The 72,089-nt window shown below is 36.7% G+C and overlaps 1 protein-coding gene across 1 annotated transcript; it reads right to left on the bottom strand.

Annotated features, from left to right (window-relative positions):
- Nucleotides 1-11,950: 11,950 nt before the first annotated feature.
- On the bottom strand, nucleotides 11,951-71,316 carry PTEN (phosphatase and tensin homolog). The gene is made up of 9 exons (XM_026719926.2): nucleotides 69,799-71,316; nucleotides 57,478-57,562; nucleotides 50,938-50,982; nucleotides 49,081-49,124; nucleotides 45,906-46,144; nucleotides 26,762-26,903; nucleotides 24,095-24,261; nucleotides 18,804-19,031; nucleotides 11,951-15,280 (listed from the first exon to the last, which is right to left on the bottom strand). Exons 1-9 carry the CDS (start codon nucleotides 69,875-69,877, stop codon nucleotides 15,095-15,097), a joined length of 1,215 nt encoding a protein of 404 aa, XP_026575711.1. The 5' UTR covers nucleotides 69,878-71,316; the 3' UTR covers nucleotides 11,951-15,094.
- Between the last annotated feature and the right edge of the window lie 773 nt (nucleotides 71,317-72,089).

Here is a 72,089-nt window from a genome sequence, read left to right as displayed (position 1 = left end):
AAGACGAAGTCAGGCTCAAAACGAACAAAGACTTGCAACAAAAGTCAAAGTTAATAAAAAAAAGTTTCTTCCAACATATAAATAGCAAGAAAAAAATCAAGGAAACAGTCGGTCCACTAAAGAGAGAAGATGGCAAGGAAGTATCAGGCAACAGAGAGAAAGCAGAATTGCTTAACTAATTCTTTTCATCCGTCCTCACACAAAAAGAAACTATAGCTCAACCCACCAAAAACAACTGTAAAAGACAGACCAGAAATAAAAGTTAAAATAAGCAAAAAAAATAGTAAGAGAACACCTGTCTGATCTTGATGAAAACAAATCACTGGGGCCTAATGGATTACATCCCAGAGTTTTAAAGGAGCTGGCAGAGGTCATCTCAGAACCACTGCACCATATCTTTCAAAAATTCCGGAGCACCGGGGAACTACAAGAGGACTGGAAAAGAGCTGATGTGGTTCCCATCTTCAAAAAAGGAAAAAAAACAGACCCAGGAAACTATAGACCAACCAGCCTAACATCAATACCCGGGAAGATACTGGAAAAGATAATAAAAAAACAGATCTGCCAACATCTAGAAACAAGTAAAGTAATAACTAGCAGTCATCATGGGTTTGTTAAGAACAAATCATGCCAAACTAATCTTATTTCATTCTTCAACACAGTGACTAAATTAGTAGACCAGCAAAATACTGTGGACATAATATATTTAGATTTCAGCAAGGCATTTGACAAAGTAGACCACTACCTACTTCTTAGTAAGCTAGAAAAAAGTGGAATAGATAGCACCACCACTAGATGGATTCGCAACTGGCTGGCAAACCGTACTCAACGAGTAGTCCTTAATGGGTTTAAGTCTACACGGAGGGAAGTAAGCAGTGGGGTGCCACAAGGTTCCATCTTAGGCCCAGAACTCTTCAATATCTTCCTTCATTAATGACTTAGATGAGGGAATAGAAGGGGAACTTACCAAATTTGCAGATGATACTAAGCTGGCAGGAATAGCTAACACCCAAGAAGATAGGCTCAAGATCCAGATGGATCTTGACAGACTAGAACACTGGGCCATATCTAATAAAATGAAATTCAATATAGAGAAAAGTAAAAGTCCTACACTTAGGCAAGAAAAACCAAAAGTACCCATATAGACTGGGTGAAACCAGGCTCAATAGCAGTAACTGTGAGAGGGATCTTGGAGTCTTAGTGGACAACCAGCTAAATATAAGCCAGCAGTGTGCAGCAGCAGCCAAAAAAGCTAATGCAATCCTAAATTTTATTAACAGAGGGATACAGTCAAGATCAAGGGAAGTACTAATACCACTCTATAAAGCCTTAGTAAGACCACACCTAAAGTACTGCATTCAGTTTTGCTCACCACATTATAAAAAAGATGTTGAGACTCTAGAAAAAGTACAGAGAAGAGCAACCAGGATGATTAGGGGACTGGAGGCTAAAACATACAATGAACGGTTGCAGGAACTGGGCTTGGCTAGTCTAGTAAAGAGAAGAACCAGGGGAGACATGATAGCGGTCTTCCAATATTTGAGGGGCTGCCACAGGGAGGAAGGGGTCAATCCATTTTCTAAACTGCCTGTAGGCCAGACAAGGAATAATGGATGGAAACTGAACAAGGAGAGATTTAACCTGGAAATAAGGAGAAACTTTCTGACAGTGAGAACAATCAACCAATGGAACAGCTTGCCCTCGGAAGTTGTGGGAGAGCCATCACTTGAGACTTTCAAGAAGAGATTGGACTGCCATTTGTCAGAAATGGTGTAGGGTCTCCCGCTTGGGTGGGTGGGTTGGACCAGATGACCTACAAGGTCCCTTCCAACTCTGATTATCTGTATCTGTCTCTTCTTAAAAACCTCCAGTGATCAAGCATCCACAAATTCTGAAGGCATGCTGTTCCACTAGTTAATTGTTCCGGCTGTTAGGAAGTTTCTCCTTAATTCCTTCTTTCCTTGATTACTTTCCATCCATTGTTTTTTGTCTTGCCTTGCATTGTTCTTTGGAAAATAAGTTGACCCCTCTTCTTTGTGGCAGCCCCTCAAATACTGGAATATAACTGTCATGTCACTCCTAATCCTTCTTTTCTGTAGAGTAGCCCTACCCAGTTCCTGTAACCATTCTTCATAAATTTTTAGTCTCCAGGCCTTTTAATCACCTCAGTTGTTCTTCTCTGCATGTTTTTCAAAGTCTCAGCATCTTTTTTGTAATCTGACGACCAAAACTGGATGCAGTATTCCAGGCAAGGCCTTACTGAGATTTTATATAGTGGTATTAACACCTCATATGATTTTGCTTCTATGCCTTCTTTGCCATCCTTTCTCCTTAGTGGAGTGACTGTTTCATCCAGGGGAACTACAGCAAGTCCTGGAGAGAAGAAAAAACTAAATCTGAGGGTTCCTTCACCAGTATTAAATTATACTGGTTTAGATCTATCTTTGACCGTTTGAACAAGATACTGGTCTAGAGTAAAATAAATTAGGCAAGAGAATTAGCATTATTGTAAGAACTCAAGACATTATGTTGGTGTGATAATCTATGAACTATCAAACCAGAATATTTGTTTCATAATTACATGTTGTATATTATGATCTGTTAGTGTGGTTTTAAGGTGTTTTGTGAATCCAGTCGCAGGGCCACAAAAATATAGAGAGTCAAGAGGAAATCCTATTCATAATAACAGTTTTGCCAAATATTATTATGAACGAATAACAGTTCTTTCATAATAACGGTTGAAAGGATAAGAGAGAATGATCTTTGGAGGAAGGGAGATTTAATTTAGGAGCTGAGAAATTCATATGCTTTGGGCCTGTAGTACAATTGCCCAAGTTGGAACAGAAATTCACAGACTGCCAGCCTAATGTTGTAGAATTGCTTATATGTGAAATCAATCAACATACCAGGAATTATGAATACTTTACAAGATGTGACAAATTGTAAAACAGTTAAAGGCTTAATTAATAGTGGATTGTTGTCCTGTCCTCTGACTATATATGCATCCACATTTTCTTGAGTTGGTTTATAACTCTGTATTTCATGAAAATTCCTTTTATTTCTCCATGTCTATTGCTATCTTGCGAATTTTAGATATTGTGGTCTGAGGATGGAGGAATCCTTTCATAGTAGAGGGTTTTATTTTGCCATAGTTAAGTTTAATGAAGGAAAAACAGCTCTGGTCCTTTTTGTAATCTCTGTCCCTAACATTGCTCAGGAAAACATTTGTGGTCAACCAGGAAAAGAGGGCAAATGAAATGATTGGCACTATGGAGGACAGGTAAACAGGCTGCATGGAGCAGGTGTTCAGTACATGGGTTCACACACCCACTCAACTATGTCCTATGGCAGGAGCCTTCAAACTTGACAGCTTTTAAGACTTGTGGACTTCAATTCCCAGAATTCCTCCTCCAGTCATGTTAGCTCAGGAATTCTGCGAGTTGCCAAGTTTGAGGACCCTTGTCCTATGGGCCCAAAAGTGCTACCATGAATTCCAACTTCCTAATTAAAAAGCTGATAGACTTACACAACATTTTTTAGATAAATCATTATCTTAATTTCCATCTCTTATAGCCTCTTTATTAAAATTAGAGAAAGTGGAAAGAATCATACTTGAATAAAGAAACATTATCAACATCTAACCTTGTGAAATAATTCCGTTTTCTAGATGATGGATAAACCAGGTGACAAAACATATTTCGATGCAGGTGATATGTCTACTACAGTATAAGGTCATCTGAACACTTTTTCCAGGTAAGGGTCTTTCAGCCTAACTGGAACAGATAATTTCCTCAAACATTCCCGTCTTTAAAGTTCAAATGAATCAGGTTGAACAATATTCATCTAAATTTTATGATGCCTTGCTCCCTTAATTAATATACCAGTTACAAATGGTAACTGAATTTCACTGACATCCACCTATTCATTCATCCCTCCATTCATTCAAATGTATATGCCATTCAACTGCCAACAATTCTGGGTGATTAAATCCACAATTTTTTTTAATGTAAATGGAACTCTTTGTAAGATGATGTAACAGCATCTTTCCACAGCAAGGTGACCTCCAACTGCATTAGAATTGCTCGCTAATAGTTCTGAAATTGGAAGTGCAACACAGTCCAGAGATGCTTGGTTGAGGATGTCTCACACCAGGAGAATGGTTGTTGTCTTCTGGGATCCATTTGTAAGGGCAACTTTAGGAATCATTCACACCGATGCAAGATGAGGGACAATCAGATGTGGAGAGTAAGGAAAATGTCCTTGATGGAGACATGCAAAAACTGTTGCCTAGGTAAAGGAGGTTGAAGCATTTTTCAAATCCAGAATGAGGTAACATTCAGAAGCAGCTGAAGCGGATTGATTTGATTATGTGCCATCAAGTAATTGTCAACTCTTTTATGATCACATACATTTTCTCCATGGTAATCTGCCTCTAGCTTTGCCTTTCAGGTCTTCCAACGATGCACTCCTCACCACTGTAACTAAATCCATCCACCTGGGATATGCAAGAGGCAGGGGAGGGGAGGCATGGCAAGGCACAGGGAGGGTACAAGTGGTCAGTATGGTGTAAGTGTAGAGGGGTTGGAGGAGAGGAAGGGAATCTCTCCCAGTAACTTGCGACCTTCCCTGCTGGCTTCTCCAGTGACTTTCTGGGGAAGCTGGCAGGAAAGGTCATGTGGCAATAATCACATGACCTTGTGGACTGCTGCAACTAGTGCTAAGCGAGAATCAGCTGCCACATACTCAGATTACAATCACATGACCGCAGTGGTGCTGGGATGGCTGAACTCTTGAAGGCCAGTTATAACCATCATTGGTTCTATGAGGTTGGAACTTGGAACTTTGGCTGAAGGAATGGTGGTTTTGTTACAGGACTACCTGAATTGAAAGCCTGATGAAGTTTATCTCTGTGCTATTTTACACCAACCACAGAATTAAAGTAGGGTTGAGTTTCTTTCTCATGCTCTTTTGGATTGTGTAACCTCTTCTCCCTTCTTACAAGGCTTGTACATACCTTCCTTGAAGTCAGGTCTACATTCCTTTATGCCAACATTCAGGTGCTGGGTTAACTCATTATTTTTATTGATAGCTTTTACACTCTTCATTAGTGACCGTCTGTCACTTTACAGATTTATAGTATGTTTATTGCTATATGTCATTACACACCACTGTTTAAATGTAATTCAAGCATTTAAAAATGCTACTTTAGGCACATACATATGTAACACCCGTGTGGTGTGAACCTGAAGAATACATGGTATTGTGCAATCCTTACTGAAGAGTTAAAGAGTAATGATTAAAGGAATCTAGCTGAAGACCAAAAGCTTGTTAACACTCAGCTAGAGGGAGATCCCTTATAGGTTTTGTACTAAGCACAGTGATTAATTAACATCATTCTTTATGCAACAAAGCACAAAGAATCCCGCATTGTAATATAATTAATTTAGAGCAGGCTTGCTCAGATTTGCAGTAGTGTTCTTAAAAACACTTGGTTATAAGGGGAAGTCTAGCCTGGGACGAGTCTTTTTCACTGGTCCCTATTCTTTGACTTTACACCTCTGAATCACTAGGTGATGGTGATATCTCTTTAAAAACAAGCACATGAAATTAGTCCCCACTTAAAATCCAAGTTATCTGTATTGAAAAGAGTCGCACATATGGAATGGTTCAAACTTCCAGTCAGTGAAGGTTTGACACTAAAATATGATGCAAATGTACTAGAAAACATTAGAGCAAATAACTAAAAACTTGATATAAACTTTAAGTGCAAGTATAATCTGATTGTAATTTGTAATCAAAGTCAGAATGAAAAGTTGCCAGTTAGCAAAGATATGTAAAACAGGCGGGACATTTAAGTTATAAACCATCAGGTTTGGGAATGGATTTTTCTAGATTTATGTTGATATATCAAATCTTTTGAAGAAAACTATGGTGGAATTCTATGCTACTGTGCTAAATAAGTGGCACGTGTACTGTGGAACTGTGTTTCCTGAAGGTCTAATGAACTTTTTCCTTAATTTAATTTCTTTCATTGGTAGGAATATGCCAAAATCATGAAAATCTGAAACAAAAAACTAGTATACTGTAGCTCCTGAATGTGATCAATTAAATACCCAAACACATCTTTTTTCCAGCAACAAATTAATGCATTATATTAATCGTTGGGGGTGTATTCAAAATGTATATTAGTTCCTGTAATGTGATGAGATGAAGGATAATGGCTCCCAAATAAATAAAAAAAACTTTTCAACTCTTTAGACATGGTTTGAGACACTTACTGGCTTTTATGCATGTGTTTTTCAATTTATAAAATGGTTTGAAGTGGCAATAAATATTGCCTTTTTAAAAATTCGCCAAAATGTGATTACTACAAAGTTGGATGCACATACCTTCTCTTGAGTAAATATGAATTGAAGCACTTTGTTGTTCCTTTATTTGAATATTTTTTCTTTTAGCAGCGGGCCCAATGAGGGAGAGACCTACCTTGAAATGTGAGACTGCAAATTTCCTACTTAATTTTTGACTTTATAATGAAAAGTGTAGGTACTTAAATGGGATTTTTCTATAAAAACAACTTCCAACCTCCAAGAAATATTCTCTCATAACATGAAATTAATGAAGATAAACTGGGTAAGCATATATGTCAGTAACATCTGTAGTTTATATATTCCCAGTACTGAATTTTTCATGTTTAGTGATGGTGACTATTCATTTTGATTTGGTTAAATGACAGGGAACTAACAAAATATAAAAAATGAAAAGAGAGGTGAGAGTAAGAGGGGAGGGAGAGAGATTAAAGAGAGATTAAAACTGTTGATAGAATATGTAAAACTTGGTAAAAGATATCATACATCAGCATGTACATATTGGGGAACAAACAATGCAGACACGCAGAAATGGTGTAAGAAACAGCAAAATAAAGATGTAAGGGAAAGGAAACACAGCTAAACCTAGTTTATACTAACACTATTCACTCTGGCTATTTGTATCCTTGGAAACCATTCTTGCTTCCACATCTGTACAGCTTCATTCATTGCCTTATAAAGTCCTACCTTTCTCTTTCTGAGAGTCCATCAGTCAAATCTACCGTAATGGCATCTTCAAAAGGCCCTTTTCTGCTATTCTTAACAACCAATTAGGCAAATCAGAGATCTAAACCTGTTAATTGCTTAATGCAATGTGCTGTGACATGCACCGCACTTGGTTCAGAATGGGTCAGTCGTGGCTGTAACCTTAATCTGCTCCATCAAGTGTACCAGATGCAAAATAAACTGGGCTTCATTTCTGGTGTCTAGAGATAGCTTGGATTGTCTCTTCCAATATACACTTTCCTATCTGTTGCCTCTATGTAATGAATCAACCTCTTGAGAAGTTTACATGGTGCTACCAAGTAAAGATACTTTGGTTTACCCAAGTTTTTTTTAAATAATTTACCTAGGCACAGCATATAACCTGTGCTTCCTATTGTGTTTTATTGGTTTTTACACTTGCTGCATGTAATAAGGAGAAAATCTTTTTCAACTTATAAACAAAGCTGATCACGAAGCCAAGATGGAGCAGTAAGTATAGCAACCCCCAAGGGGTTTTCCATCCATACACTGGTGCTTATGGCTACCACTTTGATGGCTGGGGTCTAAGAACACCAAATCCACATCCAATTTTCTCTTAAATTTGATCCAGACCATTAGACTCTCTCTGCCTAATTCTTACAGAAAAACTATGAAATCATGAAAACACAACATTGAATTTATTAACCCCGAAGGATGCAGAATATTTGTGGCTGGTAAATACAAATAACTCTGAGCATCACTATTCACACGAGGGACCGTTGCTTGGCACCCACTCAGAATTAAACTTCATTGCACCATAACTAACACGGCTACGGTGGCGTCTGACTGCCATTAGAAAGTAATTCAGCAATTCTGGGAGTTGAAGTCCACAAGTCTTAAAGTCGTCAAGGTTGGAGATCCCTTCTCAAGAGGACAAACCTTCAATCGGATAATGTACTAAGTATGACAACTCCCTTTTTAAACTGAGACAAAAAATGTTAAGACATTAATTGTTAGCATATTAATAGCAATAATGAAGAAAATTCAGACTGACGATAACAGCAGCAGAATAACACTACAGAATCCAGTTCAAAATTTGTGATTTCTCAAATAAAGTTCAGTAACCAGCTTTGATGGTACATTCAACTCAACTTTGGTAAATAACTGCATTTATTCAAGAGAGAGGAAATGATTATTTTAGATTGAAGACAAAGATTTGCATATTTTTAAATAATATAATGAAAAACAAAAATAAGGAAGCTCTAAACATTCTGAATTATTTGATCACAATAAATGGGGATGTGGAGGATCCTTCCCATTCGTGAATATACATACTCACTTATCTTGACTGGCAAGGAAAATAAACCATTAATAGTTTCAATAGGGAAATGTGGACTTGATTGTGATAATATGTACAGCTTGATGTGGGCCAGTGGTAACATTTCAATCAAGTTCATCTCTTTTCTAAATCATCTTGACTTCCTGTAATTGTTCTTTTTAAGTTTCATTCAGGTGTTTTATGCTTGAAGGTTTGCAAGTGCAAGCAATTCTTGGTTTATGGTCACTGATGCAAGGCTTAAGATTGCATCTGTTCTGGATGGTTCAGTTTTAATACACAAGCAGGAAGGATTTTTTTTTTAAAAAAAATACCAATATGAAAAGATCCTGGATAAAAGGTTACTTTTCCATATTGCTACTTTCTAAAATTATCAGTCCACTCATCTTCATCATGCTATTTTCTTTTGAGCTAAGCAACATTATACAAAGTGGGAAAAAAGCAAGTAAAAGAAATTACAGTAGGAGAGAAGGTGGGGCATGAGGGAAATCTAGATTTACTGTATGTCTGTTAATTAAACTTCAATGTAATGATCCCTGAAAACCATTCTTATTCCTCCTATTTCTTCTTATTCCTCCTATTCTTATTCACTACTTTTTACCCTGTTTGTTGTTTCTTAAGCCTCTTTTGAGGATCATTTTTCCTCAGTTTTAGCTCATTCAGTCTTTGTATATTTGTAGTGCAATCTGATTCTAATTCAATCTTTTTATATGACTGAACCATCTCGGTGTTAATTCTTTTGTCCTGATACTCATCTCTATGTATAGCATCTACATTCATTCAGCACCCATTCATTCTTGAACCTGCTTTACCACAGGTAAATTAATCAATTAACCCATTCCCACTACGTCAACTTATTTCTATTTTATAGAGGGTATGTCTCTATTGACATAGCCGGCTCTCATTTCCATAGACAGAAGTGCACGGAATCGCTTCTTTCAACCATCACACACACACACACACACACACACACACACACACACACACACACACACACAAATAGTACCCACTATCTTTCTGCTGGCATTTGCAACTGTTAAAATTTCTGCGTCCATTCTCTCATCTCTGGTAAGCATTCAAGAGAGCCAGTTGGGTCTAAGGTACTGGGAGTGATAGCATGGGGAGTTAGAATTCTAGAAGTCAGCTGGGTGTCTTTGGGCCAATCACTCTCTTACAGCCCTAGGAAGAAGGCAATGGCAAATGTCTGTGGAGATTCTCAGTCATCCAAATCATGGTTGTCCCAAAGATACTTCTGCAAGAGGCAACTGGACTGTCTGATTTTTCTTTGAAGACATTTCGCTTCTCATCCAAGAAGCTTCTAATAATCAGTCAGAATTGAAGCAGCTTCTTGGATGAGCAGGGAAACGTCTTCAAGTAAACACGAGGTCCAGTCGCCTTTTGAAAAAAGCACCTTTGGACAAAGCAAATACTGGCAAGAAAATTGCTTGTCCATATATTTGCTAGGAATCAAATCTAACTAGATATCAGGAAAAAAAGCACTTGACCAATTTTGTTTACACACCCTGGATTTTTTTTTTGGGGGGGGGGTCACTTTTGTATAATTTGCAACTTTTCATTCCATTTTCCATTGACCAACACTACCTTCACCTTCGAGGAGCTGATTTTCAGATTCATGGTCCTAGTTGCATCCACACAACCCATCTAAATCATTTAGGTTCTCAGACCACGAAACTAGTGTCAGCAGACAAAAGGATGCACACATTCATGTGCCCAATAAACCCTGTTAGCATCACCACCATCATTCCTTACCCATTTACCCAGAAATACATAAAAACAATTCAAACCTTTTTTTTCTTTTCTCTTGATGTTGGAGTCAACTATTCGCTCAATATTTTATTAATTCTTCTGCTTGTTTTGTGAAATTTCAACATATAGTACTGTTTTCAGCAAGACACCTTCTCTATCCACAAAATATTTCACAATTCGAGCCTACTGAATTTTTTTTTTTTTTCAAATTAAAGCAATGTACAAAAAGATTTCTTTCTCAAATTCATACATACCCTGTTCACTGTAAAAGTAAATATTGGTGACTCGGATGCCGAGGTGCAATTACTATCAGAAACCCTAAGTACAGGTGTCTTCAACTTACAACAGTTAGCTTAGTGACCAAAGATACAACAGCACTGAAAAAAATGACCGTTTTTCACACCTACAACTATTGCAGCGTTTCCATGGCCACATGATCAAAATTCAGGCATATGGCAACTGACTCATATTTATGGCAATTAGTGTCCTGGATCACTAACTGTGTGACCCTCTTATAAGCCAGATTCACTTAACTGTGTTAATTTATTTAACAACTGCAGGGATTCTCTTAACAAATGTTTCACTTAGCAACAGAAAATGTTGGCCTCAAGTTGAGGACTACCGGTAACTCTTTGTTGAAATGTGTAAATTTTAAGGAGTGCTTGCATTTCCACTGCTGCTGCTCCAAAATGGGAAGGAAGAACGGTGATGTGACTTTTAATCTATTGGAAACAAGCACAGCATAAAAGAACATTTTGTACAGAATTTGGTATATCACTCAAGAATGATGCTAGTTTGGAAATCCAGATCATCTCAACATTCAAACTTGTATGTATTTAATAGATGGCCAAACATATAATAAACCTGAACAGCTATTATAGTTTTGAACAAAATTCTTATGCTGGCTTCTAGAAAAGCCATTCATATTTATCTTAACCTTGTAAAAGACTTTGGGGCTGTTTCCAAAGATATTAACATTAAAAATGCTTCTATTGTATTTGATTCTTGCATGGAACAAAATTGTTCACTAAAATTCCTTATGGCTAAGTGGTGATAAAAGATTTGAATACTGCAGGATTAAACCCATCCTGATCGAATATATTCAAGCTAACATTTTACCATGAAAACAAAAAGATGAAGACATTTGATATACATTCAAACTGTAGTTATTGAAGTGCTCTAGTTTGAAAAGGAAATAAAACAGCCGCTTTACAACCCAATCAGAATAATGGGTTATTTGGTATCCTTCTTCTTTAGCTTTTCTTGACCTCGGGCAGTTCCCCCACCACCCCCAAACTTGTGACTATGATTAACTTTGAATTGAAGAAAATATGCATGCAATATGGACTTCAGATCCCATCAGCTCCAGCTAGTTCAAAGACAATTCATATGAGAGCACTGAAAAATATACAGGGAGGGCACCATGTTACTTGTATTTGTCTTAATGCAAAGACTGTAATATGCTACATCAGAGGTCTTCAAACTTGGCAACTTTAAGACTTGTGGACTTCAACTACCAGAATTCTCCAGCTGGGAGTTAAAGTCCACAAGTCTTAAAGTTGCCAAGTTTGGGGACCCCTGTGCAATATCCACACTAATGCACCCAAAATCAAGAAGGATCCCAAACATGAAAAGTTACAGTCACATTCATAATGGAAAACCTCTACATGTTACAGGGAAGTGTTACCTTTAAAATTCAGTGAAAAAATAGCAAAACCCCACCAATTCAAGGTACTTGAAATTTGGCATTTTTAAAGGTGCTTATTATGACTCACATAACTTTAGAGAAACATAAGCATTTTATTCAATATACTTCCATATATTTATTTTATTTTTTATTTATATATTTAAACAATTTATATGGCCGCCCATCTCACAAAAGTGACTTAATACACCCAACACAGTGACAAGAATGAAACTTTTAATCAGTTTTAAGTGGAGTTTTAACACTAAGATAAAGGGCTGTTAACACAATAACAAACGGACATCTGATTCATATGAGACATTAACCTGTACATGTCATTTTTCTTGTTGTGTGCATAGCATTACACACAGAGCCACTGTTGCACAGCACAATAGTATCTGAAGAGGCTGAATCAGAATAAGGCTGCTTAAATAGGTTTTTTTTTAAGTGTGTGTGTGTGTGTGTGTGTGTGTGTGTGTTCTGTATGAAAACAGACTGAGAATTTTGAACTGGCAGAATAAAGAGGCAGCTCTACTCAAGCACTGCAATTAAAGCCTCTGTTCAGTGCGCAGTTCCACCCCTTCCATCTGCATGCATGACACATCTGAACAGTTATTTTTTAAAAAAAGGTAAACGAGGCACTTTGTGGCAACCACAGGCATCGTTAACATATTGCACGTTGCTAGAATTTAAACACGGAACTGTACACTGGCACCCTTAAAACTTACTCCTTCCTTTCTTCCTTCCCTTAAAGCTGAAGGAAATTGGTGCTGCATATAAACGGACCTTTCAGATTACAACCATGCCACAGCAAGAAACCCTTGGTGCTAATTTACACAACTGCCCTTTAACGATTGTGACAAAACTATTGGAAGTTTAGACTACAGATGAGGAGGGATGGCACAGGGCCTAACAGTAAGCTCCTGTCAAAATGCCTTCAAGTAATAATTTTAGACATGTAAGCTACTGTATATCCGAGAATTTAAGCACACAGTCCAGAAACTCAAGAAATTACCAATGGAGAATGCATTTTCACGCCAATGTTGACTACTGTTATAAAGTTTGAATTAGGATTCAAACCTTTCAGTCAGAGGAATTTTTGTCATGTTCTATGGGATGGTAGCTGAAATTAACTATAGGAGAGTATGCATTATATATATGTGTTATACATACATATATATGTATATATAAATAATGACATTTTCCTTTCCGATGACTATACCATAAAAACATAAGCAAGGCTTCTCAGAACTACTGACACATTCAAAATCCAAAACCCTTACTCAGACCTTCACACTCCAAAGGAAAAACAACAGTGCAAAAAGCCATTCAACAATTTCCAATCTGGAGCTCCCTGCCAAACAGCAGAACTGTACAAGACATTGAACACTGTCAACATCCAAACTATTCTTAAAGCACTAACTTTTTTTTTTTAAAGGTAGCTAATGTTGCTGGCAAAATTGTCAAATGAAAGACAAGTTCAGTGCAGTTCCCTGGACAAAAAACCAGAGGTAATTCTGAAGTTGCCTCTTGCCAATCAAATCTTTTGTATTGCAGCACTGGATCAACTTTTGGGAAGCCTGAACATTAGCGGGTTTTTTTTAAAAAAAAGTTTACATAATGGATGAAAGCTATGGTTTTTGTGCAGCTACATGCAAGCTTACTAAAAATCGGTATAAAAATTATAGGCACAGAACTACACACAGGATTAGGAAAGATAACAAAATTCACCAATGAATGTTGAAGGAGCAAGTTTGCTCCTTTGTCCAGTATTCAGCCTGAGTTTCGCCTTGACTAGTTGCCACTACTATCTTGTTATTAATGCTAATGGACTGGCACAATGGATTTCAAATTTGTTCACTCAAGTGGGATAATTAATAATGAATATGGTAACCAATAAGCAAACAGGTTTTTACACACAAAAAATCAAAATGGCAATTCCATGTTTTGAAAGACAAGGGGGGGCAGGGGGGGTTGTTTATTGGTTTTTTTTAGACATAATATTGCTCTGACATTTATCATCCAAAGCTTGGGAATGACAATCATACACAAAACAATTTTGTAGGCCCACCTCTGCTAGATAACCATCACATTGGTATGATTAAGTTATTATTGTAGCCCTCTGGAGGCAATTAGACTGCAACAGGCAAACAGATGCACTCAAATTATCCCAAGGGTGAGGGTGCGCAGGTAAGCATCACCCATATCTTTCCCCATGGAAGATTTGCAAGTGCTGTTGTGTTCACCTGGAGATACCTGCAACTCAAGGACTCCAGCCTTATCAAGCTTTCCAAACATTGAACAGTAAACTACATTCTTTGCAGCACTTACAACTCCCTATGTATCTTAAGTGACTACAGGTGTATGTGAAATTCTGCAGAGCAGCTAGGTGTGCAGGGATGTAGGGTGGAGCCTGTATGCACACCCCTTCATCCTTTTTAACTGTCATGTATGCAAGCTGAAAATCTAGTTTGTTTCATGAAAAACCATATTATTTTTAATCCCTTCATTTATAGAGCTTTTACGATGCCATTGAAGGTTCATTCCTGTTCCCCTCCAGCTGCCTTTTCTAGCACCATTATGCTTAAAAAAAATAATAAAATGCACAAACAAGCAGTGACAGCGGCATTTCCTCAAATGTCCAGGATTTATTACTGTAGCATGCGAAAGAGGTGCATGTAAGCTAGAAATGATACACAGTCCAGGGTCCAGCACAAAACATTCCTTTCTCAGCTTCTCCTTCCACACTCCTATCCATGGTACATGCATTTGAATGTAGTAAAACCCAGTAACTTCTCTGAGCCAACTGCAGACTTATCTGTTGCCACAAAAGTGCAAAGAAAGGGGCAGGATGTGAACCTGTGTATTAGAAAGAGCTTTACAGGAACTTCTGTTGGTGACAGAACACAAAAGGAAGATTCCTACGTATACACATCAGATCTGTCTCCACTTTTATAAAACTGGAATCAAATGGGAAAGTGCCATTTTTGTGTAATTCCTAATTGAAATTTCAATGTCCTCTTGACACCAAAAGGTATATACATAACATAGCTACGTAACCTTTTTTTTTTCTTTTTTTCAATGGGAGAAGAGTCAAGCCAAAGGCTTCATAGGGCAAAATGAGATTGGTCAGGTAAAGAACTGTCCCTACAACAGATAATTCTGACACAATGTCCTATTGCCATTTCAAAAGGTCCATAATTCAGTTTATTCAAGTTTTCTTCTTTGTGGTATTTTTTCCCAAATAAAAAAAAAAAATCAGACTTTAGTAATCTGCGTATGCTGATCTTCATCAAAAGGTTCGTTCTCTGGATCAGAGTCAGTGGTGTCAGAATACCTATAGTGATCAGGTTCATTATCACTAACATCCGGTGTTACTGAAGTTGAGCTGCTAGCTTCTGGGTTTGATGGCTCTTCTACTGTTTTTGTGAAAAATAGCTTCACCTAGAAAAAGCAGGACAACAAATTAGTATATATGTGCTTAAAGGAACTACGTCTGCCCCATTAAAAGCAAATGAAATGTAATGCAATGATGTAATACATAAATATATATTTAATTAAGTACAAACTAAAATGTGCACTCTAATACTTCACAAAAAGCAATGGAAACCGGGAAAGCAGCATCAATTATGACAAAGACTGTATTGATTTAAACATTCCCCTTAATTTCAAGGTGCACATTTCTTTTCTGTGCACTTTGTGGCTCAGATGTTTGGCCAGAACGGACCTGCATTTGGTCAACATAAGTGCCAAACATCTTCCTTGTTCTGGGCTTCAGCTGAGTCAAATCTGGAGACATCTTACAAAGTGGGTACAGTAATACTGATGCACCTTTTCCCCCTCTCTTTTCCTCTTGCTTCTGACAAGTGTTTGAATCAATGGGCCTGAAGGCTCACTGGGATTTTTTACAGCAAACAAGGGAACAAAATAACATTCCTTCATGACACAAATGTGTGCTTATGCACTCCAAATTAAAAGAAAGCTCATTTTCTTTCCAAAACTTTATTGAACATAATTCAATTAAGACTGGGTTATGCCAAAATAGGCAGGATGGGTTTTCCAGCATAGATAATATAGATTTGTATATTAAGCCTGGGTGACCACACTCAACTATTGCCTCAAGTGAAGTATGACGGATGATTTCTAGTCCACATGGAAAAGGGCAGTGACAACTAAAATCTCATCCTTAGGCTTCTCTCCAGATCTACTCAGAATGGGATATGATTAAGCTGAAGCCTTCATTAAACTGTGTGTACAGACATAAAGCACCAATTGGATCTAGCTAGGTCCCCAGCCTTTATTGCCGGCGAATCCAACATCTACTTAACTAACCTCAAATTGCCTGACTACCTGATTGCACAATGTCATGACCTCCCCTCAACTGTCCTTGAAGGTTGATAAAGGAAGATCTCCTACCCAGGAGAGACAATGCATTTGTGACACACAGAAACAACAGAGCATGGATATCTCCCAGTGCCTGCATTATAGAGGCATTTGTATTAGCCTCGTCTTGCTGTTATTGTATAAATACCCAGGACAGACAGAATAATTCTACACCTCTCTCCTGCTCTCAGTTATTGCTACAACAGATAAGATTGCCAGATTCCTGCAATGCAGCATTTAAAATTCAAAAGATCATAACTTGTGCCATAAAATTAATGAGCATCTGGTTGGTCAATCCAGACTGCTCTGTATTGTGATAGACTCAGTCTGCTATATAGTGATCCTTATGCTCCTGTATACCCATCTAATAATCTCATCTCTTTTCAGATCTGTTTAATACATAACTTTGTTTTAGATTTTCATTCGTTTCTAGCCTTTGATGTACTTCTATGTTTTTTAATTGACATTCATTTTATGCTAGTCTTTGACCATAATAACGATTCGATATACTAACATTTAAAAATCCAGTATTTTAGTGTTAAAAGTAAACTCATTTATTTGTTTGTTTACATAAAGACATTGTTTATTATTAAAAAACATAGATACTGCAGAATATCCAATGCACATACTAATTTGCAGCCCTTCATTATTAAAGTAAATCTAAATTCAAGAAACTAACTACAACATCTAGGCTAACTTGGACTTTTTATTTCTTGGCTTGTTCATTTTTATACTGCTTTGACTTTTATAGAATAAAAAACCTGCATACCTCTGTGTAACATTCTGGCAGATCCTAATTAAAGGACCATCCAACTTCAAATATTACTTGGGTAAATTCATTACTTGTTTTACCCCCAAACATTTTGACGGTAAGGTTGTGAATGGGCTGCTTTCCTTTATTTGAATTATCATCTGTAAAAGTCAATGGATGGCTCTGTTCTGATGCCTTCCAGAATTTACAAAACTATTTTCACCTTCACCCTCATATCACTGCCTGCAACTAGGTGCACCTGGCACCTACCAGTTTCCAAAACTCAATCTGAAAGAGCACTGAAAACCAAGTTGGGAAGAAAGATAAGATTGTTTGATTTCACAGGTGACCACTTGAAGAAGTGCAGCTCCAGGCAAGCAACCAGTTATTCCCCACTGTGACCTGTGATTCACACACATGAGTAAGGAGTAAACAATTTGAAAGGAGAAGAGTGGTGACATAAAGCAACAAAAGAAAGGATGGTCCTTCCATAGTTCAGATGGCCAATAGCAGAATTCTGCTAGTGGAACTCTCTCAGAAGATTGAGGACTCTTGTGGAGTGAACACAAATCAGAAAGGAACATAGTAAAGCTTGTAGCTAAGCTTCATTGTCGTCACTATTCATTTTAAAAACACAATGGACATAGTTCTGCTTGCAGGTATGTAATACTGGATCAGGTGGGTATCTTCAATATTGCCAGTCAAGACATAACATCCCCTACCAGCAGCGCCTATGGGTTCACTCAGACACTGAACTTAAAAAGTCACTGGCAGAGTTGCTACCAAATAAAACACATTTTCAACGTTGTGTAGCACTGAGTTTTGTGTCCTTGTTTACCTATCAGACTTCCATGGAAATGCCCTAACCTTAACCAGAAAATCCTGTTAGAGCTTTGTGGCGCAGTGGTTAGAGTGCAGTACTGCAGGCTACTTCTGCTGCAGCCAGCTGCCTGCAATGTGGCAGATCGAATCTCACCAGGCTCAAGATTGATTCAGCCTTCCATCCGTCTGAGGTGGGTAAAATGAGGACCAAGATTGTTGGGGCCAATATGCTGACTCTGGAAATCGCTTAGAGAGGGCTGTAAAGCACTAGACAGCAGTATATAAGTCTTACTGCTATTGCTATATAGGCATGCCTTACAAGATTTGGTACGCCTCTCAAAATTTTGAGGGGTTTTTAATGCACCTTGACATTTACAGTTTGATGCAGAAAGTTCAGAACATTTTTGGAGAGGATCTATGTGGAAGGAACTGTCTGAAATTATCCATCACTGGATAATTCTTTGATGCAGGGCAGAATAGCTCTAGAATTTGCCAACCTTAAAACCTGATAATACAACCATAATTCATGAATGAGAAGAACAATTGTGACAAACCTGCTTAGTGAATGCTTGGCAATGTCTACTGCACAAGCGTCACCAAGACAGGAAAGCAGAGCTTATTCCCAATCCAAGAAGGAATTCTGTTCCCACAGCATTAGAACTTGGGAAACCACAGGCATAGTGCGCTGATGAACAACTCAAGATGTCTGCTGAGAAAAATCAGGAAAGGATAAATAATACTGGCAGGAAGCCGAAAGAATATCAGGTCAATAGCAAGTGTACTTATTACTGTAGCAGTTTAAAAGAAGAGGGATGAGTTGAAGCTTAGCCTATCTGCATGGTATGTGGGGAGATGGAATTATCACAAAATAATTCTGTAAGCTCTAGAAAGTTATGAACAGGCCTCTGGGCAGGCCCATAAGCCAACTATGTGAATCAGAGAGACCACAATGTACAACATAAATTGCACACAGTTTACGTTACATTACTTGATTGCTTTGAAAATACTTACTCTAAAGTTTGGAGAAAAATATCGATTTGCTTTGTCCTTATTTGCCTTGTCCAAATCATTTTTTGTTAGTGTAAGGATTAAATATTCCTTGTCATTATCCGAACGCTCTGTACTCAAAATGCCATCAAGTTCCTGATCTCCAAGAAGACTTCCATTTTCTACTTTGTCAGAGTTTTCTTCCAGTCCTGGTATGAAGAATGTATTGATCCAGAAATGAAACATTTTGTCCTAAAGGTAAAAAAAAGGAGCTTGTTTTAACATGATATAGCACAATAACCACCCACTTACAGTCTTGGGTTTAACGGTACAAACATAGGCATAACCACAGTGTATCCGCAAATTTTTCCAATGAGGAGAGATCTGCTTCCCGTTTGCTTTCCATTTTAGCAAACAGGTACTCTCGGCTTATAATCTACCCTGCTTCTATTGGACTTGAATATTTTGATTTTGTTCCTTCAGTAACTGGGTTATTATTGAATTAAAGGTTTTTCCTCTTTCATGATTTGACAGTTTAAAATTGGTTAGGGCTGGATGGAAGGTGCCTTCTAATTGACACCAAACTGAAGTACTTATGCACAGCATTTCCTGAGAAGAGAGAAATTGCTCTGTAATTGGCATTTCAGAATCAGCCTGGTGTAAATACGTTCGTAATATCTCCCCAATGCAACCCTGGATTAAAAGGTGAATTACAAATTAGAACACATACATTCACAAACTTCATATCCTTGTCCTGCTAACCTGGGATTAATTGTGTTCATGTGTGACCAGAAACATATTAAGCAAAGACACAGCAAGCTAAGCAAAGTTAAGCAATGACCCAAATCGGTGATCCTCTCTCCTTGCAGGTGCAGCTCTACTGGAGCTGCGCTAATGGTGTTCTGTTGTGTTTGCTGTATTCTTGCTTTTTATGATAATCTACAGACTCTTGTGAGCCTAGAGAAATCCAGAGACACCAGCTCTAATGTCAAAGAGCTGAGTCAGAAAACTGGGGATCTCAGCAGAGGCTGGCTTTTTATAGTGGCAGACTCAGCTCGATGACATCAGAGGGTGGAGTTATATCCCAGCACTGGACTCTCGAAGCAGCGTGGTGGAGAATGGACCTAGACAATGAACTGTTCTCTTACAAAATCTCCAAGGGGGGAAATGTTTGATTTATTCTAAACCTAATTATTTAGTCAGGAATATACTGGGGTGCCTTGATAATTACACAGTGGGGTTAAATCAGTCATCAGTTCCCCATCTAATTTCTTTAAATTTTCCTGATAGCAAGTTATGCCATGAGCAACTAAACTATGGAACTAATGATGGATAATACTGACATGGCAGATACATATATTGGAATTGTTTGTGCTCTCTGAACTTGGTTGGTTACTTGCAGATGTTAGTGACCATTTGAAGTAACAACAGAATTGAAAAAGGTGGCTTAATGACTTTTACAGCATCCTCATTGTCACATGATCAAAATTCAGACACTTGGCAACACACTCATATTTATGACGTTTGCTATGTACCAGAGACATGTGATCACCTTTTTCCACCTTCTGACAAGCAAAGTCACTCAACAACCGGGTTATTAACTTAGCAACTGCAATGATTCACTTAACAACTGTGGCAAGAGGTAACAAACATCTCACTTAGCAATAAAAATGCTGGGCCCAATTTGGGTTGTAAGTCTAGGGATACCTGTATCATCAGCGTGAGGTTTTTTTTTTTCTATTAAAACATGAGCTAGGAGGTGCGATACTTGCCTCTTATAAAAAGGAGGCACTGAATGAATGTTTATAACCTTTCAACTTTGCAAACTTCACGGACTTCAGAAACAATTCTAATAGGTAAGAACTGTGATAACACTTTAAGTAAAACAAAAATAAATCTAATATAAAGATTGTCTATCCCTCCTTCATTCCTGCTGGAATCAAAGGTTACTGACAACTTACTCTGAGTGCAGTATTTTTTAAAAAAATATCTATGGCAGCATATAAAGCCGCTAATTAAAATTTAATCAATTAAAAATTATGCTAAGCTAATTTTAAAAAATGCAGTCAATTCGCCATTGTAAAGTAAATGATAACTTTAAAATGTGTAAAAGTAGTCCTCGGCTTACAACATTCATTTAGAGATTCTTCAAGGTTATAATGGCACTGAAAAAAAGAGACCTATGATCACTTTTCCACATTTACGACCGTTGTAGCATCCCCAGGGTCATATGATCAAAAACTAGATATTTGGAAATTGACTCATATCTATGACAGTTTCAGTGTCTCCTTTTGTGACTTTCTGTCAAGCAAAATCAATAGCGAAGCAAGATTCACTTAACTAATGTGTTACTAACTTAATAGCAATGACTCACTTAACAACTGTGGCAAGAAAGGTCATAAAATGGGGCAAAATTCACTTAACAACTGTCTTGCAACAGAAATTTTGGGCTCAATTGTACTTGTAGGTTGAAGACTACCTGTATGCCTTGTTCAGTACTTTTCTATTTAGCAAACATGAAAGATACTAATTTTTTTAAACATGATATTGATAATAACTGACCCAAGGCATTCCAGAGTAGCACATACCATCCATCATCCTACTGAAATACATTTCAAGAACATAAAGCAAAAGGATATTAAACTATTAAAATATCTCTAAAATTGATTGAAAATTTAATATTTAGTTACTAAGGTAGCTGCACTGCTCACCCATCAAGACAGTAGTCTTTTATTATGATATAGTTTTGAGTATACAGGTATTAAATTTTCCACAACCCTCTCAATCAGGCCTGGCCTTAGACACAAAACTCCCTATAAATGCAGGTTGACATTTGCCTAATAAATTAGCATTTATTAGTAAAGCAAATTTGGAGAGATTTTTCCCTCCTGAAGATGATAAACTCATCACTGAGAAATGGTATTCTCCCATGCCCATATGTGCACCAGCGAAGAATGAGAATATTTAATTGTTCAAGCCTGTCCAGAAACTGCAAATTATCTCTAGACTTTTTTACAAGCAAAAACTGATGCACGCTAGCTGGGGAATTCTGAGAGATGAAGTCCACATATCTTAAAGTTGCCAAAGTTGAGAAACACTGGTATAAAAGGGATTAATAACAAATGCTAATGTTTATTGAGGAAGGAATGTGCATGCCCTATTATGTTATGTATTATTCAATGTTATTATCTTTGACAGATTTATGTTTTTGCCATTTACACTTTTTCAATTCTACATTCCCCAAATAATTTATATTACTAGCTAGAAAACATATTTACAATTTCCCACTACTTATCCCTATATTTGCTTGATTTGAAATGACTTTTCTCTTATTGCTGTTTTTCAAGTCAATGACGCCATGTAATATTTTTAAGGTGCATATTATTAAATGAAAGACATATGGTGCAAAATACCTATTCATTATTAGTAATAAATCCATATGAAGGGCAACACCAGCTAAAGAACGGACAGCTGGAATTTCACATTGTTGTGAAGAAATAATAAAGAAAAAACAAACAAATGAAGAATAGAAAAAAGACATGACAAGGGTAAGTATTAGATAGCCAGGACATTAAAAACAAAAATAGCAGCCCCAGCAAATAACAAGACCTGGCAATGGCTAAGAGCAGGAAAGTTGAAGAAAGAGACAGAGGGGTTAATTCTGGCTTCATAAGAGCAAACGCATAGCAAGCCAGAATGAAGAAGGCAGCTATAGCTAGCAGTTGCCACCTCTGCAAAAAAGCTGAAGAAACAGCGGCCCACCTAGTTAGCTGCTACAAGATGACACAGATGGACTATAAAAAATGGCATAGCAATGTAACAACCATGGTAGGCACATTGGAAGATCTGCAAGAAATACCATTTGCTTGCAAGCAACAACTAACAGGACCCCAAAATAGACAAAGTGATAAAAAATGAAGAAGCTAAAGCGCTCTGGGATTTTATAGTTCAAACAGACAAGCACCTGCCACACAACAGCCCAGATTGTCGATAAGAAAGACAAAGATTATCCAAGTCTGGATAGTGGATATGGCAGAAGCCAGAGAAAGAACTGGAGAAAATCACAAAATGCAAAGACCTGAAAATAGAAGTAGAATTAATGTGTCAAAAAAGCAAAGATAGTACCAATAATAATAGATGCCTTAGACACAATCACTTGAATACCACTGGCGTTTGACAAAATTTACTTTCAACCGCTTGTGTCCTGAGACGGCATCTTCAAGAGCATCAAACAAGAGCATCTGTCTATCCCAGGTCTTTGGGAAGGACTCGATAGGTGGATAATCCTTTCCAGAAGGATCCCAAGTGAATAAATGCCCACAATCTTCTCAAGATTCACTGTGACATCTGATTTTGTTTCCCTCTTTATACAAGAAATGATCAGATTCACATGGAAAGTCTGATCAGATGCCAGGAAGATTGACCACACATGCTATTTATCCTTAGTCGGGATCCAGCTTTCTTGCACAAGCAGAAGGCCAACGCTCCTGCTGAAATCTGCCTGCCTGCCTGCCTTCCACGGGGTCTTTGGTCCTTAGGAATAGCTTTGGGGAGCATATGCACCCAACAAAGGGAAGAAATCTATCTGAAACCCCCAAAGCTCTTTTCTAGATTCAACTACTATCTGTAGACTTTGTCATGCAACCTAATCACTAATTACTAAAGTAAACCAATTTTCTAGAGGTCTCCCACTTTCCCCCCAGAATCAGTCTGAAAAAGAAAAATCAGCTTATTCTGGGGTAAGGACTGGTTGCATCCTCTCGCTTCCACTTCAAATAAGTCCCATTCTGCCAAGCACTTTATGCGTAAATGGGACTTACAAATAACCTATTTATATACTGCTGTTACATAAACTTTGATGACTGGAAATTTGCAGAATAACTGCAATAGTTGGACATTTATACAGGAGCAATAGCTAGGAGTGTTTTCTCCCAAATTCATCTAATTATAAAACAGCAATCCTTTTAGATTTTGTAAATAAGCTAAAATGTTGCAGCAGTTGTTTATTCTACAAGAATGTTGGAAAACGTCACATGCTGCAAATTAAAAGTTGTAAAATGGAAATTTCATGAAATTTAAAACAGAATGGCTTCTTTAGTGGCTTTCCAAAACATTTCAAACAATAGAAAGTGGATAAATATTACACATATGCTTTTGTTTTTCACCTAAGCTCAGCAGCATTGATAGTAAAAGCATGAACCCTTCAGATTTGTTGAAATTCAAGGGAAATGCCTGAAATAAATGAAGAGAAGGCGAATAAATTTAGCACTTAAGAGTTAAAAAATCAAACACGTATCCAGTTAAAAAAAACAAACCTTTTTCAACATCTTGTTTTGCTTATGGAAGAATTCCACCTTGATATCACCGCATACTGGCAACGGCTGAGGGAATTCAAAGTACATGTATTTGTCTTCACGTCTTGTAGGTCCTGAAGAGGAGGTGAATATCTTTACCTTGAGCTGGTAGACCACAAAGTGAGGATCTGTGCAACAAAACAATTTTACACAATGGGGTTAAAGAACCATCTTAGTTCTAAAAGTGTTGCAACAGTAAACAAACAAACGAACAAAAAACCCTTTAAAAAAGACTTTGGACAAGACTATCTAGTACTGCTTACATTATGCTGTAGTTATACCAATCCTGTATACCAACCTGGGAAAACCCCAAACTGTTCCTGTTGCTTCCACATCAGCTCAGCACAAAAGGAAAGTTGAACTGGTGTGAGATTTACCTTCTGTAGGAAGATAATACACAGGCAGTCTTACAACTATAATGGTGCCTGCTCATTAGGGTTGGAAGTCATGGCAAATGTTAAATGAACTGCCTCGTGTAACAAACAAATATCCCGGCACTCCAGGTGTGGGTCATTAAGTGGAGCTGGTGTGTGTGTGGGGGGTGTACATGTGAGCCTGCCACACAGTTGACTGCCTTGCCAGCAAAAGAAAAAAACCATCGAGAAAGGAAAATGCTGGTTGCTTTCTGCTGATGCTTTGCATCCTGCCAAGATGCCGCTGCCTTCTGGATAAAAAGACCATTCTGAAAGCTTTGCAGTGCTTTCTGCTCCAATCAGCTGGCAGTCAGGAGACTGTGCAAAGCCTTCCTCCTGGCTCTTTCTAAACTTTGGAGAAACCAGACTTTGCATGTTAAGGCAGCAACTTCAAGACAAGCTTCTCAAAACTCTCTTGTTTTAACCTCCTCACGCCCACAGAAAGCCACATTTCTTCAACCAAAAAATGTCGTATTTTGAAAACTACCAATAAAGAACTAGCTAGCATCAATCTGCCGTATCAGGGTATGTCAAACCAATAGCAATGGTACTTAGACTTATATAATTGAACTGAATTGAATATATACCACTTCACAGTGCTTTACAGCTGTCTCTAAGCGGTTTTACGGAGTCAGCATATTGGCCCCAACAATCTGGGTCTTCATTTTACCAATCTCGGAAGGATGGAGGGCTGAGTCTACCTTGAGCCAGTGAGACCCCAACTGCTGGCAGCCGGTGAGCAGAAGTAGCCTGCAGTACTGCATTCTAACCACTGCGCCACCTCGGCTCTTGACAGAAAACCAACACTCAATGACAGATTTAGAATTGCAGATAAGCAACTGTTTTATCATATTTTATAGCCGTCTTATAGCTATCACCTGTAAAGTGACTGTAGTTCTGAGTTATTTATACCATCTTACAATATGTCAAAGACTTGTGACCAGGGCATATAATGGTGAGAAATATCATTTTAATGACCTCATCTGATAGAAAGTATCAGAAACTTGATTGGCAATTTAAGAAGTAAAATTAAATTACATCTAAGTACATTTGAAAATTAGTTTACTTTAACTAAATGAATTTACTCAGAGAAAATGTACAGGTAGCCCTCAACATACGATGTTTGTTAAGTGAGTTTTGCCCCATTTTACAACTTTTTTTTGCCATGAATCCTTGCAGTTAAATTAGTAACATGGTTAAGTGAATCTGGCTTCCTCATTGACTCTACTTGCCAGAAGGTCACAAGAGGTGATCACATGGCGCAGGACACTGCAACCGTCATAAATATGAGTCAATTGCCCAAGTCTGATTTTTGATCATGTCACCATAGTACAACTACAATGGTTGTAAGTGTGAAAAATGGACATAATCACTTTTTTTCAGTGCTGTTGCAACTTTGAACAGTCAGGGACTACCTGTACATAGCAATTTAACTATTGATTTTTCTTTTTAAAAAGCTTATTATACTAATTATCTGTTCTAGTAGATATACTAAAATTAAGGGCAGGCTATAATTAAGCAAAATCTGTAAAGCATATAGAAAAGCTTATGACTTAAGAAAAACCTTTGTATAAATATTATATGTTATGTCATGTCATGTCTTGTATTACTATACTACACTACATTTAAATAAATAAGGATTGTAGACAGTTATCTTGCCATACTAAAATGCCTATGTTCAACCAGGAGAAGCATAACGAATTATTATCACTAGTGCTGCTGTGCATCTGCCATGAACAACTCAAGATAGACTGGCTGAATTCCCAATATTCTTTTAGACCTTATGATACATTACTAGAATGTTGGGATCACATTCATGATACACCCTGATTCAAATGTGTAGGATATTTTGCTGGGCAAACCGAAATGCTAAGGCAAAAGTTGTGGAAGAATCAAATTGAACTATGGAATCTCACCTACTGGAAGATATGGAAAAATCAAAGTAAGGAGATGTTATCTATAATTGTCATGGTCACTCAAAATGAATTAGGTGAAGGGGAAAGAAGGGGAAGGAAAACCTGAGCAGGAGAAAAAAGTGAGGGATGAAAGACTAAGAAATACATATTCCAAGAATGTGGAAGGTTATTTAAATAAAACTAGTGACTTTTTAATATTCTACTGGTAATACTTTATACATATTTCAATTTTTAGTAAGTAATATACAAACATTGCATGTAATTCCACATAGTATACAACTGCTTAAAATGTTACTTACTGCAAGTGCCGCCACTGAACATTGGAATTGTTTCAAACATCATTTTATGAAACAGCAGTGCTACTGGTCTGTAATCCAGATGATTCTTTAACAGATAGCTATAATAATATACATAGCGCCTCTGACTGGGAATAGTCACTCCCTTTAATAAAAAGAAGAAAACATTTATCATATATTGTCACAATTCATTAGCTGAACACACTTTCATAAAGTAAAGACTAAAAAGGAATTAGAATGATTATGGGCAACCAAATATATCAATAAAAAGAATATTTGTAGCTCAGGGTTGAACTGTGAGGTCCTTGGTGCTGTCTGGGCTTGGTTGGCTTTTTGCAGACATTTCATTACCGAACTAGATAACATCATCAATGATAGAATGGAGTGGGGTGTGCTCTCTGTTTAAATACTAGTGGCTCATCCTGTCAATGTTGGTGGAGCAACCATGCTCAGAGAGCACCAAGCGCCTAACCAATCTATCAATTTCATACATATTTTATGATAGTTTTGAATGTTTAATGTAACTCTTCCACAATGCATTAAAAAAAAACCAGATCTATTTTTCCATGAGGATCTACAAAACATGCCTTCAGCATACACTTTCTATACACCAAATTGCAAATAAAATTTAATCAATTCATGAGGGCAGTCAATCCACACTGGTTAGACACTTTTACAAGACATGCAGAGGAGTAAAGTATATTGAAATATTGTTGTTGCTTCAGTCCAAGTTTACACTGTGCATAGCTAAGGAAGTAGCACAGAATTGTTTGGGAAAAAAATAGTGTGCAAATAGAACGTGATTTGTAATCTAATCTACAAAATCTATTACTGTGATTCTTATCCTAAGCTTATAGTATTATAAAAACCACATCCATCATTTTTGCACTGCAATAAAATACTACAATATTCCCATCACCACCACAATATGACTTTACATAGTAGTTTTATGTTTGGTTGAGTTTTCCAAATCCTTATATTTGGCGACAACATTGCTAACTGCAAGGAGTACATTAAAAATTGTATATGCATTATGGGAAGATATGTGGTTCTTCCTCAGTATTATCTGTGAATTGAGTCCTCTTATTATTTATTGTTTAAAGCAAAAGCATGAGACAAAGTGCAAATAACCACACCCACATCATCGCTGAAGAACATGAGTGACATATCCTTCCTGAAGATATAGCCTGCCTACCTTATGGTTTTTGACTTATTTTGTAATCTATTTTGTTTCTCATTCTTCTCTCCCCATTTCCTTGTCCTGATAATACGGATATTATACCAATCCTGCTTTTTTTACTTCCCAATAAAATTCTCCCTTAAAATTGTGTGTGTGTGTGTGTGTGTGTGTGTGTGTGTGTGTGTGTGTGTGTGTTCAAGCTTAGTTTTTGGGGAGGAAAATAAGGGGGAAGTCTGCCTCTGCCTACCAGCATCCATCAGTATTCATTTGGCTAGCATCCTGTCAGTGTGTGAGAGAGTTGAGGACTGTTTGGTAACTGAAACAATATTTGCTATGTGAGCAAGAAGGAGACAACAAGGAGCCTGGGCGTGGCTTAGCTCAACTGTTCTGTACTAAAACTGCTTGGTGCTTTGAAACTAAAACTGAAACTCCTCTCTTCTGCTTGTGTTTTGCATTTGGACCAGATTTCTTTTCAGGTGAAGAGGGGGAGTAGAACTCCTTAGCATCAGAGCGTGTTAATAATAATATAGGAAATACTAATGCTCTGATGGTCATTTCAAAAAATCCTTTCTTAGTGAGCACTTAGAAGCCAAGAGGAACATACGTGCTAATTAATTAAAGAAACATACGTGCTAACTAATTCAGCTTTAGGTTCTTTCTGACATATGGCATTTGGCAGATACCCATAAACACACTTCTGCATCATCATACTATGAGTGTGAGGCATATCAACATCAATTACGGGGAGAGGGAAAATCTCCAGAATCAGTTTCTGATGAAGTTGACAAACAATGATAAAGTGGAGAATATGGGAATTGCTTTTTTCAATGTCTAGAGCAGGGATGTAAAACTTGATTTCATTGAGGGCCGCATCAGCATTGTGTTTGACCTCAGGGGGACAGGGTGGGTGTTGCCAGCTCAATGTCACAGGCGCCTATGTGGCCCAAGTGCTCTGCCCAGCGAAAATGGGCTCCCTGAGCTCCGTTTTTGGCTGCAACGGGCTCCTGCAACCCTCTGCCAGCAAAAACTGAGCTTGGGAGGGCCATGTGTGGCCCTTCTGTGCTCCATTTTCGCTGGCAGAGGCACCACAGGCCAGTTCTTCGCTGTTTCCAGGGCAGCCGTGTGGGCCAGATCTAAGCACCCCATGGGCTGGGTCTGGCCCTTGGGCCTTGAGTTTGATACCCCTGGTCTAGAGTAGTTTGGAATGTGCTTGCCTTAAATGCAGGATCGTGTTCTTTTTAAGTGGATATATAGAAACTCTATTAGAAGGAGGGGAAAATCCATAGGGAAAAAAAACAGATGACAGGCCAATTACTTCTATAATTTTAATCCGCAATAGGTCTTTATGAAAAACAAACATTATAGATTAAATAATGATTTTTTGATCTAAGAAATTCCATTTTTGTCTCTTGAATACAAATGCTAGTTAAAGAAATTTAATCTAAAGGCCAATTATATTCAAGATAGACTTGATACAATTGATAGCTGAAAGGTTTTGCTACATTCAATAATCTCTTATTTAGGATTATCCTAATTAAATTGGAGTATAGTGTAAAAATCAACCACAGATATTGATGCGGGTGAATATTAAAAAAGGCAAATTCTGTCCCTGAGTTCTTCTTATCTACTGGTAAATGCATGGATGGCAAAGAATGTTTTTAGTAGAGATGTTTTGCTGTAGTATTATTTATTAAATTGATTATGTTGTCCATTTCACTCTGCAAAGTGACTACAGGTAGTCCTTGACTTACAATCACTTGTTTAGTGACTATTCAAAACTACAACTCTGAAGAAATTCACTTCTGACAGTTTATGACCTTTGCAGCATCTCCATGGTCATTTGATCAAAATTCAGCCGCTTGGCAACTGGCATGTATTTATGACAGTTGCAGTGTTCTCGGGTCATGTGATCACCTTTTGAGACCTTCTGACAAAGTCAGTAGGGAACCTGAATTCCCTTAGAAACCGTGTTAATAGCAACTGCAGATATTCATTTAACAGTATGGCAAGAAAGGTTGTAAAGTTGGGCAAAACTCACTTAACAACTATCTTGCTTAGCAAAGGAAATTTTGGGCTCAATTGTGGTTATAAGTCAACAACTACCTGTAGTAATTTCACCACTCTTCTCTTCATAGATCTCCTGCTTTCTGCTGTGTAAATGCAAGTTTTGAAAAAATGTCCAGAGATTGCAAGGTAAGTCAATACTCATCCTCCACAATATAAACTTACAGTTTTGATATTCTGAAAGCAGGTTATGTTCAGTACTACCTGAATTTACATATGGTAAACAAAACAAGTTTTTTTTTTGAAGGAGGCAATGTTCTTTCATTAACATGTAGTGGTCCAAAAATATATCCAGATTGTTCAAGGAAAGTATGAAACATCAATAGGTAAACTCTTGCAAAAGTCATTTCTGCAAAACCGCAGAAATCAAAGCAATTTAACTTCACAGATTGTAAAATAACATATTCCATGCAAGGTATATTCTATCCATAAAAAATCTGCAAAAAATTTGTTTGCTTTTCTAAGACATTCTTTACACGCAGCTCGGATTTTCCACACCACCTATGTGTAACTCCAAATTTTGTATAAAAAAAAATTGGGATCAGAAATCATCTTCAATAGTACTGACTTAAGATAGTTCTGGGAGTGCATATCCACCCAAGCCCTACAATACCCACTTCCTTCTGAAAGCCAAATAAAGACAAGACTTTATATGCAGAGTTCAGGAATTGGACTCAATAGCTCATCAAGAACATAAGGCTGATGAACAAAGAACAAGGACACAAAATTTCAGGTGGAACTGATAAATGATACTTGCTTAGCACTGGCTAACCTCTTGGATCTCTTCCAGCCTCTAAATATTCTCTCAATCTTTCTTCTCATCCCAGTTGAATGTGATTGATACTTCTGTGACTTGTACTTCAACTGGCTATCATCATTCTCGAAGTGCTGTCTTTCTCTAGTTTAGCTCTTGTTCAAACATCGAGTATTGCTTTTCAAAAAAAGACATTCCATCTAACTTTTTACCTCAAGTGGATTACCATTCATTAATATTTCCCGAGAACCAAACATGCATGCAGGAATTGCTTAGACAAGTGGGAATAAAAACAGTCATGGTATGGTTGGGCAAATAAAAACAGGCAAGAAATTTACTGGAAATAGGCATTGTGGGGAGGGGGGATTTTCACCTTGCAGGAGGAATATGAAGTGCCTATCTGGTGCTAGTCGAGTGTTCACTTTGAAGGAGCTAGAAAGAAATCTGCTTATTTCTTTTCCTGTTTTTAAGGGGAGCAGATAAAACACGAAGCGTTCATCTCATGCTGCTGAAGTATAATTATAATTTGCCTATATGGATTCTACAGAAACAATGGGAGGTCACAAAAACATCCAAGTGCTAGCATGGAGATTGACATGAACAGAACCACTTAAACAATTCAAAAGTAAAAACAGACTTTGCATAAAATGGGTGGATACCGAGAGGTGACAAAAAGAATCAAATGGACAAAAATGATTTATATTACTAAGGCTTAATGACCAATTATGTTTTGAGACAGACAAGACTACACTCTTGTCAGATGGTTGGAATGAAAACAAAATTAAACTGGGTATATCTAATGATTAGTGTTTCTTTCAGCGCTATTTTAATTCTGAAACATCAAATTCACTTTTTATTTTAGGTGAGATTTTGTCTATTGCAAATATATTATTATAGGTCACTTTGAACTATCTGGCAACCCTAATAGGTTTAAGTATATCAAGATCCAATTTCTTAAAAAAATATATAGAAACATTCTCTTTAAAAACTAAAGTGCTCACTGCCACAAATTCTGAATGCATAATCATCACTTTTCAAGAAAAAGTCTCTACCCAAATTTATTCATGTTTAATTGGGAATGCAGCGAACCTAATTCAAAGTACTAACAAGGTTATTTACAACTATATATCACAGATGAAGTTAAATTCTTATGGAATCATCAGTTACTGAAGAGATCGCTTTTGTGAAGAATAGCAGCTAGAGAATTATACTCTGAGTCTTCACCTTGGCATCTAACAGCCACTAATGTCCAAAATAATATCTCCCTTGGCATATATTGACCCCCTTTAAGCAGTTTGCCTTCCAGTAAATGGCCTTTTACTATTTTGTGGCAATCATTTTGGATAAGGCCCATAAAATGCTTTCAGAATTCTAAATGCAGCCACTGAAAAGGCTAGGAATCCTTGATTACCACCTTCAAATTCTGAAATATACTGCTTTGAGTAAGGCAGTATTCTTTACATAATATGAGAATAAAGCGTTAAATAACTCTTTTATTATTCTCTCCTTGAAGCATGCAAGTTCTTAAAGCACAGCAAAATACTTTGATTGTACTGAATCATTCTCAATACCAAATGGCCATTTTAAGTGTTCTGAGTTCAGAACAAAACATCCAGTGTTTGTCCCAAGATCAGGACACAGTGATGTATTTGCTGTATGTCATTTCAAGTGTCCTAGAACTCATCTATGCTTTCTTCTAAGCCATGGAAATTTATAAAATGCACTAAAACGTGCCATCTACACTCCCACTGACTGGAACTAGCTAAGGGCAGAAGAAGGATATATTAATAATCAGTTAAACATACATTTAGCATTTTGCCCAACAGCTAAGTTTATTGCTTTTTAAAAATTCTTTGCTATCAGGAGTTTTAGTTCCAGTTATCATGCAGTAATACTGTCCCCTCTGTGCTGTGTGTGTACAGAGCTTTCTTTGTCAAGGCACACTGCCAAATACAAAAATATGCTCAGTACTTTTTTTTAATTCTATTGAACTTTCAGGTGCTAAATACAAATCTCACACGCCTTTGTTTGTTAAGATTGGTAATTAGCCTACTTAAGAAAAGGAATTGCTTGTGTCCATTAGGAAAACTTGATTTATTTATTTTTTTTGTAGTGCAGTTAGCTGTTCATGGTTGGTTTGAAGAAAATATCTTGCTATCGATTCTTTACTGAGCTAGGTTCTGTGGTTATTGTCTGAGCAAACAATATCACAAGGTTGCAGGCAGGGGCTGGTGGTTGGGAGATGAGGAGAGAGTACTATGTACGCTACCTTGAGCTCTTAAAAAAATAGGTTCTTGATGTATCCCAAATCAAACTAGTAAAAACTGGATTGGAATTCAGCAAAATATGCTGAGATGACTCTTTTTTTTAATTTAAAGTTTGGGAGAGTTCTTATATCTATGTTCAGTATTAGAACATTTAAGTTCAGGGCAAGTGCCATTTTTTATTATTACCAGGCAGAAGGAACAGCCAAGGGCCATATTTCAACAATCTCCTGGCATGGCCATGATTAAAATTTCTGGGACATGTTTCTCAAATGCTAGGCTTTACTAGGGGTGGTGCTACTTTTCAGGTGAGTCAAGTCTACACAAAAGCTTATGCATGATTTTTAAATTTGCTTTTTTGCTAAAATAAGGTAAAAAAAAATAACACTATTTGATGATGTAATTGAAGGCAGAAGAGATATGAGCCTCAAGCAGCTGCCTGTTTATGATTAAGGCAATGTATTTGATAAAAGAAAATCCAGAACTATAGTAGTGTGTAAAAGTTCTAGGAGTTATGCAAATAGCTGTAAATTAAAAATACATACATACATACATACTTACATACATACATACATGTATATTATTTTAATCAATTTACCAAATGCAAAGTGAGCAAACAGAAGAAAAATGTACATGAAATCAATATTTGGTGGGGCTACCCTTCGGCTTCAAAACAGCATCAATTCTTACACTTGAGCACTTGTACAAAGTCAGGAATTTTGTAGGATTAGAGGTAGCTATATGATTAACCAGTTATACCAAATAGGTGCCAAAGACCATTGATTTCATATGTAGGTTGAAACAGTCACTAACTGAAACCGAAACAGCTGCCTAGGAGGCTTAAAACAGAGTGAGGAGCAGCCAAACTCCGCTACTAACTCTGAGGTTGTGGAAGACAGTTTCATGTCACAGGTCATCACGCACCATGGCAAAACAGAGCACAGGAACAAGACACAAGGTAGTTATACAGCATCAGCAAGGTCTCTCCCAGGCAAAGATTTCAAAGCAGACTGAGGTTTCAAGATGTGCTGTTCAAGCTCTTTTGAAGAAGCACAAAGAAGCAGTCAACGTTGAGGATTGTACATGCAGTGGTTGACCAAGGAAACAATGCAGGAGATGAAAGACACATCATGCTTTCTTCCTTTCGACACTGGAAGATGGCCATCAGCGCCATCAGCACAGAACTGACAGAAACCAGTGAGACTCAGGTACACCCACCTACTGTCTGGGGGTCTTCCTGGAAGAATTGCGACCAAAAAGCCATAACTCTGACCAGGAAATAAGGCTAAGCAACTCAACTATTGCATGAAAACATAGGAACTGTGTTACAGAAAAATGGCAGCAAATGCTCTGGAGTCAAAATTTCAAATATTTGGCTGTAGCTCTCCAGTTGTTTTCTGAAGGGCTGGAGAGTGGTGTAATAATGAGTGTCAGAGAACAGTGAAGCAAGATGGAGGTGCCTTGCAAGTTTGGGGCTGCATTTCTACAAATGGAGTTGGAGATTTTGGTCAAGATCAATGGTGTCCTCAATGCTGAGAAATAGAGGCAGATACTTATCCATCATGCCGTATCATCAGGGAGGCTTATGATTGGCCTCAAATTTATACTGCAGCAAGACAATAAAACATACAGCCACCAATGTCATCAAGAATTATCTTTAGTGTAAAGAAGAACAAGAAGTCCCAGAAGTGATGGTTTGGTCCCCACAGAGCCCTAATCTCAACATCATTGATTCTGTTTTGGATTACGTGAAGAGACAGAAAGATTTGAGACAGTCTACATCCACAGAAGATCTGTGGTTAGTTCTCCAAGATATTTAGAACAACTATCTGCCAAGTTCCTTCAAAAACTGTGTGCAAATATACCTAAAATTGATACTGTTTTAAAGGCAAAGGGTGGTCACAACGCATATTGCAGATTTATCTTCTGTTCATTTACTTTCCATTTTGTTAATTGATCAAATAAACTATTAATACTTTTATTTCTGAAAACATTCTTAATTTACATCATTTTTGCATAACTGCCTAAAAGGTTGTCACAGTATCGTATGTCTGTTTAGACTTGGATTGTTGCTTTATCTTCTCAAAAGCTCAATAAACGTATCAACTACTTGTAGAATAAAGCACAGTGACGTCTATACCAGTTCTTACCTTGTAGAAAATTTTAACGGGGAATATATTAATCTGTTAATATGAGTGAAACGTTCCTGAAATTGTACAACAAGCAATCATATTTTAATTGAATAAAGCAAGATACAATTTCATTCTTGGAACTAATCAAACTGAAAAACAGCAAGGAGCAATGAGTTATTTTGGATGTAGAAAAAGTGAACTCAACATGGAGATGCATATGGTAGTTTTCCAGCTTCCAAGTCTGTATAATCCAGCTAATAAATACAGATGCAATATTCTATCATAAGCAATAGTGTGAAATTGAAGAAAATATTGTGGTTGATTCAATACAGAAAGCTACAACGATGAGAGAAAATTTGTGGACACTTTAGAACTAGCCAAATATGTAATCCACAATGCAAACAGAGCTTCCTCTAAGTCTAGTTAATAGAATCTTATTAAGCAAACACACCCAAAATAGGGTACTGTGTTGTGTCTTTACTGAATATATTAAGACATTTATTGTCTTTCCTGGGAACAGTATGAAAAGCCCTATGAAAATCCCGTTCTCTTACCGGATTGTAAACTAAGCTAGATGTTCCAATCAATAAGATAATAATTGAGGATGAGTTAGAGAAGCCTCACCTATAATATACTAACACATTAGTTCAATCCACAGTAAAAGAGATAGTATATAAATGGACAAAGCACACCACCATTGTTACTATTCCTAGGAGTGGTCATCCAACAAAAAATATTAAACGAACCAAAATATGAAGGTCACAAAGAACCTCAGGATAATGACAATGGATTTTGCATCATCTCATGTCAAATGTTCATAAGTCTACCATAATGACAGCACTGAATAAAAGTGGTGTGCAAGGGACCCTACCATGGAAAACTACTGCATCCAGGAAATAATACTCAAGTTGGCCATAGACCACTTAGATGATCCATCAGACAATGAGAACATTTTGTAGATAGATGAAAGAGAGAATGTTGGGACATTTATGTTAAAAGTTACTTTGGAAAAAAAACGAAACACTGCATTTCAGTAAAAGAACATCACCCAACATGAAGCTGCTTTACAACATTAGATTCCTAAATAGCTCTCTATCATTCTGGATGGCGCCAGCAAATTCCACAGAAGACTGTCAGGTATCTATCCATGAGCTGAACCTTAAAATGGTCCAAACACTGAATTTAAACTACAACAGAAGGACTGAAGCAAAATAAAATTTACATTTGCAATGACTGAGTTGAGCACTGACCTTAAACCAATTGAAGTGGTTGCAGCTTGACCTGAACTGAGCTTTACATGCAAAACAATCTAAAAATGTCAATGATTTGAAGTAATTCTATAAAGAGTAGGCAAAAATATTTCCAAGCCAGTATGTGAGACTGACCCACAAGTGAGGAAAACTTTCAGTTGAAGCCACTCTTGCTTAAAGAGGTACTACCAGTTTCTAAATCAGGATGTTCACAAGTTCTTTCCAACAATGGCAGTAAAATATTGGCATAATATGTTCAATGAAGACAAGATACAGCACACTATTTTGCGTGATGCCTGTTAAGGAGAAATATACTAATAGAACTTTGATACATCTCGGATCAGAGTTATACAATCTCAAGATTATGGATAGTTCTCTCACAACTATTATGACTTTTTACAATTTCTATAAGATACACTTTCCCATATACTTTTGAATGGAAAATTAATGAGAATACTGAGAAATCATCTTTGTAAATCACAAATATGAAGAGTTCTTAGGCAGATTGGCAATTAATGCATGCAAGTGAATGAAGTGAAGACAATTAGAAGTGCCAATGTTTTACTATAGCTTGCATAATGTGTGGATGACTTGCATGACATTTTTGCTTTCAACCACCATGTAATTCAGACATAAATTCCAGCTGGAATATTCTGGGCTGTTAATTATTAAGATAGCACAATGTCTGCTACATTGCAAACTTTATGGACAAACCAAGTTAATGCATTTCTTAAAGGATAAGTGTCATATGCTATCGAGAGATGCTTAGTGAAATGTCTCCATATCAAGAAATCCTGGCAGAAATCATTGTCACTTGGAGATTCAAGATTTATGGTGAGAAAGCATAAAGGATATCTACAACACTCCTTATTAGCCAAGAAAGACAGGGAAATAAACTGAAATATGTCGACAGTGACATCTCCCTACTAAACACAATGGGATGACATGATTATAAATATCTTTCTGAAGAATTAGAAATGCAAAGTACATGCCCTTTTCTTGAAAGAACAGATGTCTTCGTTGCCAGCAAGCAAAACCTCTAATAACATGTTCGTTGAGATATATGCTTTTCTCTCTGCCATTATAAATTACTGAAAAACTCTGGACAAATTTTCTAAGGATAAGCTTTATCCCTTCCCATGTTATAATCAATAATTCTCAGACCAAGAAAGAATGGGCAACTGGACAGTCAAAATTTGCACAGTAATCCAAAGGAATGGATATTAGCAACATAGAATAGGGTGTCATGTATGGAGATTGAATAAAAAGAAATGTTCTTAAGTTGCTAACAAATGTCAATACTAATGCGCTAAAAAGCTCTGATGAGGTCTTCAGCATGTTTATTCATTTCATAGGAAACTGGTATAAGAAAATATTATGTTTTTTAATATCAGGGCAACCTGGTCTATCCAAATACGGGACAGAGCATACTGCTTCCACTTTTCCCTTTCAACCCCAATCCTCTGCAAGCAGTCGCTTTTGCGACAAACTATTTTTTGTGTTAAATGTTTATTTTACTACAAAGAAATAAAGGGGGACTAGTATAGATCTATTTTAAGCTATTTAGCTCTCGTCAGCTAGCCATACCCTTCTGGGATTTGGATTTAAACCCCAGAAGGTATGGCTATTTGATGAGAGCCAAATAGCTTGAAATAGATCTATACTAATCCCCTTTTATCTTTGTTGGTAAAATATAAATTTAACACAAGAAAATATTGTGCTATTGTTGTTCACGAAATGGGACCCTACAGTTTAATACTCATCAGCACTTTAAGCGATACGCCATGACAGAATTGTTTTTACTGCCAAAGGAATCCCTCCAATTGTAATTCCCTGCCAAATCAGGTTGTTTATAGAGATAGCTGTGTTGGTATGAGTACTGTGCATCACTGGTGAAAAAAATGTAAAAAGATAGTAAACTGAAAAATTGTTCTGGGTGATCAAGAATGAAGAGGATAGTCCCTGATAGCCTTCGATGAGTTTCACGTGAGAAAGGGTTGATGAATTAATTAAGGTCAATCAGCAGATGACTCAATGGGAAATTGCTGCCAATCTTGGCATTTCACAAGTATGTGTGGGTCACAGTGATGTTCTTGAATTCTATCAAGTTTCTGCAAAATGGGTTCCCTTCTCTGCTGATAGCAGAAATCAAATATCAGAAGTTGAAATTTGCCAGCAACTGATGTCATGCTTCAAGAATGAGTGTTAGACATTTCTTCATAGCATTATGACAGGTAAAAAAGCATAGGTACACTATGACCTGGAGACAAAGTATCAGTCCATGGAATATCATTGCAAAGCTTCACTGGCAAAAAATAAATAAAAATAGCAACTAAGAATCAAGACTTCAGCAGGAAAACCCGTGACTGTGTGCTTTTGATGCAGATGGTACTATTCGCTTGGATTTATTTGAACTGGGCACTACTATCATCTCAAAGCACATTAGCACATTAGAGACCCATGAAGCTGGATCTCACTTCCTTTCTTCAACTGCCACATAGTCCAGGCTCAGGGCCTTGTGACTTTTACCTTTTTGTCAAACTTGAAGAAATCTGTTTGATTCAATTGAAGAGTTGAAAACAACTGTTGAGTGATTGAAGGGATAATGTACTGGGGTTTTTTTGTAACAGCTTTAAGAATGTGTCCAAAAGTGGTAGTAATTATGATATAATAGATAGAGGTAGCAAAACAAAATCTCATTTCAAAGATTATTTTTCCTGTTTCATTTATTAAAATATTAATTAAACTTAAGGAAGCACTAGTATTTTCATTCAACTCTTGTATATCTTAACCTCTCACTGAGAAAATCTCTGGATATGGATATAAGGGACAGATATATTGAACTGAATCTAACTGATAACTAGAGGTGAGAACTTTTTAAACCAGGAAATATAATTTTAAGAAAGTTACACCTGGATGGACTGCATACTTGGTTGTGGTACAAGTGATTTTCAGAAAAATGCCTATAGCATCTACAGAAAGTTAGAAAATAACTATATTGATGAGAACACTCATACATACTACATTTTTTATATTTATGTTCTTGAACAGTAATTTAATTTTCCATAAATATAAATAAAATGGACACAGTCTATTATGACATCAAAAATAACAAATACAAAATAAATAACTGGGATTACTTCAAAATAAATTACACACTCTAAAGTCTAATTGGTAAGGTCCAGTTTTGACTGCTTTTTGTAAATACAGCAGGAAAGGGGCATGTCTCACCATAATGGTGAGTTTCTATAGTAAAGGGGCTGTTTCTTGGCTCCCTCTCCTTGACTTCGCAGGTAGAATAGTTTTCAACCTGACTTCTTGACCCGCATGGAATGAATGAGATAGTTCCAGTAGCACAAGGTCATTTATAGGTCATAAGGATGCTCTCACAAAATTGATATTTTGGTGTACCAGTATGAGCTACCATAAGCAAGAGAAGTGCATTCTGGACCACAGCAAGTTTCAATGTGCCTTCAAGGGCAGGTCCCACCTGTAAACCAAATTGCAATTATCACTTACAAGGTAACATGAATAAAAATAACCATTATCAGAGTCTGCAGATCTAGAAGCCGCATTGTGGCCAGCAGCTGAAGCTCAGTAAAAGTCCTGCTGTTTATAGTGTCCGCTTGCTACATCAATAGGAGCTGTGAGTCCAGAAGGACTCTCAAGTTGTTCCTTTTTCACTTTCAGAAGTAATGATATTTCATTTAGAGTGGGAGTTCTGGAACATAAATGCTTCTGAATGCTTCTCAATAAACAGTACCTTGTTTTGCTGGGATTAATATCAATCTGTTCCATCAAGCACTTCTTAGCCATCAGCTCAAGACTTCTATCATATCACCAAGGCAAGATGGAATTGATATACAGAGTGGAACATAATATTGATAATTAACTAAACTAAACCAACAGATAACTTTCTTAAATGCTTTATATATATTTGAAGCAACTTGAGCACTAAGGCATTCCCACATTGATCAGCCCAGTGTCCCCATCGACTCTGACCAAAACAGGAAGGGAGAATATTCACTTAATAAATACCCAGACTATTTACAAGCTGAAATTACATCCACAGACTTCCATTACTGGAAAGTTGAGAGAGCATCAGGAAAGACCATTCTTCTGATGTCAGTCTGAAAGCTGCTACAATCCACAGCCATTCTTATTTTGTATCTATAATCTCCAATGTGTTTGCTCCATACTCAATTTTACAGTGTAACTGACTCCTATACCCAAAGTGACACAGCTGCTTCCCTAAACCATAGGCAATCCAGAGATTGCCATAAAGCATTTAAGTAACAGAAATGACAAATCACCACCAAAACAGGAAAGGGACATTATTTTTTAAAAAACATTCCGGACCACCATGATGGAAAAAAAAAAGGGAAAACAAAAAAGTTACTCTTTTGCTCTGTCAAGCAGACTTGGGGTCAACAGCATGGAATCTATAGTTACTATTATACCAATTATGCTATACAAACAGGCATCCATCAGACATTTTTATTTGCCAGTGAATGAAACGGGGAGGTTGATTTCTTGCCAGAAATTGACTGGAGAAGAGATAGAAGCAGTCTACTGCAATTATCCTAGGCAGAGAGTGAACTTCTCTCTTGTCAAATTCCAGCAAAATATATATTCCCTGTCAACTGATCTTATCTCTAATGATATGCATTAAAAAAAAACCTTTTACAATTGTGCATTTTATTTTAAAAATGAATAGCTGCATTCATTATTCAAACAACCAAACCACAGACTGGTAAGCCATTAAGTTGCAGGGCATAACAGTACAGCTAACCAGGGTCCCTCTCTAAATGATAATAGTAGCTGGAGAATATTCAGCACAAACTACCACATATCTAGTTGTGTTCATCTTGTGTTTAGTTATTTTAGAACTTTCTGGCTCAGTTTTTTTTTTCAAGCATTTGAAGTTCTGAATTTATCTTTTAAGCCTCAGGCATGATTTGCCCTCCATACATGTAAGCATCATTTATTGAAAAGAGAAAGGATACTACTCTGGGATAATTCTGAAGTAGTTTCAGAAGGATCATGTGGTGCAACAAGTGCAAACGTATTTCAGCTGAGAACCACATGTTACTCTGTCTTTGAGAGCTATATTGGGTATGGCTGGTATTATCACAGGAGACAGTCAAAATTTTAGAATCGGGAAAATTAGTAGGAGATTAAGGATAAAACTATGCTTCTGTTATTAGGCCTAGATATTTTTCATAGTCATTTATGCCTTTAATCACATAATGTTTGGACTATATACAGTACAGAGCTACCCTTGAACACAGTTAGTCCTCAACTTACATTCACAAGTGGGATTGGATTTTCCATTACAAAGCAATAGAGTCATAAAACCAGACGTCACATGGCTGCATTGCTTAATATTAGAAATCCTGACAGTCCTGACAATCACAAACCAAGAATTGCAAGATATTAAGCAAGTATACAACACAACACAAGCCATTCTGGCTTGGTCCCTCTTAGCCCCTAAGGGAAGGGACTGCCTCCAACTCTCTTCACCCTACCTCCATCTCTGCCCCTCTTGGTCAGTCTGATCCTTGCTTTGAGGGGAAACAGGCAGTCCCTGAAATAGGCCATGGGCTATCCCACTCACCTTTATCACTCTGTATTCTCCAGATTCCATGGCAGAGGAGAGCAAGAGGGTTTCCAGTTTAAACACTCAACTAGCTAACTAACTAGCTAACTAATTGACTCTCTCCCACTCTCTCTCTCTCTCTCTCTCTCTCTCTCTCTGTGTGTGTGTGTGTGTGTGTGTGTGTGTGTGTGTGTGTGTGTGTGTGTGTAAAATATCTCTAAACCACCCCTCTCCATCACAGAGGGTCTCTGGACAGTGTACAATTGATAAATGAAAATGTATAAAAATTATCATTAACATTAAAAATTAAATTAAGGTTTTAAAAAATTAAATTATAGAACGATGATAATTAAACATCAAAAGGAGGGGAAAGAATCGTATGATGGCCATTTAACATTGGAATATTACAGGCAGGGGGATTCTCAAGGGACTAGCCAACCCCAGTTTCATGGTCCTCTGTGCCCCCCCATGCAAGGACACAGAGCCAGGTTTTTGACCTCTTTGAGGAAGGCCATGAGTAGGATATTCCACAAAGGGCAGCCACAGAGAAGGCTCTCCTCCTAGACCCAATATACCACATTCCATCACTAAGCTTAGAAATATTAGTCACCCCAAAAGTGCCTTCTATGTAACTTTTATAGAGTAGTGGGTAATCTTTTATTTCATTTCATGAGAATGAAAGGAAGAAATTACCCACTAAATGACTAAAACAATAGACTGCCTTCTTCTAAGATTAATAATGCTATTTTTGTCAGGTGCAAATCCAGAAAAAACACCCCCAAATCCAATTCAATCCTCCTTGTACTGACCCTAGATATTTCTTTAACATCTCACACGTTCCATATAGGACATTAGTTTGGTGGAAATTGCAGACAATACCTGTTAAAGCAACAACTGGTTCATATATAAGGTTCCTATATGTAAGCTAAACTTGCTTCTGTTCAGACCAGGAAGTGGATTCTGTCTCATATGTTAGTAAAATGTTAGTTATACACCAGCTAACAATCAAGTTTAATACTTCTAATTGTTGACAGCTCCTATTGCAATTGCAACCAAGGGTTTGTTGTCTTCTCCTAGATGATTAATCTTCAGAAGCCTCTATGAGGTTTGCAAAATTCAGATCAATAGCTACAGCTAGTAGAAGCTATGAGTTCCTCATGTTATTGTTGGTGTTAATTGCTTTGGGATTTTCACACTATTTTAAAACTTCATTTTTATTGCTATTATACTTTATTATTATTATTATTCTTTTTCTTGTGTTTGGTCTTAGACTATAAATAAATTTTGATTGGTCAAAAAACAAAAAAGCTCCTGAAAATTAAACATTTTCACAATGTTTTGTGAAAAATTTCTGGTTACTTCAAAAGGTCTTCATTTCAAACTCACAAACTATTGAGATTATAGTACAATTGCCATTTCATTTTTACACATTAGAGAATAAAGTTCTTACATTGCATAAGTGGTGAGAAAATAAATTCCACAAATTTCATTTTATTAAAGGCCAGGGTTTATGTTTTGTATACTAAGTATACTGCATACTTTCAATTATTGCTGCTTGGATACATAACATTAGTCTCAGGATTTGTGAATATCCTAATCTGTTACAGGATGAGAATAAAGGTTTCGTATATGGAATCACTTTATTAGAAATATCATTTTCCATGAGTTCAAATATGTTACAATTTAATCCAAGTAGGAAACATCCTACAAAATGAACTACATTATTTACTACCTTAGTAACTTGAGCATCTTAAGCAGGATGTACAAATCATTTAGGCTGAGACCAATGCTTGGTCTTCAAGTGGCATGCTTTATTTCAAAAGGCGGTAGCATCAAGTAAATAAATTTACATTGATCAGTTATAAAATGATTACATACTTTACACCCTCTCTCATGCTAAAATTACAATTTGATGCTAACTTTGGGGAAGTTACATCATTGCAAACTAACTGCAAAACTCTATACAGAAAATGTGGTTTCTGAATTTAAGGATCAAATAATTTTTGATTCAATACAAAATATATTTAACTTAGATTTAGCTAGTATCTCTCAAGACTGATATATTTTAAAATTATCTGGTATTTTATAATGTACATTTTATATTTAAGAGTTAAATACCACGAATAATTGTTCTTTTCACTTGAACACTGATCTGTGAGCATATTTTTCCTACAATAGTGTTTGAATAGAAAAAGGAAGATCTGTTAAGTAGTTACAACTTAATAAACCATCTAACTGGACATTTTGTCAGCTGAAAATATACTTTTTTCTGAAGATATATGTAAAATGTAGCTCTTCTATAATCCCCTTCATCCAACAAATATAATTTATAAAATAGGAAAATGCAATTTGCAACACAGCCTGCACATTATCTGTGCCAGAAATATGCTCAGCCCTTAAGGACAGGAGGTGACACTCTGCCATCTACCCAAAGCCTCAGCCTCAGCCTCTGACATAAGGGATTTGGACCTGGTGTTTCCCTCAAGTAAAGGCTGCCTTTGCAATTGCAAAGGCAGGAGAGGCAGTGACTTGCGTCCGTCCTGGCTGAGGACTGAGTCGAAAGCTGGGAGAAGACACCCAGAGTGGGCGGAGCTAGGCTAATCAGCCTTTTAGACAGACTCAGTCCAAGCAGCTAGGACGAGAGCAACCCAATCACCTGACCTGTCGCAGCCTTACAAGGGAGAATAGGAAAATGCAATTTGCAACATTGGCTAAGTGCAATGTCAATTGTACATATATTGAAAAAGCAAGAGTTTGGAAATGATGGTTACAAACTTCCTTAATTTTAAAATTGAAACTTTCAGTTTCAACCAGCTTTTAATCTATTAAAATCCTTTTGTAAAAAAATGTTCAATTAAACTAACCAACAGATTTTTTTTGAAGGCATGCACTTTCTAAAATATTTGGAAAGCAGATGTTTGTCCTCATTATTATGAACTAATGTACCTTTTAAAATAGTGTATGGTTCGTCTAAAACTGGTAGCCTTTTTGCAGAGTTAAATAGATCAATTAACTGAAAATACATACAATGAACCAACTAAGCAACTGATGCTTTATTAACATATAAGCAGGAAGCAGACACATTAATACAGCTTCCTTCCCAAATGAAAAATAGCTGTGCTCTTAACAGCTGCATCAGTAAGATAATCCGATGTGAGGCTTTCATTATGTGTATTTCCTCTTTTAATAAATATATTTCTGACATGGATCAAAGGGAAATATGTAATTTTCTTAACAAGGTAAGGGCCCTGCAGATTGACCTTGCATTCTAATGACTATGCTGATATTATAATAGTCTTTTCTTGGCAATAAATTAAGTCATTTGCTATTGCCTTCTTCCAGGATGTTTCTTTCATTCTTTCTTCCCTAATTTCCCAGTTTGTGGCCTTGGGATTTTCTGGCAGTTTCCCATCTAAATTTTAACAGAACTGGTTTATTGAGCTGTTTTAAATTAGCTAAATTCAGCAAAGTGCCTCTAGTCACTGTATATCTAGTAAAAAATTAATGATACTATACTTATATGAAACTAGACACTGGAAACAGGAAATAAATCTATTTCTCAAATATTATCATAACCATGTTCTAAAAGAATATTCTCAAAGTGACTGAATGTTTAGTATAACCAGTTTTCAAATCCAAAAAACTGGAGCAAAGTACACTATGGAGAATCTGAAATCCTAAATAAATTTTACTTTAGCATTGCAAAGAAACACAAGTACATTTTTTCCTAAAGGAAGATGTTTCTGATCATGTAATTCAAAGGAAATTAAATAACATTGCATTATTATTTATTAATTGTATGTTCACCATCCCTAATACAGTAAGGACACCCTCCCCAATGAAATCTAAGAATCAAGAGTCAACAAAGAAAAGAACATTGACAAGGAAAAAGCAAATTTCTTACCTTTTTATCTCTGGTCCTTACTTCCCCATAAAAATCTAGGGCTTCTTGTGCCTTCTGAAACCTTCCTCGATGTAACAAATAAGCACAAATCATTACACCAGTTCGTCCCTTTCCAGCTTTACAGTGGATTGCTGCAACATGATTGCCATCTTCACTAAGCCATCGATCAAGATCTTCACAAAAAGGTTTGATGAGCTCTAGCTGTGGTGGGTTGTGGTCTTCAAAAGGGTACTGTGCAACTATAAAGCAAAAAATTGTATTATTCAATTGAACACTAATTTTCAAATATATTTGTAGTATTCCTTGCTAAAAAAACTGTTATTTAATTCCTTAAATAAAAAAATGGGTATTTTTAAGTCTAACTCTATTAAAGATTACCATGTACGGCTTATTTTAATAATACTGACTTCACAACTCAAAATCTTCCTGGCTCCCCATTTCCTCCAGGAAACTCCAATGAAAAAAAATCTAGATACTGAAAACTACCTGCAATTTAGTCTAAATAATCTATCTGACCATTTAGGGTTGTTTTTTAAAAAAATAGTTAAGAGATATACCCATGGCTTTGGTTTTACATATGCGCAGAAACAATAATTGCAACTAGATGTAAAATATGATTGGGTTTCATATGAAACATCTTTAAACTCATTAACACCCTCTGTCAACTTTTGCATTTAGCACCAGCAACACAAATAGAAGAGTCTGTTTTTACTCTTGGTTTCAATCAACTATATGTGAAATTAATCAGTGAATTTAAGAAAGCAAATTTTCTACTATCTATCAGCCAGGGTATGTGTGGAGAAGTATGAATTACATAGCATTAAAGAATCATTTATGAATCACATTAAATCAAGTTCGTGGGTGGTAAAATAAATGTAATGAAACTGAGATAAGACAATTATCTTATTTCCTTAGTACAAAATTTAGTTGCAAGGTGTGAAATCAATGAGGTATACTCAGACAAATCAAAAGCTACCAAGCTTGTCAGCAACAAAAAGTATTTCACCACCAAATGTAAGAAAATATTCTTCTGAGTAGCTTCAGCCTGCATATCAATGAGTATCAAAAGTTCCTTAAATCACTAAAAGTACCAGAAGAAAACTGCTAAACTTTCTACAAAGCTATATCCATTCTTGCAGATTGGCAATTCATATGGGATTCTTCTCACCCTGGCAATTTATCTCCACTGCAATGTTAACAGTCCCTTAATTCCTTCTTGATAATGGCTGGGAAGGGATTATATAGTTACATTTCTGAGGCAATCTAGGAAAAAAACTCCTTTGGATGAGGTCACTATTGAGAAGTTGTGGTACAATGGACACTTTTAAACAGAGGCTGTAAGCCTTCATGATATCCAGATCATGAAAAAATAGAGACCTTATTCAGGCATGATTAAACACGTGAAAGGCTCAATCTTGGTAGAGAAAGGGCTGCACACACAGGTCTCTCATACTTGCTCTAACCTCCACCCCTTCGGCTGGAACTTTTTGAGAAAGGCAGCTGCTCTTAAATTCTGTTGAATTTAAGCTAAGCACAACGTGCAAAATAATATTCTTTATAGTTGATATATGAACTGCTTTCTTTCTTTCAATTGTGATTTCCAGTTTAAAAATACACATTTTACATGTTTTTACAAGAAGCCTATTTGCTGCTCCTCCTCAGCAATAGCCCTTTACTGTTAAATATATGTCCATTCCCAACAAGACACAGAATTAAGGGTCCTTATCTTTTAGGGTCTTTAAAATTTTGAGAAATGTTATGACCACTTTCATAAAATAGTTATTTCAATGTGTGTGGACAAAGCAGAACAATTATTTACAAAAAAAGCTACTCCCCTCATCATTACACCCTGCTTGCTATAACATCAGTTTTTCATGTATTTTACTACATCGGTGGGTACAATTCTTAGGAGAGAGAGGCCCCTAAAAAGTTTATTTTCAATATGCCACAGGGACTAAACATCTGAGAGGTTATGCTTTGAATTGCAAGAGTCACAAAGCCTTCTGCAGGCTATAAATGTGTGTCCCCTTTTTAAAAATTAAAATAATCCGAAAATAATAAAATCCTATAGGCTATGGAATCCAGAAAGTAGCATATTGATGTTTTTTTAAGATGGAAATTTTACTATATCAAATAGGGATATAGTAAAATTATAAACATGATATAAACATGATCACACAACTACAAAAGCTGATGCATTAACAAAATTAATTCCTTGCTTATTGTATATTAGGGTACACAATTTATAATCCGTGCATTAACTCCTGTGACCTTAAGAGTATTTCCAGACTACATATTGAAGTTATTTACTTATTTTATCTGCTTTATACTATGATGAAATCTGACCCAGAGAGTCAGGATTTTTTTTTTTTTTTGGGGGGTAGGGATTTCTCCTCCAAAAACAAACTTCTTAGAGATCTAAGATACCTGCCTTCTCTCCAGTGAGATGAATTTTACTATTGTTTCGAAGAAATCGCTTCAATTCCTCTCTTACCAAAAAGCTGATAGGGTACACTCTGGAGATATCATCACTTCCTTAGCTGAACTTCTTGTTGCCCTCAGAGATCAAATTAAAATAAAATGCAAATTCTGACTATAAAGAAAATATTAGTCCTAATTTACTAAAACTTGCAAAGAGCCACAAATATATATCCCGTATAACATTCATTCATCTCTCTCAAAATACGGACAAATATAGATCTACTCATAGACAGTTGAGCTGCTGGATAACTATCAGGCTGTGTAAGTGTGTAATAACCTTTTAAGAGTAAGCAATTTCTGAGGAGTTGGGGAATACACCTCAGCATCCCAAACTTCTGAAGGGCTATTGAAAGAGCAGGGCTAACTCTCAGTCTTTTTAAATTGTTGCTTTGGGAGTATTTAAGAGTTGGGGATAGGGATACAAGGGAGCAAAAATGAAATTCTTGAGATTGAACTCTTGCATGAAGTTCTAGGAGATATCTGGCGTGGTTGGAGGTCACTAGGTCATGAAATGTTTGTGAAGAGGACACCCCTCCAGAATTAACCCCTCCCCCCAACAAAATAATAAAGGGAAGGAAACTAAAAGAAAAACTTAGATTACTAATATTAAAACACAACACTTCAGATCTGAAATGGACTTATTAGTGCTTACTCTCTTGTTTCTTAACTTATGAAAAATACAAAACAAACATACCTCTGCAGTTAAATTTGGCGGTGTCATAATGTCTTTCAGCACATCTGAAAGAAAAAAGTTAAAATTGCATGAAGCATTATTCTATCATTTAGTAGGGGGATAAACCTATTGTATACAAATTCCTTTCTACAAGTTCCTTTCTACAATCAAATACTACAACCATAAAGAAAAGAGTGAAGTACTACTGTTCAGGTGTTCTTCATGCCATATAGATAAATACAGGTACAAATAATTCTCGCCAACGGCTCTTTCAGCAAGTCATTCAAAATTGCAACAGGGCTGGAAAAAAAAAGATTTATGATCACTCCTCAAACTTGTAGCCATTGCAGTGTCTCTGCAGTCAACTGACTGCAATTCAGGCTCTTGGCAACTGATGCACATTTTCAAGGATTGCAACATCACACAGTCACATGATCATCCTCTACCACCTTCACAGTTTCTGACAAGCAGTCATTGGGGAAGCTGACAGGAAGCCATAATTCGCAGTCACCTGATATAGCGCTACGGGCTGTAGGCAATTCGTTTAATCCCAATTACAGGTAGTCTTTGACTTACGAGCACAATGGCACCCAGAATTTATGTTGCTAAGTGAGGAATTTGTTAAGTGAGCTTTGTCCCATTTTACAACTTTTCTTGACATATTTATTAAGCGAAACGCTGCAGTTTGTTCAAATAGAGACACAATTGTTAAGTGAATCTAGCTTCCACATTGACTTTCCTTGTCAGAAGTTCACAAAAGGGGATCACATGATCCCCAGGACACTGCAAATGTAATAAATATGAACCAGTCGTCCAGCATCTGAATGTAAATGATGTGACCATGGGGATGCTGCAATGGTCATAAGTGTGAAAAATGGTCATGTCACTTTTTTCAGTGCTGTTGTAACTTCAAATGGTCACTAAACGAAGTGTTGCAAGTCAAGAACTACCAGTAAATGCAGCTGGAACTAACACCATTAAGTAAGATGTAGTTGCTTGAAGTTTCACTTAATGACCACATTTCTTAGCAATGGATTAGTCTCAATTACAGTGGGTAAAAGAGGAATACTTGTACATTTGAAAACATTACAGCTATGTATAGAATTGTTTCTCTTGTTTGTGGCATTAGTGTGACAATCACTATACACCTAAGTCCTAATAAATTTCTACTTTAAGTAATAAAATTACAGAGCACATAAATCTGAAAACAATAGAAAATGTGATTATAGGAAAGATGATTAACTCAAATAAAATGTGAGTTCATATCACCGTTCAGATATAATATTCCTCGACAAATTTGGAACTAAATATACATTTCCTTTCCTAATAACTCTCTTCTACAAACAAATAAAAGCAACTCCTACCTAAATAACATTGAACTGAGTAGCGAAGCAGGTAATATAATAATGCCCCTTATTCCTCTTAAACATCAAACCTAGATTTCAATATGAATATATTGAATCTTTTTTAAAAATTACACTAAGAAAATCAATATTAAAATATTTTTATACCTGCTTTTCCTAATAAGGATCATTAGGAATTAAACTCCAAATTCTTAATTACTTTACAGAATAAAGTAGAATCTCAACTTATGAGTTACTAATGCTTCAATTCTCTTTTTACTCATTATGAAATCATTCACTTGCTAAAACTAAAACAAGCTTAGGTGATATATCATTGTTTCATAGGGTTCCTGTTAAAGAACCAGGATGTACAAGTGAGGCAGGCAGTGCACGAAACCACATCCCAGCCCACAGAAAAACTGCCCTCCACAGAACTGGTCCCGGGCATCCAAAAGGTTGGAGTCCACTGCTCTAATGCATTTTAATATATTTAAGGCCAGTAACTATAGAATCTACGTAAAAAAAACATACTTACAGATTGTATATCTTGTAATGGTTTTTATGTTTTGAATCCAGAAACCTTGAAAGAAAAGTGATACATTAAACTCATTTTGATATTTTTTAAAAAATTAAATAAAATATGTTTGAGAGCAATTTGATCAAATAATATTTTATGGATATAACACACCAACTACTGCTTTTCTCATAGATAGATAGATAGATAGATAGATAGATAGATAGATAGATAGATAGATAGATAGATATAGATATGTATACGCACATGCATGTATATGTATATGTATTCGTATTCAGCTCTGTTCAGGTATTTTCCCACGTCTAATATTATAGTTGTGCCTTTAAAGTTGTAGCAACGTTTCGGCAGAATCTCATCTGCCATCATCAGGCTTCTGTATTGTGTTCGTCTGTGAGTCAGACTTTCACACCCATTTCAGTTTTAAATTTGGGGCTAGCCTACGCTGTGCCAGAATGGTTTTTTCTTCATCCTGATTGGTTGGGAGTCTTGGCCTGTGTTTATTGGTCTTGGAGTTTGCTGTGTTCTGCTTGATTGGTGTTTCTAATATCTTCTGTCTGTTTTGTAGCTTTTTTTGTCTTGATTGGCTGGCAACATTGTGTTTCCTGTACTGGAGGCTTTTAGTGCAGCTTGGCTCTGAGTAAACGGCTGGCTATCATTTATTAGGAAACTAGGTTTCATCTGGGTGCCTGGTTGGGGTATGTTTGAGCTGGAGGTATCAGGGGGAGTCTTGTTTGTGCCCAGGTGTTTACCCGGCTTGTGGTGTGGAGATTTTTTTTGTTTGAGAGTGCAGGCTTCCAGATAATTGACAATCTGGTGGAGTCATCTCTTCTATTCATGCTTTCAGGTCTTTTTTCAATCTCTGTGGCTTCTCTGATAATTCTGTAGCTGGGGTTTTCTATAGTGGTTAGGGTTTTGGTGCCATTGAAGTCGATGCTATGACCTGTGGCTTTCATGTGTTGGACTAGTGAGGAAGTGTGTTCCAGCTTTTTTACTGCATTTTTGTGTTCATCCAGGCGGGTACTTATTCTTCTATTGGTCTGTCCAATGTATGTGGCCAGGCATGATGCACAGGGGACTTCATATATGCCTTGGTTTTCCAGGTCAATTTTATCTTTGGGGTTTCTAAGGATGGCTGCTATTTTTTTGTCTGTTTTGAAGGCAGTCTTGATGTGATGCCTGTGTAGTATCTTACTGATTTTGTCTGTAGTACCTCTTATGTAGGGCAGGACAGCCACAGGTCATAGCATCGACTTCAATGGCACCAAAACCCTAGCCACTATAGGAAACCCCAGCTACAGAATTATCAGAGAAGCCATAGAGATTGAAAAAAGACCTGAAAGCATGAATAGAAGAGATGACTCCATCTGACTGTCAATTATCTGGAAGCCTGCACTCTCAAACAAAAAAATCTCCACACCACAAACCAGGAAAACACCTGGGCACAAACTAACTCCCCCTGATACCTCCAGCTCAAACACACCCCAACCAGGCACCCAGATGAAACCTAGCTTCTTAATAAATGATAGCCATCCATTTACTTGGAGCCAAGCCGCATTAAAAGCCTCCAGTACAGGAAACACAATGTTGCCAGCCAATCAAGACAAAAAAAGCTACAAAACAGACAGAAGATATTAGAAACACCAATCAAGCAGAACACAGCAAACTCCAAGACCAATAAACACAGACCAAGACTCCCAACCAATCAGGATGAAGAAAAAACTATTCTGGCACAGCGTAAGCTAGCCCCAAATTTAAAACTGAAACGGCTGTGAAAGTCTGACTCACAGATGAACACTATACAGAAGCCTGATGATGGCAGATGAGATTCTGCCGAAACGTTGCTACAACTTTAAAAGCACAACTATAATGACGTGGGCAAATACCCGAACAAAGCTGAATACCATATATACATACATACATATTATTCCTGTTACTGAACTAAAGAAAGTTGAATTTCTAGCACCATCTACACTGAAATTTAATTTTAACTTTTATACAATCTGTCCGAAATAAAAATAAATGCAACTCTACTTCACAATTGAAAACAAAGCAGAGCCAGTTTCAAATTTGTCTGATTTCAGTAGAATAAACCCCAATGTCAAACAATCAGGTTTTTAAACAAAGATGTGGTTCTATGCATTTTAATTACATCCACAATAAAGAATGTGCAGTAGTAATTTTCTTTCACTATTCTAGAAAATCCCAATATTCAACAATTATAGTTAAATTTTACTCATGTGCTGTGTGGTTATTGGTATGTCAACAATTGAAATAATTCCTTCAAATGCTGGGGCATTGCACCATTTATCAAAAACCACTCATAAAATTTATCACACATATTTAGACAAGTGTGATTATTTCTTGCATAATCATAATCTAACTTCATCAATCAATATTTCTCAAACTGAAAAAAGTTTAGCAGAACCAGTTCTTAACACATCAAACATCAATGAGATTTAATAGAGGTTAAATAACTGAGAGTTTAAAAGGGGATCTAAGTTTCTTAGGGCAAAGATGTCAGTTATCTAAATAATCAACAGCTTCAAAACTGAAAAGTCCAAGGCAACAATCTGTAAGCTATGAGAAAGGCAGGACAAAGCAGCACCAGATTTAAGCTGTAGTTTGGATAAGAAAAGACTATATGCTAATGATGGTAGAGAAGATCAACTGTTTATATTGGCTTCATCTTGGTACAGAATAAAGATTCCTATCTAGTCTTGTTGAGTAGACTGTCTGGGAAGCTTTTGCTGAGTTCTAGCTTGGACACCTAACAAAATCTGTATGCTATGATAAATCATCAACTCAGGATTTCAAATCTATTTATGAATTATTGTTTACTTATAAGTAATTCAATCTACATTGTTAGTATTAAAGTATCTGTTTAATTGTGGCTTCAATGGTATTTAACTACTTAGATGAACTGATTAAGCTTTATGCATCAGCACATTGCAACTGCACACTTGAAACAGAATTAATGGTTTAGCGTTATTGCAAAAATGGACAGATATTTGTTATACATGCCAGCTCATAAATTATGATTATTTCACCCCTAAATCCCAGAGAAAAAATGTATAAAAATGTATTCTTATAGCGATGTACTGAAATACATCCAAATCCTGTGTCCTTCATAAAGCTTCAATTTTAGAGTAAATGCGGTTTTTTATAGAATTATTTTACTCATTTTATCTTGAGATAAAGAATCAGAATGCTATTCCTCAAATTCTAGATCTCCTTGTCCAAAATATGCCATACTATTAGTACATGATATATGATCATTAATATTTTTAAAGTCCTTTTTTCTGAATAATTTACTATCATAGCAAGTTAACCATGATTCTTTTAAAAGCACGTTTTAACAAATATATATTGTAGTAATATCAAGCTGAATTGTAAAATATTTTAGATTTGTATTTAGTTAATATATTTGTCGTTAAACAGATTACTTTTAAAATCTAACTTGGTTAAAAATTGCATTACAGTGTAATAAAAGTTTTATTCACTTTGGGTATATACAAATTAAACTAATCAGTATATATAATCTGAGAAGTAGTAATATATAGATATAGATTAACAGAGTTGGAAGGGACCTTGTAGGTCATCTAGTCCAACCCTGCCGCCCAAGCAGGGGAGCTACACCATTTCTGACAATATACTGAAGTTTCTTTTTTCAAGTATTCATGCAACTGAAATACCTCCAGATTTGATCTATCCATGAAATGTATTTGCACAGAACAATTCTCAAATCATAACTGATTCTTGTTCCTTTGACAACTTACTACCCTCTTCATAGTCTATTAAGCTTCATTGTCAAGTTTCTGGATGAGAAAATGAATCAACAGAAAGCCAGTAAGTCAAAACCACAAATGTAACCACTGTTTAACAGTTCCAACATTAAAGTACTTATTTCAAGATTCTTTTGTTTGCTCTAATACCTATTTTTAAAGTATTTCAATTAATAAGACGAATCAGGTCTTTGGAAGAAAGGCACCCTATTCTTCAGTTTTGCTTTTTAAAGAATTGTTTTATCCTTTTTTAAATCTCTGAATGCAACTGGATGCAACTAAAATACCAAAATTCTTCCATTCTCTGTAACATTTCCTACCAGAAATAGTATTGATTGATTCTGCACATGGAGCAGATTGAGTTTCTTTGTACAAGAAAACATTTTATCATTACTATTATAATGATACTATTAATGATGAGTGGAACTAGTCAGAGTGAAACTTTTACTCTCAAATTTAAATCAAATATAAACTGTTGGACCTCCAAAAATCAAAGATATCAAAGATTTCAAGGCTTCCTGTTTCAAAATATGCATACAATGTATGATGTATGTATATTATATAGGGTATAAGGAATGTTGTTATCCGTTTAATATGAATGCAATTTGTCTCGTAATTACAGTATTTTTATTTTTTCCTTTTGAATTTTTTTGTTTTCTCTTTTTTAATCTGTTTTATTAAATAATTGATGATTACATGTCATTAAGTTACTGTCAACTCTTAGTGAACACATGGAAATTTTTTGAGGATTTAATAAAGAAAGCAAAAACTTCTGATCTCAACAGAAAGATAATCACTTTGTCATAGTTTCTTCTTGAAGACAGTTAAAATAAGACAACTGGAATTGCACTGGGTACTAGTTTTACTACAAAAGTAATCAGTCTGAACACTAAGGCAGGATAAAAATGGTAAGAGATTGATTTATGTAGTATTTAAAAAGCCATCTGAATTGAGATCATGTTTATTCTCCAAGTTAGAACCGATAATACTTGAGGCAAGTTTAGAGAAGTTTAGGAATCATTGTAGACATATCTACCATAAAAACAGTTGTTTTTATAGCTATCCCAGGCTGAGTACATATTTATGCCAAACTGTGGCATGACCCATAGTTTGAGGGGAAAGGCACCTTGAAAAGCTACAAAACAATTGTGCTGTGCTTTTTAGAGGAAGTGACAGCCTTAATACTATGAGGGGGTTTTCACTTCACCTCTCTGAAAGCTTTAAATTAAATATGCGGTTCAAGGATCTCAGCCTCCAAATTATAACTGTGACATAAAGAACTGTGTCTATATAAAACTATTCAGTCCTATAAATCATATGCAATAAAGAAGATACTAGGTCTGAGGGAACAAAAGATTCTTTTATTGTTTGGCAGTTTTAACTCGAAGTACTACTTATTTTTGTTTCTCTTTTAAAATAATCCTATTTTTACCACCCTGCACCATACATATGTACTCTAATTGATGATAAAACTTGTATGATAGCAACATTAAGTAACAGTTATGGTATTATAAAAAAATTAAACATCAAATTGTTTTGGAGAAGTTTCCGTTCTCACACTCAAATGAGTTTTCTAAGCTCAGTTTAAAAATAAATTATTTTTTTAAAAAATAAACAAAGGAAGCAGCAACAATAAAGGAAAAGTTTTCAAAAAGAAAATGTATTTACTATATCTGTGGCCTGGTATTGGAGGAATATGTTCACAGATAGTGACAAATTAAAATGGGATTGTTACACTTAACATCCTGATAGTAAAAGAGAAAAATATTATTTGAAGCAACCAAATTCATTCACCACTTTTGTGCCGTTGTGCTTTTATGGAAACTTTTGTCAAACTTTTTGCAAGGTAGTAAAATAATTTCAGGTCAATTCTCATAGGTGGGATGGTAAGATTTTTTGTAACAATGATCTGCCTTCCACATATAATCATCTCCCCAGTGATCTACCAGTTTTTCCACAGCTTCCTCTGCTTCAATAACATCCCAAGGGAAGATATTATGAAATGGCCTTTTCAGATTTTGAACCTCGGGCAGCCAAGGAGGCTTTAGAATTATGGAGGGTTAACAATTATGCATGGGGGGTGGGGAGAGGAGACCAACAGCACTCAGTACTATAGCCAATGTGAAAGTAACAGAGGGGAAACTATCTTTCAGTAAGAAATAACTGAAATTTGATAGGAGTTTTTATTGTACTACTCAATAAGCAATAATTGGAATATTTAATTCCTCTATTATAAATTTCATAGGCAAAAATTTTCAAACTAAGCAGTCAGGCTAACAAACACGTTCAACCTACTGAGAGATCAATACCATATAGTTCTACAAAATCATCATGTGAAAGAACAATTCTACTGTTGATGTTTGAAAAGTAGAAAGTTTATTAAAACTTATTTTTAGTTTAGCCAGGAATAAGCTAACTGTTTGACAGCTGAAAGGCCATTTCCACAAGAATTAATGACTTCAATGGATGAGATAGTGATGCAATTACTGAGAGGCATGGATGGGGGAATATTTTTTTATATATATATTAAATTTTACATATATTAAATTCAAAGCTTAGTACTTTCTTGGCTCAACTGAATACTTTTGCAAAACAGAATCCAAATTTTCAAAATACTTTTATTCTCTTATCAATTCTTATATGCTGGCATCACTAGTTAAATTTCATTCATTCATTCAATTCAGAATGGTAAACATACTGACAAACAACAAAATATTAAGCTTGTCATTGAGACAAGACATTGAAAATACATTCTTACCTTACAACGTCATCAATATTGTTTCTGTACACTCCTTCAAGTCGTTCTGCCGGAAAACCCATTGCAATGATATTTGGATAAATATCTGAATATTCATGTTAAAGGAAATGTTTACAAATTTTTACAAAATTGCAGACTAATTGTTGTAAATACTTCACGTATTCAATTACATAATTTGAATTTTTAAAAATTGATCAGCTACACTAAGCAATGCTTCCTTAAAACTGGCTTATCACTTAATTAGTTGTCCAACTTAAAAGAAACAGCAACTAAAGGGACTATTACAGCTAATCCTCACTAAACAACCACAATTGAGCCCAGAATTTTAGTCATAACTTGTTGCAGTCATTAAGTGGGTCACCATGACTTGAGTTTACAACTATCTATAAAATAATTTCGCCACAATCATCAAACAAACCACATGATCACTAAGCAAATTAATTCTTACAAATGAACATTTTTTGCCAGAAACCACAGAATACTATAACTGGTCATAAATGCAAGCCAGCTGCCAAGCACCTGAAATGTGACCATAGAATCACAGGGATGATGTGTGTGCATGACAGTCATAACTTTGAGGACAGATCATACATAACTTTTGGGGGAACCCATCATAACTTTAAACAGTTGTTAAGCAAGTAGTACATTTAACAAAAACTGTCTTCCCACGTAACTTCACTCTTTCAGCAATATGATATAGAATTATAAAAAATCTTTTCCAAAGAATCTAATAAAATCATTGCGTTCATTATGTACATTAGTGCTTAGTTTAAATATATGTACTTAAGGTCAAACAGTATTATTGCATCATGACTGCATCATGAATACACAAGTATAACCTTTGTCTAAACTTAGGAACCAGGTAAGACATTCATAACCATGTACATCACCAGAGATAACTACTATGCCCAACTAACCATTAAATAGCAGCTACTTCCACAAACCACAACTTAGTACTGGAAAACTAATATAACAAAACAGCCTTTCAGAATGTAACCTGTTTGTAAGTAGAGGCATGTCTGTATTACAATATACTATATTTGATAGCTAGCAACTGCCATAACAGGAAGACATCATGATTATTATAAAGGTAGGATAACAGGCAAGAGGTTGAAAGAATAGAACAACTTTATTGTCACTTTGCCTGTACATTAATTGGAATACATTAAAAATGAAATTTCGTTGCATACAGCTCTCAAACGGCCACCACATCCAATACACACTACATAAATATGACTAAATAAATACAAAATTATGTATATACCCACATATGTATATATACCCAAATATGTTAACAGTGAAAGGATTTCAAGGAACAAGTATTCTCCATATAATTCATTTAGTTGTCATCACTGACTCCCAGTGAAGCAAAAGAAACACATCATGGACAAAATAATGGATCTTTTCTCTTGACCCTATTTTTTTTCTCACTGAAGTTTTTTACCTTACTAGATTTGTTTAATTTAAATGTAAGTAGAAAAGCACAGGTTTTCTTTCCCATGGTTGCTGTGCTTTTGCCTCCTTTCTGAAAGGAGGAAATAGCCCAATGAGACCATGTTGCTATCATATCGTTGAATAAGGATTAATGAAAAAGGAAACTATTTAATCTTCAAATGTTGTGGCTGAAGATTTCTCAAGTGCCTTAACTCTTTTGTTCGAATTACACAATGGAAGAAGTCTACAGAAAATACTACTCTTAATTACCCATGAAAAGTCACCAATTTATGGCCAATTTTGCTGAAAAAAATTACACACACACACACACACACACACACACACACACACACAGTATAAATTTATTGTTTCCTAAGGCCAGCCCTGGATTACAGATTCCCCCAAAAAGCATGTAAACTGGATAAAGAATGAGGAACAAGGTATTTTTTTCTTTAATTATTTTGTACTATTCATAAAAACGAAAGTTGTAGAAGACTTGCTTTAACACAGAATTGTAACATCCATCCTTACCTTTAAAATTTAGGTACAAACACAAAGAAAAAGATAAATTTAATTATACATACATAGAATGTATGTAAAATTATACATACATAAATATATAGAATTCTCTTATTTGCCCAATGCTATTTTCTTTCAAGTGGAAAATAACCAAAAGAAAAAGTGCTACAAATTTCTGGCTAGCAACACAAGTGTCTAATAATAGATGAAAAAAAAAACACAATCAAATAACTAAAATTCAGCTAGGTAAGCTTGCATCAATTAACCAAGAACATTAAAAGTTATAAACAGGTTTTTAAACAGCAATTTAAAAACTATGATAAGAGTGAGAAAGCATCATAAGTCATGATAACCAATGGTCAAGGCAAAAACAAAATAGGTGAAGTATATTCAAATCAAAGCAGATTTAATGAGTTCACTATAGATTCCATCAGTGTTAGCTGGGTTCTCAGAACCATTAGCACTCATATATGACAAATCATGCAAAATTGAAAATCCTAAAATATTCAAACACAGAATGCTTGAATTGAAAAAAAAAGAGAGAGAAAAGGAAATAAGCAAGAAAAAAAGCTAAAATATTTTTGAACCGTTTACGCTTAGCCATTTATTGGATTATTTATTAGATTTGTATGGCTGGCTAACTCTATGTACACCATAAGATAAATACATGTTAATCAAGAGAACTAAAAAAGCATAATTACTTGATCTAAAACAATATAGTTAGTCCTCAATTTTCTACCATAATTGGGACATTGGCAAAAAAAAAAAAAGCTGATTTGTTTTGGCCATTCCTGTGCCAAACAGCTAACGTTTTTTTAAAAAGAAAAAAAAATACGAGAAGCAATCCACATTAAAATCCCATCTTCCTGCCTCCGTGAGAATCCAAAGAATTTAACTCTGCCCTTTTTTTTCCTCTGAGTTCTTGTTAAACGCGTCTCTCTGGAGCTAACACTGAGTTAAAACTGGGACACAGTCAAGAGAGGCAGGGCTACAAAGTTTAAAAGGACAGTCTCTGGGCAGAAAGGTGGAGTTAACCCATTTTTTGGATTCTCTGCTCAGCACATTGGAGAAGAACTAAAAAAGCATGATTACTTTATCTAAAACAATATAGTTAGTCCTCAATTTTCGACCATAATTGGGACCAAAACGCCTGTTGCTAAGTGTTAAGTTAGTTGTACCTGAATTTATGACCTTTTGGCTGTGGTCATTAAGCAAATCATGTGGTCACTAAACAAATCTGTCTTCTCCTACTAACTTTACTTATTGGAAGCCCCTGGGAAAGTTGAAATGGCGATGTTGTGACCCTCAGTCTCTGCAACCATCATAGATACACATGCTGGTTGCCAAGAGCTTGAAGGTTAATCACATGACCATGGGGATATTGCAATAGTTGTAAGCACAAGAGTTGGCTATGTCATCTTTTCAGCACTACTCCAACTTTACTACTGTAAACAGTAATTAAATGAATGAGTGTAAGTCAAGGACCACCAATCTATAGTTTCTAATAAATTGTGGCAACATGTTTCTCCTTTTCTCTACAGTGACTCAATAAGGAAGATGTCCTATTTTTTACATAGAGTAATTCTGCAAAATCTTCTACTTAGTCTTCAGCATGATACCATAAGACTCAACTGCAATTTTTTAAAAAGAAAACATGAATCCAAAAGGGATATTTAGCAATGCATTACAAATCCTTAAAATTGTTAGCTGTGATTTTGGCTGTAGAATATGACAATACAATAAACAAAGGCAAAACTCTTCCAAAATGAAGACTATGCGAATTGTATTTAAGTGGACAATTGGGTGTATTAGAGTTTTTCTTAGAAATGTAACCAGCTGCACTTCTATGGAAAATGTAGCAGTAAAATTAAATAAAAGTTGAATTATGTAATGAACATGCTGTCACAAAGGACCAATGCCCTCAGAAATTACACTAAGTGGAACACTGTTCAAAATATTTAGTACTATCTGAAAAGGTTTAAAACCATTTTGTACCTTTGCATTCAATATTGATAAAAATCTATTTTTTGTTTCCGAATATAAGAATTTAGATGGAAAACGTTCACAACATAGAAGCAGCTCAGTTACATGAGAACAAAGAGACATCTAGTTCAACATCTTGTTTCTAACATGGCCAAACAGATGCTTCCAGAAACCTTCATGCCCTGCTTGCAGGCTAACAGCCTTTTTCCTGATTACCAGCTGTTAGCAATCATAGAAGTTCCATTTAGTAATCATAGTTATTCAGTGCTGACAAATTTCTCCTTCTTAAATTTGTCTTATCTAAGTCAGTGGACACTCATCAAAAAGGAAGACTGAAATTTTATCACAACAAAATATTTTATGAGCCAAATATATTCAGCATATTCAGAATGATAACATTGGAAAATGCTTTCAACAAAGGGAAACAGATTTAGACTCAAAATTAGAGGAAAAAAAGCTTGCTAGATTAGGGAGACTGAAAATGTATGGATGTAAATTATATATCGCCACATTCGCATTTTGGATTAGCTTAACAGTATTTTCAGCATAAAACAAAGCACAGAAACTGGACAAATATTGCTGATTTAGAAATCAGGAATATTTTGGAATTACAATTTCAGCAAAATCCTTTGTATGTTCACTTCCATCAAAGCTGGTGGGAAATTGAAACCTGACTACAGGTAGTCCTCAACTCACAATCACAACTGACCCCAAAATTTATGTTACTATGGTGAGAAATTTGTTAATTGAATTTTGCCTCGTTTTATGACTTTTCTTGCCAGATTTGTTAAGTGAATCACTGCAGTTGTTAAAGTTGGTAACACGGTGGATTAAGTGAATTTGGCTTTCCCGTTGACTTTGCTTGTCAGAATGTAAGTCACATGACCATGGGAATGCTGCAACAGTTGTGTGAAAAATGGTCTTAAGTCATTATTTCAGTACTTGATATGTGATAATTTCTTTCCATTCTGAGGTGGAAATAAAAAAAATGTATACATTTTACCAGGCTTGACACTTTTTAAAAAAACACCTCTACTCGTCAGCCAAGGGAGGAGCAAAATAAAAATTTCAACTATATATATGCAACACAACCTCTTCCATTTTGTGTACTCACTCAGTTGCACTTTCAGCATACATACAAAAGCACACATGCAAGCAAAATATGTCTCATCACCTAAAGTTGTCAATCCCTGATATAATTTTTATATTATTATAAGTTTGGTCAGTTTGGACTAATGGTTAAGGCATCAGGCTAGAAAGCAGGAGACCGTGAGTGCAAATCCCACCTAGCCCTGAAAGCGTGCTGGTTGGCTTTGGGTCACTCAGGGTTGCTGCTGTGGGAAAAATAGGAGAAGGAAGATGTGTTGGGGGAATATGTTTGCAGGCTTCAGTTTTTTCTAATAATAAAAGTGGGATACAATAAAAGAAATAAAAGTTGAATTACATGCACAAGACTCTCATTTTAATTTCAAAACTGTAATCATGTGCCAAGAATAACAACTACCCTAAAGTAACCCAACAAGTTCTGTGGTTGAATGGAAATTGGAATCTGCATCTCCACAGCATCCGTCTGAATTCATAGCTTTGAAAACCAAGAACATTCTGGAGATAGTGTGCTCTTGCTTGGTGCAAAGACAGATTTTGGAAAAACATAAACACAATCTAGCATGGAAATAACCTAAATATATTCTCTTTTTTCAACAGAATGTAATGAAATATACATATAAGTTTATGAGCAAATGAAGCAAGTTATGCTGCATAAAAATTATATTGGGTTCTCAGGCAATACTCTTTAAAAGCTTTTTTTAATATATGTATTTAACTTCTGCTGTTGGACAGTATGCACTAAAATTTGTAACAATAGTATGTGAAGGGTCATCCATTCTAAATTTCACATGGATTGAAATATTTTTGAAAATGGATGGCTTGTTTATAAGTAATGCAATCCATTTCGGAAGATACTAAAGCTGATTTCCTCAAGAATTGTAGTGAAAACATAAGGCATGAGCTTCCTTTTTTCTCCAGTGTCTATTCTTCCGATATCCCTTGTTGTGAAAACAATCAAAAGGGTTCATAAAGTTTCCGAATTAAAAGTCACAGCATAAAGTTGATACCCCAGGATAAAACTCCCCAGGATAAAAATGTGGTAAGACACAAACATATAGAATGCCTGTTTAGAAGTGTTTAAACTCTCTTAACCCTTGAGATTTCTAGAGTCTCCCCAATTAAACTTCTGTAATCAAAACTGCTTGACTTCTAAATCACTCCAATGTAACAGCACACCTTTCATTCACTGAAATCTATCACTCTCATCTCTGATCACAAGAGGGTTTTACATAAATGGAGAAAAAGAAATTCTGCTACACTGCTTTTCACATTCTGCAGAAGCCAGTTAAAATGTACTCAATCCTAAGGCCCAGAATTATACACAGCTAAATTCAGGCATATCTCCAGAATAGCGAACATCTTGTTGAATTTATCCCATTCTGCCAATTCCACTGATTTGAGTCAAATCAGATTTACATTTCTAGAAATTAGCTATCCATTTTTTATTCCAAGATTAATAGAAATAAAGTTCTTAACAAACCAATATAACCCTGCACAAAGGTGCTGACACATTAACATGCAAGCATTTTCGGCACCAGATGAAAAGAAAATGTGAAAATAATTTTTTATATACTAAGGTAGTGTGTTTTCCATACAAATCCAGAAATGTAATGGGAAGGGGGTGGGAGAAGAGTTTTTATAGAAAAATATGTGACCTGAGATTACAACCTGATTCATTCTTAGTCAAATGGCTATAAAGTAGTTATTAAAACCCAATGATTTATATGAATAAAACACTATAAGGTATGAGTAGATGGCCTTCACAGAATGATGAAATGAGGGGAACTCTTCTTTGGGTCTGAATGCTTGTGGCTGCTCCTTGGGGTACTATTTGTTTGCTATTGTTTATTATAGTTTTATTGTTATTGTGTTTGATTGACTGGCAAGCTGTGTCTCTATTGGAATGAGCAGCAAATTAACTAGTAAATAAATCAAATATTGCAATAGCATATTAGGAATACAGAACTATAGTATTCCTCTGTAGGAACTGTGTCAATGAAGATTCAACTTTCAAAGAAACTTATGACCAGTGTTGCTGACCATAAAATCAGCAGCAACATTGATTTTACAACAGAATTAAGAAGCTTCCAGCTGGAAAATTATAGTTAAAATGGCACTGTATTTCTTACTTTAAAAGGGGAAGCAAATTTGGTAGCAGGACAAGAGAAAACAAAGAAGAAACAAATCACCTCTCATTAGCATCTTTGCTGAAGGAACACATGAAGTAAAGGTACAGTAACCATTTAGTATTCCATAGTCAGCAGGAACAAAGTCTAAGAATGCTTATATCATATTTGTTGAATATGTTATTTTAAATTAATTATAATTTATGCCCTTCTATATATTTGTTTTATAAAATACAGATAACAATGGGTTTGGCTTGAGATTATAGCTGTGGAAATCTGCCTGTGTAATGTAATTTCCCTTTCCTCCCATTGTACCCCAAAATGTGCTGAAGAGAACACACTTCTGTCAAATTTGTCTCCTTACATGGACAGATATAATTGTACCCCTGCAAACAGGAAAGTTTCATTATTTGCGTGAATTGGGATTTAGCAGAGACTTCTTGTTAAAAGAAGGGGTGTGAGTAATTTCCTTATCCAGCAGTTGGAAGGACAACCATGTGGAAGATTCCCCAAGCCTTCAGAAAGCTGGGACAGAACTCAAAAACAAGCATTGCCGTATCTCTAATCAAACTTGACCACAATTCTGAAATCAATGCATCATTGAATGATGTTCATCTTATTGCAACCAATTCAGGTAGATGGAATAAGCGGCTAAAACCCTGAATGTCTAGAACAACTTCCATATCATTAATTTTTGAAACGATGTCAATTCAAGTGTCACCCCATATATAATATTTTACTTTTAGCATACTATATTTATATTTACAGAGAATTTATTTTATTTCAGGTACTATGGAGAAAGCTAGTCTAAATATTTAGACACCAAAGAAGCTTCTACGGAATAGAACGCTAGCATATGTACTAATATAATACACACCCACAAGCAAATATACACTATTGGATTTTTTCCACACAGAACTGAAGATTGGCATTATAATATTTCATTTCCAGTGAAAAGTCTATTTCTATCTTGGAATGTTTCTGAACCACAATGCCCACAATTAACAATCAAGAAATCAATGCATCAATATGAGCTGTCACATATATTAAGCAGCAGATACCAAGCACTCCCCTATTCATGCATCAAATTTCAACATACAATTGTCAAAAATTGTTGATATTTTCTTGCCACACTGAGGGCAGAAAACACATGAACTATAAGCACAACTCCTCCCTAGTGTTTGTAATATTGTTGCTCTGCTCACCGAAGCCTCAACCAGCACATAACCCAAACAATGATAGCATTGCCCACCAGAATTACACATTTACTTTTTTGAAAATATATTGCATTGTAGATTATAAAACAATGACAAATCGTGTTTGTTGTTGTAAGGAATACTATATAGATGTGTCCCTAGGTCCTTAGGAACTAAATTTACTGGTAATTTAAGTGAGACTTTACTTTTTATTCTAAACAAAATTAACCCTACTTATCTGTATTTTCATCTATACACCATATGGGAGCAAACTCATTTATACTTATAAAAATAAATATATAAGCAATCAGGATACACATTCACCCACACTTCTGCAAATACAAGCACTCATATTTCCAGTTAGAAAAAAAGACTTGACTCTGCTCAAAATGTTAAGGAGCCCCTGGTACAACACAAGGCCATACAGACTTTAGGGAATGCTATCATAGGTATAAATAGGTCATCCCATGCTTCACATTCAACAATTTATATACACATTCATAATTATCTGAGAGAAGAGGCCAATTTCACCCTCTTTTATACTGCAATTAATTCATACCTTACTCTTAATAAACACAACATCTGGCTACTTGCTTATACTGCAACTTTTACTGTTCAAATTGGACGACGCTATAATTTAACTGTGGACTGTGTACATAAGCAAGTGCGTTAATTTTTAACTTAATGTTTAGTTTCCCCAACTTTATTGTGCATGTTCCAATTGCAATTTTTAAATACAAAACCATTTTTTTTACCTTAATAGGATAGTGTTTTACAGTATTTAGGGAACTAAGAATCCAATTATTTCATGAATGGAAAGATTAATCTATCCCAGAATGCATGCTAAATTGCATGATATTCCACACAAAGTATGAATTAACAAAATATTAGTAAAATATAAATCTATGCATAATTTCCTTGAAAAGTTACATGTTAAAAACACTCACATATCTTATATGACGATGTGTGCTTTCGCTTTTATTCACACATCATGGTTTATATCATCAGATGGCCTAATGAGGTTTTTGATTAAAATTTTTAGCCTATTCAACATGACTAATCAACAAAGTTTGTAGGAGCTGCAGTAAAAATGAACTAAAAATGAAAATTACTTCTCACTTCTCAGAACTAATATTCATTGAGTTAGAAATCTTTTTTCATTTAGCCTAACTGGCTTAATTACAATCACAAATACACTATAAATATTATTACACAGAAGTACTGTTCTTACAATAAATCAGTTTTCCTACCAGTAATATATGGGTCATTTAAAAATATACTAATTTAAAATCTTAATCTCTTATTTATATGGACATGTACATATCCATATCCATACTCATAAACCACTGCTAACTACGATAACTTAAAATTTACAAAAACTTTTCTCAACCATTCAGGACAATTTCATTATGCTGGAAACAAATAAATATCTAAATTAGATACAACTAAATTCTACTTAAATGGAGGTTTTCAGTTGAATTCTAAAGCATGTTTACTTTCAAATGAGTTTGTCCAAATTTTACAGGACTTGCTCTCTAATTACTAAATGACATGGTACTGCACTTAACATGGAATGTGACTTGATTTTAACTCTTTATCTTAATATTAATATATCATTTATTGTTTCATCCAATCATAAGAAATACAAAACTGTTTCAAGAGAAACTCAACCCTAATTCCAGGAAGAAAATAATGAAAGGGCTATAGCCAAAAGACAATAAAAAAAACTATCAAATATACTACGACCTCAAATCCATAATTGTTGAACGACTATGTGAAAGGCTTTTTGCTAGCCTAACATGATTTGCAGTATTCTAATACAGAAAATAAAAGGAACAATGGGAAATACAGCACATTTATGTATCAATTAATGTTATTAGCAAGAATATTTTCATCAAGTTTATGTACAGAAAGAATTCTTCCTTTTTTTTCCAGCAGAAATCTGGGCATGCTTATTTGAACATACCTTAGTGACAGCACACTAGGGATGCAATGTGCTGTAACTTCAGTCCCTAGTATCTCCAGCTAGGCCACTGAAAACCTCTACCTAAATCTCACAACTAACATTAATTGACATCTATCAATTGGCTGAGCTACATCAATCAATGAAATGACTCAGTATAAGGCAGCTTTCTAAATTTCGAATACAGAAACTTCAAACAAATGAACTTATTTCTTAATAGAGATGATTATGCTGTCATGTACTATAATATACAATCAATCAGCATGTATTTTAAATTATATGAAGTTTTGTTTTCTTAAATAAACACGTTTATACATATATGTATTTTAATTGTAGTACCCCTAACTTACAAAGAGAAGCAAACAGTAAGGAGTTAAACAAATTAGAATGAAATTTGGGCCTACAATTTGAACACTCAGCAATTACTGATATCTCAAAGAACTCACTGAAATGGAGGAAGATTCCTATAATTCTACAATTGCAATTAAATAATGGATGGCAACATAAAAATATATGCACTCATATACCTAACTAGAACCATGTCGTTTAATTTGTTCTATCTGAAGTTGCATTAATGAAACACTGCTAAATCAAAAAGGCGCCTTACCTCCCAATTAAGATAGTACTATATTTCCAAAGATTTCTATGCTATTATACAAGATACCATCAACTAATACTCCTACTAAAGCTATTTCTGCAGAAAGATAAAACTTGTCTTTCAGAATCTCTGTGCTTTAAAAGAGCCATCTCTATGCTTTAACATTTACAGTCATAACTCAAAATTATTGGATGGAGTATGCAAATGACCAACTTCCTAATTCTGGAGCTGTAGCTTCTACTATTAAAAATACAAATACTTAAATAACAATCATCTCTTTATAATTAAAATAATATGAATTGACACCAAGAACCAATATCCATTGCGCATTGGCCACACCTCCCAGAAACTATTTAAGTGAAAAGTAATTTCTTCTATAGTCATCAAAATTGTACTACATTAAGAAATTCAAAGCCTGAATGTTGTGTATGATTGATTCTTAATGTCTTTGAATGCACAAATATTGTAGTCCACAGTATATATTTAGAAGCACTTTCTTAAGCAAAACCACCTTTGCAGATAGGTTAGTTAGGTAAAATAGCAATTTTTCAAAATCTTATCTGAAGAATATCAAGTACTTACATTCATATAAGTACTATTCATATAAGTACTAACTACACAATCATATAAAAATGTGAATACTAGCTTTAATATTTACAACAATCTTTTGTGACATATTCACCACCATTTACAATCCATGATTGAGCCTGCTTTCTAACCAAACATAAGTACACTGGCTCAAGGTTGACTAAGCCTTCCATCCATCCGACCCAGATTGTTGGGGGCAATATGCTCATTCTGTAAACAGCTTGAGAGGGCTATAGTGAAGCAGCATGTAAGTTTAAGTGCTATTGCTACACTAAAACACCATTAGATTTTTCATCCACAGCCAACTTTCCAAATCCACTAACTCTGATGTGATACACACAGAACCTTTCTACATTAACTTTTTCCAGAACGAATGCAATGGGACTACTCAACTCTTTGTCACTATGAACTTAGCAACTTTAATACAAGTAACTGCCATAATCCACATAACTATTCCAGATCACAAGACCTACTACTACTTCCAAGGAGCATACCGAATATCACCTTCAAGTTTCTGATGCAACAGCTATATGGGCACGACTCATTTCCATTTCATCTCTACCTTTAATGCCGGGCCTAGGCCCACGTCTGCCAGATTCTTGCTTCTGCACGAGAAGAAAGGGAGGGAGAAGCCAGAAATCACAGCCATTTTTCTAAAAAAAAAAAATGGCACCTAATGGGGAAAGGGGCGGGAAGCACAAGATACAGCGACACTAGGCCTCCTGGGAGAATCGGGGTGCATTAGCGAGAAAGGGGGGGACCCCTCTTAACAGGGACCGTCCTCGGCCTCCAAAATACAAGGGATACAAGTCAGATCTAAATCGAAGCCATCCTCCTGGTATCGCCTTTTGTTCCTGCTGACGATTTCTTTGATGATGGCGGTCATGTCTGGGAGCCGGGAGCCGCTCAGGAACAGCGCGGAGAGGCACGGCGGCGGCTGCAGGGCGCAGATGGCTCGAAGCCTCGGCGGGGGAGGCTGCTCCCCGAACAGTCCCCGCCGCCGGTACGACCGACGGCTGCTAACCAAGCGGCTGCCGGGCAAGGGCGGCGCGGGGAGGCCGGCACCGTGGACAGGGCCTGCCCCCGATCGATCCAGCGGCGACTCCCGGGAAGGCCCCGCAGCAGCGGCCCCGACGGAAAGCGGGTGCGAGGAAGAAGGTCCTCCTGCAGGCTCCGCCACTGGCGCTGCTCCCCGCGGCAAGCAAGATCCCGAGAGCAGCGGCGGGGGCGGCGGCGGCGGCGGGGAGGAAGAAACGCGGCCCCGACTCCCTATAGCGCTTCTGCGGCTTTGGGACGAGAAAGAGGAAGCGCCGCCGCCGCCGCCGCCGCCGCCGCCTTCGGGCCGTTCCTTTCCCCCCTCAGTCAGGCAGCGGCGCTCCAGCTGCAGCGGTGACAGCAGTTCCGCGACTGGCAGCCCCCCTCCCCCGGCCCGCTCCGCACCCCGCGCGAACTGGGGGTGCGGGCGGGCGGGCTCCCTCGGATTCAAGGGGAGGCGGCCGGCTCGGGGCTGGGACTCTATGGCTCGACGCGACGGGCCGGCGGGCTCCCCTCGGAGAAAGCGCGGGGAAGACGGCTGGGCCTCAGGTGGCGGCGGCGTTGGTGGTAGCGGCGCGGCGGCCGCGCAGGACCAAGGCCGCCGCCGCCGCCGAACTCAGGTCCTGAGGAGAGCTCGAGGCTGGCGGCAGTCGCCGCGGGTCATGTTGCTCCGTCCGCCGGTGGTTCGGTTATCCGCGATCCGCTGAGGGGTTCGGGGGGCAGCCTCGCCGGTCGGTCGGTCGGTCGCCCGGCTGCCTTGCCAGCGCGCGCTTCACCCGCGCTTAAGCGCTCGCTTCCCGTTGGGGCTGCGGCTCCGAGTCTCCCAGCGCCAACCGCTCGAGGAGCTTCAAACTACCATCATGGCTGCAGCTTCCGAAGCGAGAAGGGAAGCAGGAGAGAGGAGGAGGGAGGGAGGAGAGGGAGCCCAGCACCGAAAGGAGGGGAGAGACAGACAGATAGACAGACGGCCCAGGCGGAGGAGGAGGAGGAGGAGGAGGAGGAGGCGTCCAGCCACTCCACCCTTCCTAGCTCCTTCCGCCGCCGCTGACGAAAAAAGTAGTCCCGCACCGCCACATCACCGCCTCTTCGGCTGCCGCGCCGGCCGATTCGCTGCTTTTGCCGGACGTCTCCCTTCTCTCTTCTGTCCCTCCTTCTTTGCCAAACCCTGCACGGGAAGCGCCCGACTCGTTCTTCGGGGAAAAGGCCAAGGCCCGAATTGGGATTAAAGAGGCGCGGAGGTGGAACGGGGTTTGGGGCGGGGGGAGGGAGGGTTGAGTGGGAAGAAAGGGGAGGAGCGTGCGCACGTTCTGAGTGGCGGAGGGATACGGCAAGCGATTGCCTCATCGACGTGACGGGCTAATTCCCTGTGGGAGTCACGTGACGCGCGCTGGGCGAAAGCGGGGAGGAGCGGGGGGGGGAAGAGAAGAAATCGCTTCCCTTCCCCCCCCCCTTTTTCCCGTTTTCCGAGCGGCCTTTCGGGCCTTCCTCCGTTCCTTCTCCCGCCTCGCGCTCTCGTCCTCCCAGGCTCTTTTCGTGTGTGAGAAAGAGAGAAAGTTGAAAAGATGACGAGACTGTTCCCCACTCCCCCCCCCGCACGCCGAGATTGAATTTGTGCCCACCGTTGCATCCCTTGGATGGATGTTGCTTCATGAAATTGTAGGCCCTTGTCAAAAGAGTCTGAACTCTTACACCCCCCTTTTTTTTTTCTTTTTACAAATATGGTTGCCGGATAACTAAAAAAAAAAGCAAAATGTCTGGTCAGCTTTTTAATCTTTTGAGGCGGAGAAAAAAAGCAACGGATTTTGTAGAAGCCAGCAGGTGCAGCCTTGCAAACGATACCGAGCAAAACGAGTTTGTGTGTAATGTATGTGTAAAACATCCGCAGAGGGTGACCGCAAGCGTCATTCCTGCGGGCGTGCTGGGTGGGGGGGTGTAGAGGCCACTCTTAGAATGGATGACGAGACCTGGGTGGCTGCAAAGCCGCCTCCGAGGAGCCTTTTTGAAGGGGGAGGGGCGGGAGAGAAGAGAGACACCCCCCCTTAACGAGAAGGTGGGGTTGGGGG

Source organism: Pseudonaja textilis, chromosome 4, assembly GCF_049901715.1.
Source record: "Pseudonaja textilis isolate UNSWEBS1 chromosome 4, rPseTex1.2, whole genome shotgun sequence".
Lineage (NCBI taxonomy): Eukaryota > Metazoa > Chordata > Lepidosauria > Squamata > Elapidae > Pseudonaja > Pseudonaja textilis.
This window is presented reverse-complemented; position numbering and strand designations above follow the sequence as displayed.

Bases quoted from the DNA above. Each gene is read 5' to 3' on its own strand.
- PTEN (XM_026719926.2), bottom strand. From the start codon at position 69,877: ATGACCGCCATCATCAAAGAAATCGTCAGCAGGAACAAAAGGCGATAC. The intron at 49,125-50,937 runs GTAAGTATGTTT...TTTTTCTTTCAG, and splicing joins CATTACAAGATATACAATCT to ATGTGCTGAAAGACATTATG. The intron at 46,145-49,080 runs GTATGTTTGTTT...TTTGCTTTATAG, and splicing joins CGCCAAATTTAACTGCAGAG to TTGCACAGTACCCTTTTGAA.